This window comes from Juglans microcarpa x Juglans regia, chromosome 4S (assembly GCF_004785595.1).
Source record: "Juglans microcarpa x Juglans regia isolate MS1-56 chromosome 4S, Jm3101_v1.0, whole genome shotgun sequence".
Taxonomy (NCBI): domain Eukaryota; kingdom Viridiplantae; phylum Streptophyta; class Magnoliopsida; order Fagales; family Juglandaceae; genus Juglans; species Juglans microcarpa x Juglans regia.
In genome coordinates this window covers 12,891,176-12,963,264 of record NC_054601.1, presented here as the reverse complement: position 1 = coordinate 12,963,264, position 72,089 = coordinate 12,891,176, and the positions used below count along the sequence as shown (strand labels likewise).

General features: G+C 36.1%; 3 protein-coding genes across 4 annotated transcripts in view; 2 read left to right on the top strand and 1 right to left on the bottom strand.

The window, feature by feature from the left end:
* LOC121263433 (preprotein translocase subunit SCY2, chloroplastic) overlaps positions 1 to 158 on the top strand; it is a 7,915-nt gene extending 7,757 nt beyond the window's left edge. The window contains exon 13 of the mRNA XM_041166320.1: positions 1 to 158. This exon is cut by the window's left edge and continues 389 nt beyond it. The gene's annotated coding sequence lies outside the window, so the exon portion shown is untranslated.
* A 6,594-nt stretch (positions 159 to 6,752) lies between these two features.
* LOC121262250 lies at positions 6,753 to 9,658 on the top strand. Of its 2 annotated transcripts, none has more exons than XM_041164645.1 (7): positions 6,753 to 6,949; positions 7,227 to 7,284; positions 7,369 to 7,683; positions 7,772 to 7,820; positions 7,962 to 8,056; positions 8,830 to 8,957; positions 9,384 to 9,658. In XM_041164645.1, the coding sequence occupies exons 1-7, from the start codon at positions 6,813 to 6,815 to the stop codon at positions 9,475 to 9,477; spliced, it is 876 nt and encodes a 291-aa protein (XP_041020579.1). In that variant the 5' UTR covers positions 6,753 to 6,812; the 3' UTR covers positions 9,478 to 9,658. The 2 variants fall into 2 exon arrangements, with proteins under 2 accessions (XP_041020579.1, XP_041020580.1); XM_041164646.1 differs by having other exon boundaries at positions 9,377 to 9,658.
* Positions 9,659 to 45,678: 36,020 nt separating this feature from the next.
* LOC121262613 (transcription factor BHLH42-like) lies at positions 45,679 to 53,247 on the bottom strand. Its single transcript, XM_041165163.1, has 8 exons — positions 52,783 to 53,247; positions 52,432 to 52,686; positions 50,753 to 50,849; positions 50,051 to 50,065; positions 49,857 to 49,913; positions 49,152 to 49,731; positions 46,137 to 47,104; positions 45,679 to 45,998 (listed from the first exon to the last, which is right to left on the bottom strand). Exons 1-8 carry the CDS (start codon positions 52,884 to 52,886, stop codon positions 45,912 to 45,914), a joined length of 2,163 nt encoding a protein of 720 aa, XP_041021097.1. The 5' UTR covers positions 52,887 to 53,247; the 3' UTR covers positions 45,679 to 45,911.
* Positions 53,248 to 72,089: the final 18,842 nt, after the last annotated feature.

Here is a 72,089-nt window from a genome sequence, read left to right as displayed (position 1 = left end):
TATATATCTTTTAGATTGATGTTTGGATCCCGGGGTAGTTTAATAGACTGTAGAGATATACGGCTCCAAGTACTGAACTACTTGTTTAGACTTCAGATTCTAAAAGCTGTAATGTAGTGAAACGATTATATGTGAAATTATTTAGTATTTTAGGCACAGTTGGTAATATGTTAACATGATCAAATGGTACAGTGGGAAGGGAACACCACAACCACTCAAATTAAGCTATTACAGATTAAGAGACTGAAAAGAAAACTAGTCCCATGTTCTTCTTCATTATGGAGTGACTTTTAAGACAATTTAGTGGTGGATTGCTTTGGTTTGCGTTTGGTAACAAATATGATCAAGAAGATTATCTTTCAACTCTTGTTACACGTACATTTGAGGAGTATCAATTTCCTATCAAAAAGTAAAGGAGAAAGAGACTCATTAGGGAATTTCACAGGGCGTGTGGTCGATGTGTCTGGCAAAAGTTAGGGGTGGTTAGTCATAACTGTGACCTGTGGACCCCTAGAACATTTTGGCATTGGGGTGTCAAATCTTGTTACCGAGTCATGTATATTATAGGATTTAGACAAACATGAATACGACCTGTTAAGCTTAATGAATTAGATTTTCAAATCCTAACACAATCTATTAAAATAACAAGTTGACACGACATAACTCTCGATGAATTAATTAAAAATATTTCTAAACGAACTGACTCAATCTGTTTCAACTATTTTCAATAAAGTAGTTGAATTGACCCAAATAATTAACTTGATCTTATTAACGTAATTTTACATAAAAGTTAAAATCATAATATCTCTAAAAAAATATAAAACTAACTACATAATTTTAAAATTACAATCAAAACAAAAAAAAACTAAAATTAAAATCCCAACAATACCAAATATGAACATAACTTCAAGTCTTCATAAATCTAAAATTACAATCTAAACAATAAAAGCATAAACATATTGTAATAATATTAATGTTACAATCTCAATAATGACAAACACACATCTAAACAATATTAGAACTTGAAAGAGGAAGTTAAGCGTCTTCCTTGCCCTTATTGATATCACGCTCCATAACATCTTCAATTAGCTCGTTCAATTTCATTTCTTGTGTTTCTATTAAAAAAAGGCATTAAGAGCAAGTCAAATAAAATAATTGTATTGAAAATATTACGATCAATTATTTAATAAAATAAAAATAGTGTTACCTTCTGCACCATATAACCAATCTCTTGTGCAAATTAATACTTCCACAATGTCTAATTTTAGTGCACTCCTAAACTGATCAAAGATACATCCACCAACACTAAAAAGTAGATTCAATGCAACAACAAAGTCTTAGGAGGCAAAAATGCGGAGTAATGACAGACTTAGGTTAGGTTTGGATTGACAAACACTTTCAACCTATCTCATTTTATCTCATTTCATTATAACAATTTTCACAAATTTTCACATAAGATACAATAAACAATTCAACTTTTTCAAATCTCAAAATAATAATAATATTAAAAAATAATATTCTAACAATATTTTATTTAACTTTTAACGTTCATCTCAACTGATCTCATCTTAACTCACTGTCCAATTAACCTAACCTCAAACTAAAGGATGATGTACCTACTAAAAGAAATTTAAACGCTCATTTCATTGCAAATTTACTACCTGATCAACGACTTCAATACAATCTATTGTCGACACTCGACAGATGATAACTAAATATACAAAGCTAATACAGATGATATTAACAAAGTAATGATCACTTAGGCCGCAAAACTCCATCGTAAGCTCTCACTCTTCGTTTATTTATACGAAGATTCATCATGGTACATTGCATAGAAGACAATGACACTAGTAGTAACTTCTTAATACTACCTCCAAAATCTTTTTAATGAAAATTCGAAAAGACACACAAAACAAAAACCAGACTGACGAATCATAGCGATAAAAACAACCTAAAAACCAGAAAATTATCTAGATTAGGCACTTAATCCCCAAGACTGCAGAAGAAAGCAAGACTCTTAACAGTCCTAATAAATACGCACTCTCATAATTAACTTCAAGCAATCTAAAACTATTTCTAGGAGGGACATACGTAGATTTTAGTGTCGCATATTGCCACATCTACGAGGATGTAAAGTTGTAAACACTAAGGACGTAGGAGGGAGGGACATACGTAGATTTGACATGTTTGGATACAGAGTATTTCAAAATTTTGTGAATAGTTCTTAAATGATTTAAATGATGTTTTATTAAGTTTTGGAAAATAAAAAATAAAAAGTTTGAATAAATATATTTTTAAAATAAGTATTGTATTAAACCTTGTGAAAGTAAATAAATAAAGTTAAAAATTTGTTTGAATATATTTTTTTAATATTATATTTTTTTAAAGTTTGTAAGATTTATTTTTTGTTTGAATAGTGATTATGTAATGATTAGATGAAAAAGTTGAAATTAAAAAGTGTTGTATTTGATTGATATTTGGAAATGAAATTATGAAAAGTTTTGAGAATTTGGAGAAGAGAAATGATATTTGCAGTTTTAGAATTTACAAATCCCATGCATACTCTTTGAAAAAAGTAACTAAATCTGAAATCCATATGAAAAATTATTTTTTTAAGATAAATTATATTTGTAGTCCTAAATAGGGGATTGCGTGTGTAGTCTCATTGATGAATGAGGATAAAAAAGGAAAAATCATCATTTTAAAAAGAATATTATTATAATTTTAAAATTTTTTTAAACATAACTGTATAGACTTACATGAACAATTCCTATTTAGAGATTGTATATAAACTAACTCTTTTTTTAATAGTGAACCTAAATTTTTTTTAAAGTGTCTAGTACTTGAACACTCTAATAATATATGAAAATGTATTTGTATTAGCCCATAGCCGCAGCACATGAGGTGTGCCGCGGCTATGAGCTGTAACATAGAATTGCTCATAGTATATCTAACATGAGTTTTGTTACACATCCGCCCACTGTTCACAGTGCATTGCACACTGCACACCAGCTGACATTTGTTTTTTCTTCTAAACACGCGTTTCAATCGCTGCCTCTCCCATTTTGCATTTGAAATTTTTGCCCCTCCCCACTGCGTCTCCCCTCCCCTGCGTTCTCCCCTCAGCCAATCTCACCCCACCGTCTGGGGCTGCGGAGGAAAATGGCCAACACAGAGAGAGAGAGACAGACAGACAGAGCCACTGCCAGAACTGCCGCACCGTCGCCACATGCAACTTGAGAACCTCTATTTTAGGAAGTCAAAACAGAGCAAGTTTTCTTGCACCTGTATCAACCCTCCTCCACTGTGCACCATCATAGGGAATCACCTTAGTAGCACCGTGAAACACCTCTTAGTTTATCTCATTCACACCACCACTACGCGACAACAAAAACAAGAAGTCGAAACAACAGCGACATGGAGCTCAGTAGTAGAAGAAATGAAAAACCGACGTCACTCACCATCAACTGACACAGGAAAGTACTCGGACCATCACAGAGAACACCGATCGGCCACTTTCCGCCATCTCGCACCATTCCGGTAAACCCACGCTGAGATCCTTCCTCTTCTTTTCGTCGATTTTCTTTTTCTCTTATTCACCATGTTTTCTCGGCTTCACAGCACCATCCTGGGATCATCACCACGTTCAGAGACAGTGTATAGCCACACCGCTATGATCCTTAACTTCGACCACCCAGATCCCCCGTGTTCCTTTGCCTCTCTCACTTGGATCCACTTCCTCTGCCCAACGAAGCTCGAGATCCTGTTGGTGCTACCGAGATCCTTGAACTCGGGGAGGGAGGGAGAGAGCAGATCGGAGAGGGAGGGGAAAATATCCATAGTTTTGAAAGGGAGTATTTTTTACTCTTGAGAGGGAGAGAGCACAAGAGCATTCACGTTAGGGTACTTATAAAATTTCTTATAATTTAGTTAAAAAGTATAATTTTTTAAAATTTTTTTTTAAATTTTTTTTATCTTTTAAAAATATTCTACATCTCATTCTCTATTCTATTAAAATAATATTTCTCTATTTTTTTTATTATTTTTTTCTCTCACTTTCATTTACAAATATAACTATTCAATATTTTTTTTTTATGTTTTGAACTATTACCCTAGTGAATATTTTAAATAAAAATTTAAATTATTTTAAATATTTTTTAATTTTTTTTATATTTTCGTAGTTATTTAAATTATTTTTAAAACTATTATTTAAAATTACAACAAATATCAGTATAAGAGAAAGTGTAGATGATTGAAAGAAGAATTAATTTAATTGAAATGAATAAAATATTGATAAAAGTGATTTAGGGAATGAATAGTAGTTCTCCAAATATGGAGAACTACAATTCATTCCCTAAACATTTTCTTTAAAATAGAGATCCGGATGGAGGGAGGCTTTGAGAGTATTTCTTAAATTTTTCCTCAAATTATAGGAAAAAAATGGTTTTAAGGAACCCAATAGGGATGCTCTAAGAGGTTCCCATCCGGTGATTTATAACTTCTTTTTCCTTATAATTTGAGAAAAATTTAAGGAGTGCTCTCAAAACCTCATTCAATCCGAATCCCTATTTTAGAAAGAATATTTAGTAGTTGAACAGTAATTTTCCAAATATAAGAAATCACTACTCATCCCCTAAATTACTTTTATCAATATTTTATTCATTTCAATTAAATTAATTATTCTTTCAATCATCTATATTTTTTCTCATATTCATAGTTGTTATAGTTTTAAAAATAATTTAAATAACTATGAAAATATAAAAAAATAATAATTTTAAAAACATTAAAATAATTTAAAATCTTATTTAAAATATTCACTAGAGTAATAGTTCAAAATATAAAAAAAAATATTAAGTAGTTAAATTTGTAAATAGAAGTGAGAGGAAAAAATAATAAAGAAAGACTAGAGAAATATTATTTTAATAAAACAAGAAAATGACAGGGAATGAGATGTAAAATATTTTTTAAAAATAAGTAAAATTTAAGATAAAATTATAAAGAGTGTCCTTTTTAACTAAAATTTAAAGAAAAATTCAGAAAATTAGATGGAAATGCTCTAATAGGGAGGGAGGGAGTAAAATTAAACCGTTAGCCGGCAATGATGGACCGGGTTTGTCTTGGTGTGTCGTGTGCTTCTAGTAAACTGGGTGCAGAGAGATTTTCTCAAACGAGAAAGGAGGCGATTATCCCCCCATTGCTAGATGATATTGCAAAAAAAAAAAAAAAACAAAAAACAAAAAAAGAATTGATAGATATGGCTTCTCGACTTCTCTTAAATTATTATAATTTATTTTTTTAATAGAAAAATTATAAACATCATCTTTATACTATATATCTATTTTTATTTTTTATCTTTTTATTTTTAAAAAATTTTACTTACCATCCTTACATCACACATGATTTTTTAATTTTTTATTTTTAATTTTTTTCTAACCAAATATACGGTGTATGAATGATAAGTAGAAGAACTCAATTAATTTAGTATAAATAAAAAAAATTAAAATATATGTAGTGTATAGTGTAAGATGATGTAAGTCCTGTAATGAAAAATATACTTGTGAAGTGCGTCTTACCGTCTAATTATTAAATATTGTTGAGAATTTAAATAGAAATTATAAGAGTCTAAAGAAATTATAAGAGCACTTCCAATAGTTTTTGTGTATTTTTATCATAATACATTATCAAAATCTACTTTTTTCTCTTTTAACTACTGACTTTTACAGTATATTAAATATTAACATATCTATCCTTTTCTCTGTATTACTTAAATAGTTTCTTAAAATATTTTACTAATTTCAAATATTCTTCCTAACTATCAATGAATTCATAATATATTCATATATTTTAATATTTGCAATATCTATTTAGACCCAATATAATATAATTTTGTCCTATACACAAAAAAAAAAAAAAGTATAAGCAAAAAATTAAAATTAAAATCAAAAGATGAAAAAAAAAAAAGTATAAGCAAAAAATTAAAATTAAAATCAAAAGATGAAAAGAAAAATGTGACTATATTATGAGAAAAAAACTAGAAACATTAGATGCATGGAAATCATTTCATTCCTAGATATGAATCTAGCAAAATATTAAAGTCCATTTCATATAGCAAGTGTTAAGAGGAAGACAAAGTGTAAAGAGAATATAATTTTTCAAAAAGAGTTATTTCATTCTCAAGTTGGTACGTAGAGTTTACTATCCATATAATTAAATAGTAAGATTTGGTTTGTAAAATTTAAAATTTATTTTTTAAATCAAATTATGTCATATAAATATTTTATTAAGTATGTACTCTAGGCACCGGCTTTATAATAGATTTCTTCCAAAAACTTTACATGGACAAATAGTGCTAACAAAATATAGAGGGATTACTGTAACAAAATGTAAAATAAAGATATAATACATAATTCATTGGAGCTCATTTTCGGACAAATAATTGATTATTTTAGATATGAGAAATGATATTTACAATCGTGAAATGCGCAAATGCCATACAACCTCTTTGAAAAAAGTAAATAAATATGAGATTCACATGAAAAAAATTAATTTTTTAATAGTGGACCTCACTCTTTTTCAAAATGATTACACGACGTTTACGCACTCCACGACTGTATGTAGTATTACTTCAAATTTTATTCCTTAAAAGTTATAAGATATATAAATAAATAATGTCCAAAATGTGTTTTAGGAATTATCCCAAATAAAAATGAAAAAAAATATCAAAAATATATTTGAAGCCTGAAGTTCTCCCGCCGTAACCTCATTTCGAAATCATAGAGTCCGGAGAGTTTTTGAGATCTCTCTGTGTGACAATGGAAGGCCAAGGGAGCTCGGAGACGGAGTGCATGGAGATCGAGACCACCGCTGACTCTCTGGGATGCTCAGTGGTCTTTCATATCGTCAACGACGTCTTAGGCTTCGTTCTCTACATGCACCAGCAGATCCCCTCGTAAGCACCTCGCCATCTCCCCTCCCCAACCCCACGCCCACACCCCGCCACCCCCCCCTCGCGTTTTTCAAATGAACACGCTTCTGTTTGGTTGTGCGACACTTTGGGATCTGAATCTCTGCCCAATTCTCTTACCAAATTAGGCTCCCGTATGAGTCTATGGCCTTATTAGGGTTCTTTCCCCCCATAACTCCATTCTCGCAATTTAGACATTTGAAATTTTCTTGGAATGGTTTGGATGGTTGGTATGTATCTGATTTTAGTTTCCCGTATACAGCATGTTGCAGGATATGAGTCTTGAATTTGATACATTTCGTACCGAATATGCAGAATTGGTATGTAGCATTTCAGCTGAGGCACGGGCTACTTTGCGTAATACTATCATTTTTATGAGCTCTAAGGGTTGTTGTAAGTTGTAGGAGACCGCTCTTACTACGCAAAATGATGCAAAGGCCTCGTCTTTGTCGCGAAGAAAGCACATTGGCAGAATGAGGGATGCCAAAAAGGGAATCAGGAGACTGGAGAAATTGATGAATACGATTTCTAATCTCCAAACTGCGCTCAAGCAGGTGATTTCTGAGTTCCCTAACATCGAGGGAGTCGTTTTGGTTCTCGGAGCTAGTCCAATTCGGCCTCGCCATGTTTACGAGCTGTACTTTTCACATGGGAAGGCTGCTGCCAGAGGTGAAGTTGATTTCTCTAAAAGCAGGGCAGCAGATGCGCTTTCAAGAAAGGTTCATTTACGGCTCTCTCTGCTTCCACCCAAAGTTGCTTTTTCTTTTTTATTCAAGGGAATTATAATATTTCATATTTCTCTACCAGGCTATTAGGACGCTGGTCTCGAAGGGTGCTGGGTCTGGTTCCTATCCAGGTCGTTAGTTTAGTTGAACATGTCTTTACAGTTTTTGTTAATCTGGTGAAACTAATGCTGCGCCTAAAAGCAATTGTTTTATTCTTTTTCCATTTTACTTAACAAAATATGAGTTATGTATTTTTTTTTGTCTTTCTATAGGCCCCAGTAAGTTGTTTTTATTGGTTAAAGCTCCCTCTTCTTTCAATCTTCCTCTGCATTTTCTTCCCAAACGTGATTTCAGATTCAGCAAGAAGGTGACAGTTATTTTTGTTTCTTTTTTTCTTCTGTATTATCTGTATATTAGTATATGCAGAGGGTTCTGTGTGCTATGGGCTCTACTATCTACTACTATTTCATTTATCAATTCTTGTAGAGAGTCCTTTTTGAAGAAGGAATTATCTTACAATCATTGTCGCATCGTAAAATACTGTTTTTCAAAACCACATGGAATTAGATATTATGATGTGCAATGGACAGAAAAGGTTGGAAAGATTGGGTCAGACTGCTGAACCTGCTTCCCTTTAATAATATTTATGATTGTCGCAACCTAATGATAAGTTGGATGAATTTAATATTTGTTTTATGTACTTATTTAAAGGATCAGGCTATTCGGGTGTTCATGGTGATTTAAAAAAAAAAAAAACTGTTAGAGGTCTCATCTAGTATTGCACAAGCATGCCTCCATATGACATTCATGGCGCCAAAGCATCATTTTCATAGTTTAGCGATTCTTTTCTTTACGACGCTTAATATGTTAATCCATGTTTGAAGAAAAAAGGTTTGAGTCATATTCAAATATTTCTTGCCTTGATAATTTTCTGGTTATATTTTTATGAGTAACTTTTCTGGTTACATTACCATGCACATTCTCTGGTTCTGGCCTTAGTGCAATAATCAGAGAACATCTGATGAGTTTGCCACATTTAACCTATAGCTGTTAGCGTTTTTGCCATCATCTTTAGGTTTTCTAAGATAGGAACTTCCTGATAGTCAAGAGGATGCATTTATAAATGCATTTTCGTTGCAGATTGTGCCTTTCAGACTACGGCTCAAGTGCAAAACCCAAGATCAAAAAACGGGTGCTCTGGATCGTGTGTGCCAAACTGGGAACTCCATGATCAGTTTGACAGATTCTACTTCAGATAATTTAATCTGGTATGTTACCCTCTTTACTTTGAAGTTGCTGCTGAATACTGTTGTGAGACCAAAATGCTTGTTGTCTATCCCGGTTTTGTACTGAGCTTAACTTTCTTGAGATCAGCAGTGCGATTTTGATCAATCTTATTTCTATTTCTATTTCTATTTCTATCACTTGGCTAGATTTTTTTGTACATAAGCCAATGAAGATTTGAGATAAATCTATGTTCCATTTTTCTGTTTCTTTTTACACTGTCATTTATTCCTAAAGATTTACCGTACTGATTGAAAAATGAGGTTGCTGTTGGGAAAATCCACATAAAATCTTCACGTCTCCAATTTTGTTCTAGGATTTAAGTGACTTCCAATTGAAATAGCTATGCTGTGAAGTAATCGAGAATTTCTAAAATAATTTTTATCTGACATTTTTGGGGTAGGTTTCAGTGTCGGCACACAATCAAGGGCCTGGCATCCAAAACACCAACCGAAGAATGAAAAAGTTTGTTTCCTGATAATTGTATATAGGAGTTTTTCTTGATAGTAATTTGATAGTCTAGTTAGCTTCATTTGGGGGCATATTTTTTTCATTCTTCTGAACACTTGTAATCAGCTCTTGCAACGCTTAAAACAAAGCTGCAAATCACACTCTAATGTGCACATGTAACTGACTATGGTCAGCCGCAGAAAAGGGAAGAAGGATGGAAAAGACTTTCAGGACCCATACAATACATAGTATTTTTTGGAAACATTTCATTAGACTAGAAAGAAAGATACAAAAAGACGGGGTGTGGAGCCCCAACAAAATACCCCGTTATAATCAATACAATGCATGCAGTTAAAAACCATAAGATATGGTAATGGAGCCAAAATATTGAACCGGGTCCATGTTCCTCGAGCAGGCTTAGGAAATGAACGCCGAAAGGCGATCTTGAATGCAAAACCGTATAAGGTTTGCAGTCTACATCGTGAAGCTGCAATAGATAAAAGTGCATTGTAGTTGACCATTTCAAGGCATCTGATAGAGTTTTCACTCTCATCTTCCAAATCCTCAAAATAAGAAGGGCTCATGTCTACTTTCGACAAAGAGCACGGCAATACATTAGCCACACTCCACACACCATACAGTGTTTTTGTTTTTGTTTTTTTTTTCCTCTTAACACGGTGTGCTGCGACTATAGCGGCTGATGTAAGTAATTTCTCTTCGACAAAAGAGTGCACCAAAAGTTCTCTTGGAAAGGAAGAAAGGGTGCTCGAGAAAGGGTGTTTCCTTTCCTCCCCGATTTCACCACTAGTATGGTTCTAGAGAGAAGGTAGAGTCTCTCCCTCTACAAAGCAAGGGAGAGTTTAGTTTATGTACTTCCTTGATTGAAAGTCAAAATCAAAGGGTCAAAAAAGTAGATTTGTATTGCTTGTAGAATGTGTCAGGATACACATTGCAAGGTCTGGAGTCGTGGATCGGCGCTGCTACAGCAACCGCTGTAGCTTCCCTTTTTCTTTTCCCGCTTGACGTGGACCGTCACGTTGCTTTGCTTTGCTTTTTTTGTTTTTTTATTTTTTTAATGCCTCGTTTACTCCTTCCCGCCAGATGAAAAAAGAAAAATGCTACTTACAACCGGTGTGTGCAACCTTTGCGTAACCGGCTGACACAATTGGGTCCCATCATCTTATTTTTCTTTTTCTTTCTCCGTCTTTCAGTCTTTCTTTCCCATTTCATTTTTCCATCTTCTCAAACAACTCTCTTTTCTTTTATACTCAATTGAAAGCATTTTATTACAGTATTACTCATGAGAAAAATTTAACAGGCGAGATCCTCAAAAATCTAACACAATCCTCAAATGGTAGAATGCATCTTCTATTACTCATGATCTTCAAACATTTGAAGCAAAAAAATTCATACTTCCGTCGTTGAGGTTTAAACATTACATAAAACTAAGAATGAAAATAAGAGGAAACTTAAAAACCGCAAATCATGCTTCAGCCAAGCCTTTGCTATTGTGGTACAGGCGGACGAAACGCAGCAACACCACCTCTCAAATAGCTCTTCGACCCCAACCTTAGAAGAAACCCAGTTCGGAACCCATATACATGTCAACATTCACGAAATTTTCCGCTACTGTGCTGGCCTTTTTTTTTTTTTTTTTCTGCTATGTGCACCCCACATGCACGATTCCACCTTCATGTGAATGCCGCCCTTCCATCCCTCTCTGTTCTCCATTTTTATATCAACAAATAGACATGTATCCCACCTTACCTCACAGAAATCACCAACCCAAGCTACTGCATCTCCACAATTCGCCAGCCACATATCGGAACAAACCGAGAGGAAGAAAAAACTCCCGTGCGTCCTTTCCACTAGGGAATCACAACTCGTGTACATCCACACTACAACCTTCAACGGGCTACACCACCGTATCTGATATTCAAGTATAGTTTCACCACCCTCTTCAAGCCGAAAGCCAACTTGCGCCACGGGTTACACCCCTGTAGCCCACTCTTCCTCCACGTTTTCAACTCACAAGGCAAGCCCCATACTCCTCTGTTTTAACCATCCAAAAACAGAGCAAACTTCTGTTGTTGCTGGAGTTGTCCATGCCGCAAAACCCCACGAAGCTGCACCCTCACGACTCCCTACAACCACGGCCTCAGCCCTACTTTGGTCCCCCAGCACAGCTACTCCGGCGCACCACCACTAGAACCCCAGATCACCACCGTGAACGACCCCATTCTTACATGCAGCAACACTTCACACAAGTCTATTTTTCCCACCCAAAAACAAAGCAGTCGTCCATGCCAACAGCCCCGTTTTCTCCACACCTCAACCGCACGGGCCCCCGTTCGTGCTCCTCAGATCAAGGCCAAACGCCAGCAGCGACGGAAGCTGCCAACCATTGTCCTGACTGCCGTAAGCCGTTGTCTCTCCCTCGCGTTAATCTCACTATCCCCCCGTCTCTCTCTTTCTCTCACATTATCTCCCTCTCTCTCATCACTCTTTCTCTCTCTATGCTCAGTCGACCATCCGCCTGCGTATACACCTCAGCCACCCAAATTTCCGTCGCAGCCTCTTCAAGGTGCCACTGTCTCTTAGTTTTCCTTGGGTAAGTGCTGCCGCCACATCATCTTGGTCTTTCTTTGTTCTTTTGTTTTTCATGTTCGTCTGATATATTTTTCTCATGAGTAATACTGTAATAGAATGAGAGCTGTTTGAGAAGATGGAAAAATGAAAGGGAAGAGAAAGACTGAAAGACGGAAGAAGAAAAGGGAAAATAGGACGGTGGGACCCAATTGTGTCAGCCGGTTATGCAAAGGTTGTGCACGCCTGTTGTATGTAGCAAGATTGATGAAAAAAATACCCCCAAACCCCTCCCCGACAGAACTCGTTCGGCACAAGAGACCCATTGCTTTCCTTCTCTTCTTTGTTATTTTTGGATTTTTCGTTATTTGTTTGGATGTGTAGAAAGTGGTAAAAAAAAAAAAAATTTGAACCGAAGTAATTATGAATAGATCCAGTAGAGCACCCAAGATTGTAGAAAACAGGACCCAAATGGGATTGTGGTGTTGCACCAAGCAGATATTGGGGAGTATTTGAGGATGGAGGATGAGCTTTAAGTTTTTGGGGGAGGACTTGCAGCTGATTTGGGGTTTTTGGGAGGTTTTAGCGAATGGGTCGGTGGTATATTGTGATATCTAAGGGTTCATGTAAGTGGATCTTAATTGAACGAGTTATGTGGAGTTTTGATTGTCAAAAAAAAAAAAAAAAAAAAAAAAAGGGGGACAAACCCAGCACTACACGAAATGCATGGAGAGGGGAGAGGATTTTCGGGAGGGAGAGATGGCCGCTTGAAGAAAGTAGGGTGCAGGGTGAAGAAAGTAGGGTGCAAGGAGAGGAGAGGGAGAAGAAGGTAGTGTGTTTTTTGGAGCGCTTTTGGGATGCAAACATGATATTTTTTAATCAATTAAGTCATGACACCTGGATGCCACATCAAGCGGGACACTCAAGCAGGAAGGAAGAGCGGTGGGGCTAGCATTTTCCAAGGGTAGATTACCATAGTAAGCTCCATCATATACAAAGTTGGACAATGGGTGGCTTGGCTATAAATTCACTCAACCCATATAGAAATGGGCACAAAATCGTGGGTAGACCATGCGCATCTAATTCAGTATATATCTGCCTGCCAATTTGAAATAAATATTATGTAAAATATTTCAAACCCTTAAAACTTCTACGCGCATCACAACTCTTTATGTTTCCCTTCTTTGTTTGCTTCTTTCATGGGTTTTTTTTTTTTTAACTTCTTTTTTTATTCATATTGTTGTATTTTCTTTTTGCGTGTTGATATCATGTAGATGTAGGTAGGTTTGATGTAGAAGACCTCCATGACCGGTTCTTGTTGAAATCCAATTCTTGTTTTTAAGGGAATTAAGGAAGTTAGTCTAACCCATAAAAAAGGAAAAAAGTTTAATTTCCTGTTTGGCGGTCATATGAAAGGGATAGTTAACTTGCCTGCCCATTCAACAAACACAGACAACCAAGTTAAATGTTGGGGGGGGGGGGGTGAAAAATTTCTGAGAAATTCTATCTCACATGATGAGATAGAGAGGTGTATTGTATTCCATATGTAACAATGTTACATAGTAGCCTTGGTGGACTTATACAAGGAAAGCTAAAATTATGTAACAAGACTAAAATAGTCTGCATCAAATTAAGCATGTACAAATAAACACAAAAGCTGGGGTCTATTGGTGTGGAGAATTATATTGCATGATATCCTCATCTGTTTCCTTAGTATATGTAGTTGACTTATTGTTCCTATGATTTTAGGAACATTGCTGTCACTCCCCCTCAAACATGGCCAATGATTAGCTAGGAGGCCAAGTTTGAATTGTAGAGCTTGAAACTGAGCCTTTGGAAGAGTCTTTGTGAAGATATCGACCACTTGATTTGAAGAAGACACAAATCTGGTTTCAAAAGAACCAAGTGCCACCCTTTCATGGACGTAGTGATAGTCGAGTTCGATATGTTTCGTGCGAGCATGTAGAACTGGGTTAATAGTTATGTAAAGGCCATTGAGATTATCACAGTGAAGTGTAGGTGGCTTCGACAAAAAAATTCCCAAATCTTGCAACAGGAAGGAGAGCCATGCAAGTTTAGCTGCTGTCGATTCAATGGAGTAGTACTCGGCCTCAGCACTTGAGTGAGCCACTATGGTCTACTTCTTTGCACTCCAAGAGATGCAATTTGCACCAAGAAAAGTGCAGAACCCAAATGTGGAATGTCGAGTTAGGGGGCACCCTGCCCAGTCCGCATCAAAAGAATCATAGAGGTCTAGACTGCTGTCAGTATGGAGATGAAGTCCAAAGTTTGTAGTGCCCTTAAAGTACCTCATAATTCGTTTAACAAGTTGATAATGGGCTATTGTAGGTGATTGCATAAATTGACATGCAAAATTCACACTGTATGAGATATCGGGCCTAGTGAAAGTGAGGTATTGAAGACCACCTAGGATGCTTCTATACTTTGTGGGGTAAAAAAAAAGCTCAAAGGAAGACTTGAAGTGTTGGCCTTTTGAGGGCATGGGTGTGGCGATAGGCTTGCAGTCAGCCATGTCAAAAGGGGATAGAAGATCAAGAGCATACCGATGCTGGGTGAGGAACATGTTCTGGCCTAACCTGTGCACTTCAATGCCAAGAAAGTGATGAAGGTAACCAAGATCTTTGATGGAAAATTGTTGACTCAACTGCTAAATTAGCCACTCAATTTGAGTGGAGTTGTCACCTGTGACCACCATATCGTCAACATACAGCAGCAAGATAAGTATACCTTTAGAGGAATGACAAACAAAAAGACTAGGATTAGTCAGACTTGAGTAAAAACCAAGTTGGAGAAGAAACTCACTTAGCCAATCGAACCAAGCTCGTGGAGCTTGTTTAAGCCCATAGAGAGTTTTATGGAGCTTGCACACATAGGAAGGATTGTCGGGATCAACATAGCCTGGTGGATGTTGCATGTACACAAGTGTGGTGAGATTTCCATGAAGGAATGCTTTTTTGACATCCAATTGTCGAAGATCCCAGTGTTTAACAATTGCAATATTCAATACAACACGTGCGACGCCCCTAGATTCCGCTTGGGATCTGATGGACATCCGAAGCGTCAGGATATATAAGATGTAATGTTACTAACATGCATATAGCATTATGCAATATTCGCAGCGGATAATTTTCTTTTTCTCGAGCAATACTATGCACCAAACTTATAATATCCCAAATAGTTAAAACATAATCTATGCATACTTAACAAAATAAAATTCCACGATTTCAGCACGGTTCTCAAAAGAAAGTAATCTCAAAACAACAGAGATCTGGCTCCATCATTACAATGCCAATGTACACTATTGGGCTAGTTTGTTGAATAACTCGCGTAACTCGACTAACGATGTCGAAATATTATCCAAAGACCTAACTATAGAGATTGCAAGCTCTGTGTTGCATCTACAGCGTCTAGTCAACCTCTTCCAGTTTGCCAGTGTCTGCTCACTGCTCTGATCCTGACACATCGCCTACCATTCAGGGGGAACAGTAGTTGGGACTGCCACTGTGAGATTTGATTACAAATTTCAGCAAGTTAACAGGAAACTTCCACACAGGTTAATGATGCATGCATGGAAGTAAAAGTATGAATGCATAATCAAAGTCATAAGTAAGCATAACATAACTTGACATATAGCATGATATAAATGACATAACTTGAACTGAAATTGAAACTTAGCTTGACATGACATGGCATGTATGTGAACTTAAAACATAACATGGACTAGCAACATAGCATGAACGTGAACTTGAAGCATAACATGGACTTGAAACATAGCATGAACGTGAACATACATAATTTGAACATAATATAAACCTGAGCACAACATAACATAAACATGAATTTGAAACATAACGTGAATGTGAACATGACATAACATGAATGTGAACTTGAACATAACATGTCATAAACATGAACTTGAAACATATTCTTGTCTCATGGGATCACCATGATTGAGGGATCTTATCTCATGGGGTTACCATGATTGCATATTCTTATCTCATGGGGTTACTATGATTGACATGAACTTGAAACTTGACATGAATTTAAACTTGAACATCACATTACGTGAAACATGACTTGAACATGAAATACATGAATTTGAAATCTTATTCAATAGACTTAATTAATAAAAGTGACCATACGGGTGCTACACGGGTCCCCTTGAGCCGTGTGTCCCTGCTAATTATCGCATCACAACACGTGTCTATACCAGTTGCGAGTGCGTTAATACGTACTCCACAGTTGTTATGCCTCCATGTATTCTACGTGTCACAATTGTTGTGTTTCACGTAGTGTATGCTCCACATTTGTTGTGGCCCCATGAATTATTTGTGCCACACTTGCTGTGGACATACGTAACATAAAGTGTGGCTCCATCGACGTTAGTACCTGGCGCGCTCCGGTGACCAACTAGTTAGACCCCATTTGTAACTTGTTGACTGCACTTTGTCAACCCAAGGAATTTCATCCATATTTAGACACTCCTACATGAACAAAGGAGTTTCACTAGAATATTAACTCATCCTAGCGCTTAGGGTCGTGATTGACATGAATAACTTAACTAACATACATGACATCTCGTAACGTGACGTGACATGAACGTGATATAAAAGATAGAAGTCTTGACATAGCATAACATGACATGAACGTAAGATGACAGACATGCCATACTTTGAGACATAAATGTAACAGAAAATATTTTATAACATAGCATACATAACAGACAATATTTCGTGACATGATATAACATGTAGTAGACAATATTTCGTAACATGACATAACATGTGACAATGAATATTATGTGACATGATATACATGCAACAGATGGCATACATAATGTGATATACTTGCAACAAATAGTAACATGTGACAATATATTATGTAACAAATAAGATTTTCATGACAGAATAATTCGTATAATAGATAAACATGTGATAACATGGCATGATATGACATATATAACAACATATGAACATAAACTGTAGTTCCTTTATCTATCACACATACACAGTAAACTGATAGTAAGTTAAGAGTTAACTTACCTCGATCGTTGCGTTTTACGAGAATAAAGCGCGAAACACAAGAAACTGTAAGAGGGTATTCTAAAAGTTAGAATTTTAATTATTAACAATTAGAAATGTGAAAAGAGTCAACTTGAGTAAAATTACCATTTTACCCTCTACATGTGGAAAAATTATCATTTTACCTCTAACTTAAGGATTTTACATCTTAACTCCAAAAATTACCAAAATTTACATTCCTCATGAAAATTTTGTCCTAGACTCAAATATGAACTCAGAAAAATTTAAAACCATTCACAACTATAGAAAACTCACAATGGCCGAAACATTCATAGGCCATTTCTCTTATTTTGGTTGCAATTTCTTCCATAATCAAAACTCATGATTAAACCAAAATTTTGTAACAAACAACTTCTTATCCTAAGTGTAAAAACACACTTAAAATATTATTAAGAAAAAGCTAATCATCAACACCCAACTTTTTGTAAAAAGACTCAAACTTTTTAACAAAAAGTAAATACCTTAAGTCACAAGTATTGACCTTAATAAAAAATCTCCAAGAATTCCAAAAAAAATAACTCTATCTTCTAACACATTCATAACATCATCCAAAGATCAATCATGCTTTAAATCATCAAATAAAATCCACAAAAAATCACAAAACAACACTTGGAATTTTTGGTTTTAAACTTAGTCCAAAATAGAAACTTTTCTCTCCACTAACTTTGATCAATCTCTTGATCTATGGTTTAAACACAAGTGATCTTCAAACTAAAACATCTCATGGTTTAAAAATGAGTCTTAAAGAAGATCCAACCACCAAACTTAAAATCACGTGGCTAAAACTCAATAAAATATGGATCTAACCCGAAAATATCAAATTTTAAACCTAACCGAAATCCTCTTGCATAGAAAAATCATACCTTTAAAAATAATACTAAATATCTTCAAAATAACATCCTAACATGTATATAAGAGGTTTAGGATCATCATATAAAAATATCAAAGCCTTTGGAATAAGATCAAACTATGAAATATTCCAACTTTCACAAAACAAAAACTGCTTTTCCACTTCCAGTTTTCAAGTTTCTAAATCTAAGAAAATATATCATCAAAAACTTTATCCATACAACAAAACCTCAATAACATTCATAAATATATACTAACAACACTCCATAAAATTTTCGGACCAAGATATATCTATTAGCTTGGTAAAAAATTCCAAAACATATCATACTCTCCAGTTTCACGCCCAGAATGACATTTTCATGGTTAAAAATACTTTTGATCGATCAAATGAGTATGGAATGAGACTCATAAGTATCCACGGAAACTAGACTCAAAGACAAACAACTTTTATGTAGGAGTCATAGTGAGAAAATACTTAGAAAAGGTAAAAAATGGCTACGCAAAAGACCCAGAAATCTGCTCAAGAGAGCTCTTTTGGATTTCTCTCCAAGAACGGGGGGAAGAAGTGATAAAATGGAGAGAAGTGTATCTTGCATGACTTTAGACTCCTGGAGAGGGAAGTTATGAGCTTGAAAGACCCTTGATTGAAGTTGACTATGTGACATAAAGTGGAGAGTAATGAGGGCAAAGGACTGCCTGCAGCAGCTGTGAGAGATGGAGGTTGATGGAGTGGACTTTCCTTTACATCAAGGCACTAATGGGTGCAGCCAATGACAGTGGATGGTCTATCATGTGGGGGAGGAAATTTCTTCAAGAAACTTTGCCAATGTGGCCAAATTCATGGGCCTTGGTGGGCCCCAACCAAGTGGGCTTCAATTTGGTTTGGTTAGGATTTGAGATGCTATTAAGTCCAAAACCAATTTTTCTTGGCCCAATCAAATTTTCAAGGTTTAAAAGGTTGGATAATTATGTCGTAAAAAGGATTTGATTAATTAATAGCATGTGGAAGTGATTTAATCAAGTGATTAAACACAATGTTAGAAATCAGATTAAAAAGGGTTTGAAGGCCAACTTTAGGGTTTAGGAAAACCGTTTAGGGTTTTGGTTTCAATCAAGCTTTTGGGGTTTCAATTGAATTCCAACCATTTAAGGTTTTGCTAGGGTTAAAACCCTCTCTGGTCTGGCAAATTTGGTTGATCAGATGAAATAAAGTTTTGCGTAGGTGATATGATCTCACACCTTGACTTCCTTCACAAATCCATCTAATGATTCCTCATGGTGTCAAGTGTCTAATACTATTCACTATGTGTGGTTAAGATTTTACCTAGTGTCCAAATAAAACTTCTCTAACCTAATTTGGACATTCCACATTGTGATTTTGAAAACACTGCATTGGGTGTGCTTATCGAGGTTACTATTCACTCCGAAGAAATGTATAATAAACTTAGTACTAAAAAATCCTAATATTTATATTAACCTATAGTGAAAATCGTTTATCGAAATTCAACCCTGAAGTGCTCCTAAAAAGAAATTCACAATTTCAAACAGACGTTTCGTCCGGAATTATGAAAATTGACTATTCACCATAAAATCTTAAATAATCAACTGAGTCTAATGGCGTAGATCATAAGACATTCTGACACTTCTAACTACCTCAAATAATTAAACTCATATTTTTAGCATCATAGTGAGTGATAATATTGACTATGTTGACAGACTAAAACCTGCGCGATTGGTCGATTCATATAAACTTATGGGGTTTTCACGAGATTTCTAAAGTCAATAAAAATTCTACCAGTGAACTTCTAGTGGGCTGTTACAACATGAATGCTAGCAGGTCTAACAATTGGAGAAAAAGTCTCGAAAAAATCGACACCATCAATTTGGGTAAACCCTTTGGCAACAAGTCAAGCTTTGAGACATTCCAAGGTTCCATCAAGTTGTAGTTTGGCCTTGTAGACCCACTTGCAACCTACGACATTCATGTCCAAGTGCTATGGGACTAAAGTCCAAGTATTATTGTTAGCCAGAGTAGTTAATTCCTCATGCATGGCTGCAACCCAACTTGAATGTTTCTTGGCAGACACAATGGAATTGGGCACAATAGGGATGGAGGAGATAGTGTGCAAGTGTGCATATTTTGGATTTGGTTTACAAATACCTGTTTTTGATTTAGTAACTATGGTAAGTTGAGGTTGTGTAGGTGATGGTGGTGCTGAAGGAGGTGGACTGAGAGAGTTTGAGGAAGGCTCACTTGTTGCTGCTATGACAGATCCACTGGCTCTTATTGGTGATGTTGCATTAGTTGCATAAAAAAGTAGTGGAAAAGGAGCAAAGGCAGTAGCAATAGGTAGTAAGGTCATTCCATTCAAAAAATGTTAAGGGCTCCCCCTCAACTTCAGTTTTCCCATAAAGCTGTGCTAGTTGAGAATATGGTAAAACAGATTCATCAAAGACAACATGGCGTGAAATGTAAATTTGCCCTGTGGGAGGATATAAGCACTTGTAACCTTTATGTTTAGTGTTGTAGTCGATGAAGACACACGGGAGGGAGGGATTTTGGATCGAACTTGTGTTTCTTGTAGTCACCAAGATAAGGAAAGCACTGTGAACCTAAGACTCAAAGAACACCATAATCTGGATGCTTATGATGGAGGCAAAATAAAGGTGAGTCCATATTTAAGGATTGTGAAGGCAACCTGTTGAGTAAGAACATTGCTGTTGAAAAACAATCAAGCCAGAATCGTTTGGGTAGATTAGCATGGAATATCATGGATATGCCTAATTCTGTAATACATCGATGCCTTCTTTCAGCCTTTGCATTCTGTTCTGGGGTCTTAGGGCATGCAGATTGGTGGTGAATACCATTATTCAGCAAATAGTTATGTTAGTGAGTGCTTGACTTGAGAATTCTCCACCTTCGTCAAATTAGAAGATGCATATTTTTATATTATATTTACATGCAACAAATTTGTGAAAATGAACAAAACTATCAAAGAGTTCTGACTTATGTCGAAGAGGAAATAGGCATGTGAAACTTGTATATTTATCATAGCATAGTATTGATATTTTTCCCTAGAGATAACAGGGGTTGGTCCCTAAATATCACAATGAACCTTGTGAAAAGGAACTTGAATATTATTATCACGAGACAAGAAAGGAAGCTTGCTAGCTTTGCCCATTTGGCAGTTGGTACAAATCTCAATTATTTTGGAAGTAGAATTAGAAGTAACAAGATTTTGATTACAAAGATAATCCAAGACTTTTGTATTGGGATGTCCCAAACAAGCTTTATTTGCCTTCCGGAATCTAGTTGAAAAATAGGATGCAGATCCATTATGGTTGGCAGAGTCAGGTGGTTTATCATAAAAAATATAAAGGCCTTTCCATTTCCTTCTCATCACCATTATCCTCTATGTGGTCCTGTCCTTTATCACAAAACTAGTTTCACCAAAATCAATTCTGAGAAGAAAGTCAATGGTTAACTTGCTAATAGATAATAGATCTTTCTTAATATCAGGTACCACAAGAACATCATTCAAACAAAGTTGTGAAGAGCCTGTACCAATAGTGGCTTGTCCTACTTGTGTAATGGGCAAAACCTCTCCACTCCCAACCATGACACTCTTAGAACCATTGTAATTTGTGAGAGTTTGAAGATTACATGCATTATTAGTCATAATCCTTAGCACCAGTGTCAGTAGGGCTGAACAAAAATCTGACAATCCGACTCCGCATCGGCTCCACTCCGACTTGTCGGAGTCGGAGGTTTTTTTCCTCTTGGAAGTCGGAGTCGGAGTCATTGATGAACCGACTCCGGCTTCGCTCCGATCTGACTCCGACTCTTTAACTCCGCCTCCGCCTCCGAAGTGGCCCTCCGACTCCTCCTCCGCCTCCGATTTTACACATATTTTATAAAAAGATGTGTTTTTTTATATATTAATTATTTAAATTTTATACAATTATATCTTATATAGTTAGTTAAACTCAATAATATACTAGTTAAATAATATATTTTTACTATAATATATAGACTAAATTGACTCATAATAGTTTAGTATATGACTATATGTAAATATCATACTATTACAAATTTACAATATTACTACCATGTAACACTAAATTACTAATGTATAAATATAATAGCATGTAATACTAATGTATATATAATATACTATAAACACTAAGATGCATAATAACATCAACATGTAATATTGTAATACTAATGGTAAACACTAATCTATAAATTTATAATAACATATAATACTAATGTATAATAACTAAAGTATTATTCATATAAATTACTAATAGTATTAATTACTATATATAAATTAGTAAACCACTTTAAGCCTATATATAAATTACTATATAAATTACTATAGTATTAATTACTAATACTATATTACTATATGATACTATTAACTATAGTGATATACTAGTATTAGACATTAGTGTACTAATACAATCAATGATATAATTAGTATAATATTTATACTAATACTATAATATAGTTATACTAAATTAAAATCACTATTGCAAATACTAATATATAATTATGCTAATCACTATAACTAATACTAATACTAATATAGACTATAGTTATAACTTATAAAATTATAACTATACTAAATCACTATAACTTATACTAATATAGTTATACTAAAATTTAAATCACTATAACTAATACTAATATAGTTATATTACTATAGGGTACTATTAACTATAGTGATATAGTAGTATTAGTATACTAATACTATTAGTGATATAGTTAGTATAATATTTATACTAATACTATTATATAGTTATACTAAATTAAAATCATTATAGCAAAAGTCTAATCAAAAGTTAGTATGTTACTTATTTTATCTAGTTGTATTTTTTTTTATAATCAAAAGTTTACTTAGTTTAGATTGTAATGTTGAGAAAATTCAAATTTGAAAGCTCACAATTTTTTTTTTAAAAAGTGGGTCAAATATGAAGTTAAAAAAGACAAAAAAAAAATCCGACTCCGCTCCTGTACGTCTCGGAGTCAGTGTCGGAGGTCAGATTCGACCTGGCCCTTCGACTCCGAAACAATCAGTGCTCAGCCCTGAGTGTCAGGATGCCAAATGATCTCTTGATTGTCCTCCACTTTTAGAGTTGCAAAATTCTAAGGAATGTTGTCGGCTGTATAAGAATGATTAAATTGATTAAAGCATTTGATGGTTGTGTGGTTTCTTTTATTACAAATATGATAGATAAGAGTGTCATCCTTGGTTGCAGGTGGGTTGGATCTCTAGTAGGTATTGGAGGATGAACCACGTGACTGATGAGAGTTTGAAGGCTTGGAGCTAGTCTAGTTGCCTTGAACAAAGCCACAACCCTTTGAAGTGAAAGTTGGTTCCCTTGGTTTTGCTTACTTTTGTTGCCTTTATGACCATAAAACATCATTGGTGAGGAAAGAGAGTGACAACTTCATAATAAGGAGGGATTTCTTTTTTAGGGGGGGGGGGGGGGGGGTGGAAGCATGGTGGTTGTGAAGACTTCATAGTCTTTCCCAAGGCCATTAAGAGGCCACCAAGACTTCTTATGATCCAGCACTGGTTTGTTGATTGCTACCAATTCCTCACATATAGTTTTGAATTTTTGCAAGTAGACACTGAGAGTATCTGACCCTCGACTGATGGATGTGAGCCTTTGCTTGAGAGCAAAGCTACGATCTGAAGAGACATGAGCAAAAGCATGCACCAGCGCATGCCCTACTTCGGCAGCTGTGGTAAGTCCAACCACAATGTCAAGGACTTCCTCAAATAAGGTGGCTATGAGCCATCCTTTAACCAAACGATCTGTTTTGCGCCATTTTAAAAAGGTTGGGTTTTGATGAGGTTTAGAATCACCTTCAGCAATCAACTGAGGTGGAGGTTGAGTCTCTCCAGTCACAAATCCTTGAAGATCATAACTTCAAGGAAGTTGAGCATTTGAGTCTTCCAAAGAAGGAAGTTGGTGGATGAGAGGTGGAGAGACACAAAATTTGCAATATTTTGTGTCACAGGGTAGGGATATTCTTCAGTGAGGGCGGGGTTGGAGGAAAGGGAAGAGTTGGAAGACATGCTTTGTAGCTCTAGAGGGACGATCTCTCTATCTCCCTATTAGCTCTGATACCATGAAGAATTTTTGACAATACCTCATAAGTTTCAATCTTGTTGCGTTGTAGCTCAAGTACTTTTGGCAAGACTAATATTTAACTGTGTTTTCCTCTAGGCCTGCAACCCGCACTGTTTTTTTTAACCCGACCCGACCCGTAATATGCAGGTCAGATCTAAAATGACTAAAGATATTCGCACAACAGCGAATTTGATTTATCGACTCCTGAGAAAACTTTCCCAATTCCTCAATCACAACAAAACGAAAACCCCAAATTCCTCATAAGCAAAACGAAAACCCCAACAAACTTCGACACCATCATAACGTCATTCGCATCAAATACTTCGACGAGGTGTTGTGCATGAGCTTGAACGAAGAGCTTGGCTTGTTATATTGGTAGAGTCCATCAACGACCACGAAAATGCTGTAAACGTCATCATCGCAGGCTTCGATTCCTTTGTATTCACGGGCTCAGCGAATGGGACTGTCAAGGTATGGCGAAGGGAGCTACAGAACCAAGCACTTTCTGGTTTAGGTTTTGTTGAAATAGGAAAATGCGGTGACAGCGTTAGCCGTAAACAAATCGTCGGCTGTTGTATAATGTGGATCCTTAGATGCATTGGTGAACTTTTGGGAATGCGAGAAGAGGCAATAGTCGCCTGAGTTGGGGAAGGGCATATGAAATCTATGTAAAATCTTACTTGATCAATGGCCATCCGAAGTTGGTTGCAGATGAAATGACAGGCAATTCGCAATCATCAGTGACCAACAGGGGCGACTTGGCTGCTAGGGTTTGTGTCTGAAGATCGAACACTAGTGTTTTTTTCTTCTTTTTTTTTTTTAATTATTTTTTTATTTTATAAGAGTCGGGTCTGCTTGTTATTTATCGGGTTGAACCCGACGTTGATCCAAATATCGGACGGATCTGATCGGGTCAGACGAGTTGACGGGTCTAATGGGTATTTTGCACATGCCTAGTTTCCTCCACTGCCTCAATGACTTTTGTTGACAAAACTTGATACATATGCTAAAATTGAAAAATGATATCAAGTTTTCCTTAGTGTACAAGAATTCTAAAAAGACAAAAAAAGAAAATCAAATTCTCTTGGTGCCTATCCGGTAGCCGTTGGTGGCGGCGATAACCATACTTGGGGCAGGTTCGGCATTGGGGTTCACTGATTCAGCGCCTTCTTGGTATCGTATGGCAAATCCAACGCTGGGGAGATGCTGAACAATGCGTTCGGAAATTTTCCAGCGTCAATTGGCAGATTCAATGCTGGGAAGGAGTCAGATCTGTCGGCCCCTTGACCTTCCAGGGTGATTCGTGCCATCCTCGATGAGATCGCAACTAATTTAATTGCTGGCATTGGAATAGACATACCTTGCCAATTTGACATCCGATTCTACATGGACTGGCTGAATTTGTCCCACACTAGCAACGAAAATTCTGGCAAAATACATGTCTTAGAGCATTGGCAATGGCTGCCAAGTCTAAAATTTAGTTAGAATGTTGTATTTTGGCTATAACATGGATTTGAAGCTAGATTAGTCTACATTGGACTAGCCATCTTAAAGTTTAAATAATAATAAAATATTATATATTTTAATAATATATTGTTTTAATATTTTACAAATTTAATTCATAAATTTATTAAAAAATAAATTATTACTTTTCAATTATTTTTTCCCTCAACCTAATTATTCAATAAATATATTTTGCCAACCATTCACCCAACAATCACATATACAAAACATTCTACTAATCCATCAAAACAGTCCACTAATTACAAAACAGTCCACTAAAATTACAAAAACAGTCCACTAATTACAAAACAGTCCACTAAAATTACAAAAGCAGTCCACTAATCCATCAAAATAGTCTACTAATTACAAAACAATCCACTAATTACAAAAACAGCCTACTAATTATTGCAATAGTTACAAAAACAGTCTGCTAATCTATCAAAACAGTCCAAAACAATTCACTAATCCATCAAAACAACCCACTAATTACAAAACAATCCACTAAAATTACAAAAACAGTCCACTAATCCATCAAAACAGTTCACTAATTACAAAATAGTCCACTAAAATTACAAAAACAGTCCACTAATCTATCAAAACAGTCTACTAATTACAAAACAATCCACTAATTACAAAAACAGTCCACTAATTAGCAAAGCATATTGCAATAGTTACAAAAACAGTCCACTAATCCATCAAAATAGTTCACTAATCCATCAAAAAAGTCCACTAATTACAAAAACAGTCTACTAATTACAAAAACAGTCTACTAACTAGCAAAACAGTCCATACCACAGTCCATTAATTTAGTTGCTACCCAGCCACATGTTTATACGACTCACATGTTGCTGGACAACCACTAAAATAAGCACAAAACTCAACATGGCTCAACACTACTCAGAAATTAATCACAAGATTATCTTAACAAATACCAACAATAATTTCTAGGTAGTTTGAAAAGAAATGGAAAAAATAAGCACAAAAACTCAACATGGCTCAACACTACTCAGAAATCAATCACAAGATTATCTTAACAAATACCAACAATAGTTTCTAGGTTGTTTGAAAAGAAATGGAAAAAATAAGCACAAAAACTCAACATGGCTGAACACTACTCAATAATCAATCACAAGATTATCTTAATAAATACCAACAATAATTTCTAGGTAGTTTGAAAAGAAATGGAAAAAATAAGCACAAAAACTCAACATGGCTCAACACTACTCAGAAATCAATATCCCCAAGTCTTGGGCTGACTAATTAATATTCCCAGGTCTTTTGTCAATATATATATATATATATATATATATATATATGATGTATGATTCATAAAACAAAAGCAGTGGACATTAGTGGATATGATGTGGTCCAAATCTTAAAAGGAGTTGAATATCCTCAAGGCTCCACACTTCAGTACTTAACAGTTTTCACACATTTCAAATGATACATATATAGGGGCTTTAGGTAGGCTCATTAGACCCTTATAGGCTTTGAAAACAAGCTTCAATCACGAAACCCCTTGTAGGCATGTATGATGTTCCTATTACAAAGTTGAATACACGTTTGAGTTCATATGTACAGACCATACATGGCAATAATATCTTCTAATTAATTTCAGCACATTCTCATTCATTATCACAGATTTGCAATAACAGAATACTAATCACAGGAATTCCACTCACAAAATACCAATCAACGCCTTTCAATAACCAGCAACATTGCACAAACTTTGAATCCAATTAATAAAACCCTAAAAAATCTCCACAAATCACGGCTATATATACATCCCCCAAATATATATTGTATAAATTGCACACACTCTGCAAAATAGATCATCCATACCTAAACTTAGACGTGGGTATCGATTGCTTTCACGAGCGTGCCACACAGTCCAGTGAAAATCGCCTCCAACTCCGGTATTGAAAAACCCAAAAATTTCATCAAGTGAAAGCAAAGAAATCTGAGTCTGTGTGTGTGTGTGTGTTAAACAATCGGGGATGTGAGACCACGTGAGTAAGACAGAGAGTGAGTGAGAAAACTTACCACCAGCCGACACTTCCAGTGAGGAGAAGACCTGCTATGTTTCTGGAGTTTTGGGAGAAGGCGGAAAAAGGCGAAGAAGAGAAGAGGAGAAGGGAGTTTTAGGAGAAACAAAGAAAAGAGCGAAGAAGAGAAGAAGAGGAGAGAAAGAAAAGGGCGGAAGAGAAGAAGAGAAGGGAGTTTCGGGAGAGAAGGTTCAGGAGAAAGAAAGAGAAGCGCGATGAAGAAAGGAAAAGAAGGGGTTTCGGGAGAAAGAAAGAAAATAAAGAAGAAATGGATTTCGGGAAGAAGACAGAAGGTCGAATAAGAAAGGAAGAGAAGGGTTTTTGGGAGAAAAAAAAAATAAAGACGAAATGGGTTTCGGGAAGAAGACAAAAGGTCGAAGAAGAAAGGAAGAGAACGAGTTTCGCGAGAGAGAAAAAAAGGAAAGAAGAAATGTTGGTTTCGGAAAGAAGACACAAAAAAACTGAGTGAAAGGATTTAGCGGGAGGCAAGAAATGATAAAATAAAATTTGATACGTATGCAATAGCTCGTCAAGTCTGGCGAGGGGTGAACATTTACTGTAGCATAAATGTTAAGCTAGGAATGTTTAGCTAGGCCAATGTGGGTGTTTTTTTTCATATTTACTTTCAATTTAGACTTGCATTGGCAAATGGCTAGTCCATTGCCAATGCTCTTATATAGCTGGTTCTAGTGAAACTATCGTTGATTAAAAAATAAAAATAAAAAGTTTTGAATCTAGTATTTGATGATTTCTGATTACCACCTCGAGAGACTGCTTGAACTGTGAGCGGAAGTCATCTAAAAATTAATTAGGGTTAAGAGTTTTTGAGTTCACACTTTCTATTTAGTGTTTTAGTAATAATATTGTATAATTAAGTTTATTTTAAGAATTCTATGATTCTTAGCTTGTAGAATGTGGTTGGTTTGGAGGGTGTATGTTTTACACCGCCTCGTGACCAAAGGTGGTCTCATTTAATTTTTGACGTGTTTAATGTGTCCAAACAAGGTTGGGCTATGGCGGAGACAAGATGGCCTTCTGACCTCCAAAAAAAAAAAATCTTTTATATAATTAAAAAAAATATATTTTTATCCTCTAAAAAGTTGAAAATTTCTTGAAAGTTGAAAATTCTCAAAATTATGAAAACTCGCTTATAACTCAATCTAAAATTCTTGAGACGACTCAATAAAATTTGAAAAAAAGAATTCTTAATTTTTTTAATATTAAAGGATTGAGTTTTGCCTGATTTTGTAATATGGAAGGATGTTAACATTAAAATTAGTTATTAATGATTATGTCGTCGATTTATTTGTTGCTTCTTTACAGATATTATCAAATTAATTAATTAATTAATTAATTAAACCCTCCAAGAAAGCTAGCTTGTTTAAAAAAGGAAAAAATTGTCAGTTTGCATGTTTGGCTTAATTACCACAATCAAAGAAAATATGTATTGTTTCTTGTGATTTCTGTAAAATTCTTCCTAATTCATGAAGCCTTAACGGAAGAAATACCTCAAAGATAATTTGTGTAGTTGTTCCATAAGTGAATCCAATGTTAAACCTATGATTTCTCCTTTACCTGATGTGTAAGTGTGTTACTTAGATAAATCTAGAGACACACTCAATACGCCCACAACCTAAGTATTTTCACTCATAGAATAGAGAGACTCCCAAATGTCAAAATCATGTCTGCCAGGGATGGAGTCCTCACATAGTAACTATAGGCTGGCCTTTAAGGCCAGACAACATTACGGCCATAACTCCTGGCATAACGCCTAGAGTAAGCATCCCAATAAGGGAAGTGGCAGGGGCACGCCCACTAAGGGCGCCTCCTGCTTTATTACATCTCTCACTCACACATAATGAGCATGCCCTAGGCATATATCTCTCATTGTGTTCTCTATCTCGTTCATACAAACAAATAGGTTGTGCGACCACTAAGTACATATGAAAATAAAATTTATGTGTGGGAGCACTATACTAATTCTCTCCTAGAGAAGACCAGCATAACAACATCCCTAAAGTATCTCGTATGCCCTAGACTCATTCGATCGCATCTAATCAAGCATATTTGATCCCTCTTGAGATTTAAAAAAAAAAAAAACTTAGAACTATGCTTTAATCGCTTCTAAGTTATCGGGATGTGTTCACAAAATTTGTCACTACCAAATTGTAGCATCAAAGTTTGATTTCAGCAAACACAATTGGAAAAATGCATTGTCTAATAGTCTTTCCTTCGCCCTCATGTCACTCAAGTTTAGTCTAACTGCTTTTCCAGCAAAAGCACTTTAGATCGTATCAAACATGATTATAGACAACATGCTAGAATAGCAAACATCAGAACCTCCATCTTATGACATTGTCAAAAGTCAAGAAGAACATTTAAATATAAAATATAGGACTCACACAATGAAGAAATAGGGAACCATTCATTCACTTCCATATCGGGTCGTAAGAGCACATATAGTAATAAATATATGCTACGGTAGATCTCTCTTTCTCAAAGAGCGTATATCCATATCAAATACTATATATATTTTAGTCTAGACAAAATTTCTGCATCTAACCCAAGTTTCTCCATTTGCTTACCACCAAGGCACCAAAGAGAATCTCGCATCTCGCTAACTACAGGCTACATGAATTGTGGGGTATCCATGCACAGTTCTCTTAAATATAATGAACTTTGTCTCAGTTTTCACTAAGACAACATATCTTTTGTGTCATATTTATCCCTCACTAGACAAGTATTAAGTGATACAATATCTCATCTTTACTCGCTATCTCTTTGCAGTGCCAAAGACGATCGCTCGTGTGAGTGAGCCGATCTAAGTCTGTTAACATACCTTGTGTGTGTGTACAATTCATAGAATATGATAAACGCAAACTGAAATAAAATATAACAGTGCATTAATATCTCCAAAGAAAGTTTACATTACTATGTCAATTGAATTATAATCACAATCTACACAGTCCTAAACTCCTAACATGAGCCATAAAAGTGTCTTTCGTTATGGGCTTTGTCAAGGGATCAACAACCATGCGACTCGTAGATAGATGTTTTAGGACCACTTCCTTTTGTGCCACCATATCTCTAATGTAGTGATATCGGATATCAATGTATTTGATTCTTCCATGATATTTTGGATCCTTAGCATATGCGAGAGCAGTCATGCTGTCGAAAAAAATTGTTATTGGATCAAAATAATCCTCACCTCTCAACCAAACAACCTCATGAACTGTTGCTGAACATGCTATGTACTTTGCTTCCATGGTGGATAAAACTATACAAAGTTGTTTCTTGCTACTCCATGTAATGGCGCTGTTGTTAAGCAAGAAAACATATTCAGTTGTTGATTTGCGCTTGTCTAGGTCACTACCCTAATCAGCATCACTATAATCATTTAGCTGCAAATCTGAACCCTAATAGCATAACGTATAGTCTGCAGTTTCCTTGAGATTTTTGAAAATCCTTTTGACTGCTTTCCAATGAGTCAGTCCAGGATTAGATTGAAATCTATTGACCAAGCTAACTGCATAGAATATATTTGGCCGAGTACACATATTGCGTACATCAAGCTACCAATAGCGCTAGCATAGGAAACATGAGTCATCTTCTCTATCTCTCTTGGAGTCTTAGGACACATTTCTTGGTAAGGTCTCGCCTTTAGCAATAGGGTTATCAATGGGTTTACAATTACTATTTGGAAGCGCTCGAGAACCTTCTTTATGTAAGTCTATTGAGACAAACACATAAGTCTCTTTGAAAGATTTCTATAGATCTTAAGTCCCAAAATATATTTTACCTCATCCATGTCCTTCATCTCAAAATTGTGGGAAACCACTCCTTTGAGGCGACAATCATTCCTTTATCATTTCTAGCCATCAAAATGTCATCAACATATAATGATAACAACAAAAAACTCATTTTGGACCGTTTTATATAAACACAGTGGTCTTCTGTGATCATCGTTAACTCATTCGAGAGAATGGCTCGATGGAATCGAAGATACTATCATCTAAATGATTGCTTTAGGCCATATATAAATCTTGAGCTTGCACACTTTGCGCTCCTAACCTTTTGTGATTTGTGGGTTGATCCATATAGATTTCTTCATCTAGTTTTTCATTGAGAAAAGTAGTCTTAACGTCCATCTGATAGAGTTCCAAATCTAAATGTGCTACAATAGCTAGAATCAGGCGAATTGAGGTAAACCTTACTGTTGGAGAAAAAAAATGTTTCCTCATAGTCTACACCCTCTTGTTGGGTATATCATTTCGTCACGAGACAAGCTTTATACCTTTCTATTGACCTGTCTGCTTTACATTTGACCTTTAGAACCCATTTGTTCCCAATGATCTTTCTCCCTAGTGGTAGGTCTACCAGATCTCATAGTGCTCATAGACTGCATCTCATCGTTTAGTGCTTTCATTCACTCATGTTTATTAGAAGAAGAGAGAGCCTCTTGAATGGTTCTAGGCTCATTTACATTTGACCTTTAGAACCCATTTGTTCCCAATGATCTTTCTCCCTAGTGGTAGGTCTACCAGATCTCATAGTCCTCATAGACTTCATCTCATCGTTTAGTGCTTTCATTCACTCATGTTTATTAGAAGAAGAGAGAGCCTCTTGAATGGTTCTAGGCTCATTATCATCTTGTAGCCCCGCCATGAAAATTTCCCCCTCAATTCCAAATCGACAACGGGAAATATTTCCACATGAGATCCTACGTGGTTGAACAAGTAGTATATTATTACTTGGAGCTAAATCACTCCCACTGTTCCTAGGAGCTTAAGGTCTGCTTCGATGATTGCTTTCACCATCATCGGTCTAACCATCTCTAGCAGTGTTCGATTTCTCATTTCCGCCATGCCATTTTGTTGTGGCGTATATGGCATCGTCAACTACCTTTTAATTCCTTTTTTATCACATAACCTTTTAAATTGTTCAGACAAATATTCACGTTCACAGTCAGTTCTTAGAGCTTTTATACTCTTGTCTAATTGATTCTCTACCAAATTCATGTATTGTCTAAAGCAATCCAATACTTTAGACTTATGGAAGATCAAATAAACATGACCATATCGTGAAAATTTTTCTATGAATGTTATGAAATATACAACCTCGTGTCTCGCCCTCACATTCATTGGGCCACAAATATCTGAGTGGATTAATTGCAACAGAGAAAACACTCTTGGTGCTTTTCCAAACGGTTTTTTTTTTCCATCAAACAATGTTCACATGTAGGCAACGTGACTTTAGCGAGATTGCCTAATAGGCCTTCTCTTGCTAACCGTGTCATCCTCTATTGCCCAATATGGCTAAGCCTAGTATACCATTTATTCGAATCTAAGTTATCAGATTCAGTGAAAAAAACAGTAGATTCATTCAAATTCAAATAATCCAAATGCATTATCATAAAACCATATGAAAGAAAAGCAGAACTATATATATAAAAAAAATTGTCCAAGAATATAGAAACACCATTGTTTTCAAATAAAATGCGGAAACTTAAGTCTTATTAAAGTAACTACAAACAATAAATTTCGTTGTATTCCGGGAGCGTATAACACATGATGGAGTAATAGAATGCGACCGCCTTGCAAGACTAGTTTGTAGGTACCAACTCCCAGCACCTTCACACTAGCTTCATTTCCCACCTTGATATCACGACTCCCAACAGGAATTCAATGATACTTTACAAGTCCGACTCTGTCTCTTGCTATGTGCTCGGCCGCTCCTGAATCAATAGTCCACATAGGATAGGAATAAGCAACCATCACATGACTAGTTACATAAACAGAAAGAGAATAGTCAGATTGTACCTTCGTCAGCTCAGTACAGTCACGAGTGTAGTGACCTTTCTTTCCACAGTTAAAGCAATCTTGTTTGGACTTGGTCTTCCCATACTTGCCTCTCTTGCTACGCTTGAAAGTTCTTGACTCTTTTTGCACATGTCCATTAGTTACTACCCCAAGTTTGTTATTCTTGGGCTTAGGCCTAATTGCCTTACGCGAGCCAAATTTAGCCACATAGGATAAATGTTTAGGCTTAATAGCCTCTAGGTGTTCCGCCTCAAATTCCAAATGACGTGACACATTATCAAAGGTTTTGATGTTCTCATTGCGCGTCAAATTCTAGCTCATTGTTTCCTAAAAATTGGGTAGTGAGCGTATCACCACTTGAACTTGTTGCTCATCAGTCAGATTGTTTCCAGCCACTCTGAGTTCATGAATCATTGATGACATCGTTCTAAGATGTTGCTTTATCATATGTTCAAAGCGCATCTTGTAAGAGTCAAACCACATAGTCAATCTGCGCAACCTCGTGGTAGAAGTTTCCCCGAACTTCACTTTCAGTGCTTACCACATACTCCAAGCAGTGTTGTACTCCTCAAACTCATCGATAAGGTCATTTTTCATGCTGCTTAACATGGTAAAACGTGCACATTGATCCTTCTTGAGCCAATTCTCAAAGGCCTCATGATCCTCTCGGTATTGTTCTGAGTTCCTATTTTCAGGCTCAATTAGGGAGTGAGTTAAGGTCTCCAAGACCTCTTACTCATTCAAGACATATTGGATCTTACAATGCCAAATTTCATAATTCTCCCCATCCAGTTTTTGTCATTTGCTCTAATCGACAACAATATATTTCGATGCCATGTCACTACAAAAAATGCACAAATTAGATATTATACACACACTTCAAAAAAAATGCTGTGTTAATCTAAGTTAAAGATAAAAATAATTTAGACATGTCGCAAGATCGAAAATTCGTTAGACTTCTGAATCATCTTTTGCGCCATAATGCCTAATTATTAACTTTCAACTTAATTTTCGCACAATTTTAAATTGTATGGGTGGCTAAAAAAAATACAATTTAATTTCAACCATATTCCCACTAATCCAGTGATAATTTCATAAACCAATTATATATATATGAAGAAATAATTATGTCAAAATTAAATAAAAAAAATAAAACAAAATTTTTTTTTTGGGCACAATTAGTATATAAATGAAATAAGAACCCCACCTATCACTAAAGGAAGTAGCATCCTAGTGGTGTGCCTACCCCTTGGATCTCTCTAGGTCATGGGTTCAAAACGCTTGAAAAACACTTGTTTTTCCATTTTAACACAATACATCTCACGGGTTGGCCCAAAAAAATGGGTTATAAGCTAAAAAAAAAAAAAAAAGCTTTTGCGTTGTTTAAAAAAAAAATCTTAGGCTGGGTTGAAAAAAAAACCAGATTAAATTTTCTTGTAAAACTTACCCAAGCCCATCCATATTTTATTTATTTGTAAAAACGAATTTTAAAAATTTAACGGGTTGGGCCAATAAACCTGTTTGTTTAAAAAAAAAAAAAAATAGAAGACAATAGTCTTCTTCAACCTCACGATTTGGTATTGTTCATGTGAACAGTGATACAAAAACAGAACAGCTAGTAGCCACCATGTTAGTGAGCCATTGCTACACCACATTACTCCGTAATGGCAGAGCACTTGCCGGCGTGCAGCAACAGCGGTAGGCTGCGCTCGTGGTGGACGCAGCACCACTGCGTTACACTCCGACACAAAAGGAGAAGAAACGAAGAAGTTGTGTTGAAGTGTTGAGAGGAGAACGACAGCAACCCTAAGGTAATTTCAAAAGACTTGAGCAAGTTGGGCTTAAAACTGGGGCGTGCATGGGCCTAAGGCATGGACCTGATGGGTGTAAAGGAAGATGTGGGCTGTGACAGGGCGTAGGGCCTAGCCTAGGAATTATCTTACTACTGTTTTATCATTTTCCTTGTAATAGCATGTGCTGAGGGATATTTTAGTCTTTACCTATAACTATTATATCTAGCGTAGTAACAACATGAAGAACTATATAGAACCTTGATAATTTTCTCTACTATTCGATTGCTGGAGGAGCTCCCCTCGAAGAGCGCCTTTATTGTTTTTCTATTAAATACATATACCATTTTTATCCATCTGTTTGTTTCTTACCCCATCCCTAGTTTGATCTATTACAAGTGGTATCCAGAGCCTTTTTTCTGCTCTGAACCCAATGGCTGAAGATACATGTTTGAAAGATTTACATGAGCGTCTCACTTCTCTCCAAAACAATACAGAAAATCACGTCAAAAATGCTAAAAGTCAATTCAACACCATCGGAATGGAAATGTTGGCCATGCGGCGCCAATTGGAGACTATGATGCAGCAGTTTTCTACTATGGCGGCAGATCTGCATAGTGTCAACAAAACTTTGTCAGGAGGATCCTCTAGTCACAATGAAAATAACAGGCAACAAGTAATACCTCACAATGGCGAGATCTAGCCCATATCCATCAAATTGGAGTTTCCTGTGTTCCAAGGGAATGATCCCCATTGATGGCTATACAAGGTAAAACCGTTTTTCACATTTCATAATACTCTTCCACAACAAAGACTATGATTAATGTCCTTTCACATGGAGGGAAAAGTATTAGTCTGGTTTCAAGACCTAGACGAATCTGGCGGATTAACCAGTTTGGATGAATTTGTTCAAGTTGACTGACTCAAATTTGGTCCTAGTAGTTATGATGATCTAATAGAACAACTAAGTAGGTTAAGACAACTGGCAGTGTAGAAGAATACAAAGCTAATTTTGAAGCCTTGTCCAACAGGCTATGTGGGTTATCTGAGATATACAAGTTAAGTTGTTTTCCTAGTGGCCTTAGAGATGATATAAGGTTGACAGTAAAGATGTTTAATCCTACTAATCTAGTCACAACTTATGGGCTTGCCCAAATTCAAGAAGAGAATGTGTCTCTCCATTAAAAAATACCATATAGAAATCCAATCTCACATCACCTTGAACCAGCCTACCTTAAATTTCCCCAACATTCCCATGCCATAGATAACTAGAAAAACCAACCCAAGGCCATGGTACCGGTCCACAAAATTAACCAAAGTCAAATGAAAGAGCGCAAAGATAAATGTCTCTATTATCACTGTGACTCTAGATAGGCCCCGGGTCACACATATCCAAGCCCAAAACTGTATTTGATTTAAGAAATTGAGGATGAAGTGGAGGCGTTGGTATTCAACACTGGTCAATAGAAGGACCAGATATGCATGAGACACAAATAAAATTCTGGGGAAAATCCAGAAATCTCGTTGCATGCTATTATAGGGTCCTTGAACCAGTTGTGGGAAAGATAGGTAACCAAACATTCACTATTCTTATTGATTCAGGAAGTACTCACAACTTCCTGGATCCAGCAATACTATCCAAGGTTCCCCTAATGGTGTTGACTAATGACAAAGTTAGGGTAAAAGTGGCAAATGGTGACTATGGTTCAAAGTGAGGGCAAAATTAAAAAGGTGCAAGTGACTGTCTAGGACACGAAATTCACTGTTGACATGTATTTGCTAGTGCTTGCAGGTTGTGATGTAGTACTTGGGGTGCAATGGTTACAAGGGCCAGGGTCTATTCTATGAAATTTTCATAAACTCACCATGCAATTCACATACAAATAGAATGTAATCATTTTAAGGGGCTGAGAGGCAGCACATTAATGGAAGAAGGGGCAATTAATAGAGCAAATAATCTTGGAAAAAAGGGGTCGTGCTTCAGGTAATAGAACATATCCCTCCAACCCATACACAAAACCTTACCCCTGAACCCATATAGCAGCTTCTTAACAATTACCCTGACTTATTTGCCCTTCCCTTTTAGCCTTCCCCCAACCAGATCGCACGACCACAATATCACCATACAATCTGGTACTCAACCAATTTCTATTAGACCCTATCGCTACCCATATTTCCATAAAGATGAAATAGAAAAGATCATAAAAGAGTTGCTGGAATCAGGTATAATTAGACCCAGTCAAAGCCCTTATTCCTCACTTGTTTTGTTGGTGAGGAAAACTGATGGCACATGGTGTTTATGTGTTGACTACCGTGCCTTAAACAATATCATAGTGAAGGACAAGTACCTTATTCTTGTGGTAGAGGAATTGATGGATGAGCTACACGGTGCCAAGGTGCTCTCTAAACTTGATTTAAGGTAAGATTATCATCAAATTTAGGTGAAACCTGAAGACATCCCTAAGACTGCATTCAGAACACACGAGAGGCACTACGAATTTCTGGTTATGCCTTTCAGCTTAACCAATGCCCCCTCAACATTCCAGAGTTTAATGAACCAGGTTTTTAAACCTCACCTAAGGAAGTTTATTTTGTTTTTCTTTTTTACGATATTTTGATTCATAGCAGGGTTGAGGAGGCCCACCTACACCACCTACAATTGACTTTTGACATCCTAAAGGACAACTAGCTATTTGCTAAGCTGAGTAAATGCAATTTTGGTTGCACTGAGATAGCTTATTTGGGCCATTTGATTTTTGGCCATGGAGTTAGAGCAGATCCCGAGAAGATCAAGGCCATGTTGAGTTGGCCACCACCAAAGTCCCTTAAGGCCTTGAGAGGTTTTTTAGACCTCACAGGCTATTACAGAAAGTTTGTGAGAGGGTATGGTGCTATAGCTGCTAAATTGACCAGTTTGCTTAAAAATGATAGCTTTACGTGGGATGAGGAATCTCAAACAGCCTTTGAAAATCTCAAAACAACAATAACTGAACCCCCAGTGTTAGCCCTACCCAATTTTCAAAAGCCATTTTTCATTGAATGTGACACTTCTGGAGAGGCTATTGGGGGAGTGCTTATGCAAGCAAGGAGGCCCCTAGTATTTTTTAGCCAAGCCTTGAAGGGGTGGTCCTTAAGGCTTTCTACTTATGAAAAGGAATTTCCGGCCCTTGTGTTTGCAGTTCAAAATTGGCACCATTAGCTCTTGGGCCAACCTTTTATTATCAAAATAGATCACCAAAGCCTGAAATGTTTACTAGACCAAAAGGTAGGGACTGTCATGCAGCAAAAATAGATCTCTAAACTCATGGGCTACGACTTCATAATGCAATACAAGAAGGATAAAGAAAACCTAGTGGCCGATGCCTTATCTAAGCAGGGGTTGAATTTGAGGTGACGATGTCTCTAATTTCTGTCCCAAACTGGGATTGGATGACGGAGATCAAGGCTCTATATGCTAGGGATGGCAGAATCAAAGGCCTATGGGAAAAGCACAAACAAGGGTAGTTGCCATCCCCTTATGCAGTTAAAAGTGAGATATTATTTTACAAGGGTAATAGTCTACATTCCTGCCAACCCCACATTCATCCATAAGCTATTGGATTTACTAGATGGAAGTCCCCTAGGGGGCCATTTGGGCTTTGACAAGACTTTATACAAAGTTAAAAGGGTCTTTTACTGGCCTGGCCATAAATTTGATGTGAGGGACTTTTCAAAAGGATGTGACATTAGACAAACTGTCAAGGTGGACAACACCATTCCTAGTGGAATTCTCCAACCCCTTCTAGTACCCTCAACACCATGGACTGACATAACCATGGACTTTATTGTGGGCTTACCTAACTCTTGTGGCTTTAATGCCTTATGGGTAATGGTTGATAGGTTTACCAAATACTCTCATTTCATTCCTATCTCCCATCCAAACACTGCTAAGACAATGGCCCAACTTTTCCTCAAACACATTTTTAAACTCCATGGTATGCCCAATTCTATAATATCAGATAAAGATCCTACTTTCACTAGCAAATTTTGGCAGGAACTCTTATCACTACAATGGGTCAAATTGGCATTTAGCATGGCTTACCATCCTCAGTCAGATGGTCAAACCGAAGCTGTTAATAAGTGGGTGGAGAACTATTTGAGGTCGTATGTCAGTGATAGACTGAAGGAATGGTCTAAATGGGTGGCCTTAGCAAAATGGTGTTATAAATTGAGCCAACATGCCTCGAGTAAACTCACACCATTCCAGGCTCTATATGGCTACAAGCCCCCTAAACTAACTAGTTACACAACAGGAATAGCAAGGCTAGAGGAAAAAGAAACTACCTTGCGTGACAAAGATCAGCTTTGGGCCCTATTGAAGCAAAATTTAGTCAGATCTCAAGAAATGATGAAACGGTATGCAGAAAAAGGAAGGAAGGAACAGCAATATCAGATCGGCGACTGGGCTTACCTAAAGCTTTAATCTCACAAGCAGTCCTCCCTTCGACACCATCAAAGTCTGAAACTTTCACCACATTTTTATGGACCCTTTCAGGTGGTCCAGAGAGTCGGTGAAGTAGCATATCTCCTTCAACTGCCAGCATCAGCTTAGATTCATGACGTTTTCCACGTCTCGCATATGAAGAAAAAAAATTAGGCCACAAGTCAGTATCATTCCAACACTTCCACCCATAGATAAAAATGGGATCTTGAAGCCTGAGCTAGAAGAAATACTTACCCGAAGATTGTGGAAGATGAAGAACTTGCCGATCGTGGAGCTTTTGGTTCGTTGGACAAGTTAGAGCCAAGACGAAGCTTCATGGGAGCCCTACACACAACTTTGCACCGAATACCCACACCTTGTGGGCAAGGTGTTTTGATGGGGGAGAGGGAGAGAGTTGTTACACGTTGACACAGAAGGGGAAGAAACGAAGAAGCTGTGTTGAAGTGTTGAGAGGAGAACCACGACAACCCTAGGGTAACTTGAGAAGACTTAAGCAAATTGGGCTTAAGGCTTGGGTGTGCGTGGGCCTAAGGCGTGGGTGTGATTGTAACGCTCCATCTCCGAGGGGGCCGGAGAGTTAACTCATGTCACATAAAAATCATTTTCCAACCACATAGTACATACTCCAATTTTTCTCTATCGCACAAAATACTCATTAATTCACATAAATTACTCTAGTATAATTATCTAAGACAATACAAAGTCTTAATATAAACATCAACCTCCAAAGGAAATCACAGCGTCAGAGCACAACAAGCTTATTGAATAAAAATCTTTAATACTCATATAAACCTTCTATGCTTAATCCATCATTCTTAACTCATCTCACTCATACTCCATATTCTTGATCCTCAGCTGAAACATTCAAATCATCTGAAAAATATTATAGATATAAGGGGTGAGTTATCAACAAATCAGTAAGTAGAGAACATATACTAGTATGCTCCATATTCTTGATCCTCAGCTGAAACATTCAAATCTTCTGAAAAATATTGTGGATATAAAGGGTGAGTTATCAACAACTCAGTAAGTAGAGAATATATACTAGTATGCAAACATGAGCATTTACATAATTCAGAATGTAGAACAAAATACTTTTTATTTTCAGAATGCAGAGTCAGAACATGTTATCAAAGATATCAGAGCGAAAGTCTCAAAAATATTCTTATTCAAAATTTCCTTGGCATAACATAACTAAAATATCATATCAAAACAATATTCCATGTTTAACCCCCCGTGGTAGGGTTGTGTAAACCCTGGCGGCCAACTGAGCAGAAACAAAATGTGATTCTTCCCCTTATTATTCTCAGAGCCTCGAATGTGCACATAGGAAAGGTCACGTAGAAAACTACTTTATTTCCAAAGTGGGTACACTAAAAATAGAAAAGTTGGTACCAACCCATACGGAGGCCACAATTTTACACCCGTGATAATGTCATAACAGAACATAAATAAAATGTCATGCCAGAGATTTCAAAAATCACATCATATCACATCAGAGTACAGAACATTTTCAGAACAAAACAAAATCAAATCATAAAAATATAATTTTTGCACAATTTCTCATATTCGCTCTCTTTTGCATAGTTCAGAAACAGAATGCCAAAATTTTGCTCATGTCTATACCAGTTATGACAGAAAGTACTTTATTTTTATACGAAGTTTCATGAGTCATGCAGAACAAATAACTGAGGTCGTTTCAAATTTCTTTTCATAACAAAACATGCATATTTTTCCAAATATCAACCTCAACCCATTTTATTTAGAATTAATCTGGGGAGCAGCCACTGTTTGGGAGAAGCCATTTTGCACACCCTATGTGGCATCATCCAAACCACACATCTCCCACACATCATCCAAACCGGGCTAACAGAGAGAGAGAGATGATGGATGAGAGGTGGAGAGCGAGAGAGAGGTGGAGGGCAAGACAGAGAGACCAAGAGAGAGGTGGAGGGCTTGGCTGGCTCGAAAGTGCTTGGGAAGGAGTCGCGGTGGTTAGAGGAGGTGCTCGGTGGGGCTAGAACAGATGCACGGCAGCGATAGGGCCGTCGGTGGCCCCGAGCTCGAGCTCGTGTGAAACCTATTTTATGGGTCGTTTGCGTGTGTGCGATGGAGATGGAGGTTCGTGATGACTAGGTCTACGAGAGGTGGTCGCCAGTATGAGGTATTGGAGATGCGGTGACCTGGGTGGCCGCGTAAGGTGGCGCAAGTAAAGAGAAATGGGTGAAACCCATTTCGGTTGGGTTACCATAGGGGAGAGAGAGAGAGCTGGGCGTGGGGGAGGTCGGTGGTGGCTGGCTTGGTCGCCAGTGTGAGGGGGAGTCGCCGATAGTGGTGGTGAGGTTGGGAGGCACACGGCGGCTCTGGACTGAGCTGAAAGAGAATCGGGCGTGGGGAGAATTGGGCCAGAGGAGAGAGAGAGAGAGAGAGAGAGAGAGAGAGAAGTGAGGAAAGAGAAAAAAATGATTTCTTGGTCGGGCGTGCAGCCACGTAGTGTGTGCAATGTGTGCACAATTATAGTGGCTGCTCTATAGCACTACTCTTTTATTTATTTTTATGCAAACTCTAGTATAGGAATCCCGTTTACTTGGACTTTTTAGCTATTCTGAAAATTTCCTCAACAATGCTGAACAATTAACAATCGTCACATATAAGATAATCATGTAATTCTCGTAAATTTTCAATCAACCACGTATTTCGATATTTAAACCTAAAATGCTAAAAGAACCTATTTTAAATCCTCAAAGCCTAAAATTCTCATAATTCCTAAAATATCATCATTTTCTAAAACCATTAATATCCACTTAATCAAATTCGTACCGAATAAGAAATTTATCGAATAGGTATTATGATAATTATGGAACTCAATAAATACTAATATTTAAGATATCTAAAATACCAACAACGTATTATAAAATAATAAAATACTTTGGCTACTAAAAATTTCCATAAAATAAGTCATGAAAAACTTCTCTCTAAAAAAAATAGGTTTATTTCTTTTAATTAACAATATTATCAAAATATTATCTACACAAATATAATATTTTTGAGATTTAAAACAAAACCCATTTAAACTAAGCCCTAAACAATAAATATGGAGGCATACACTAAGGGGTAAAAGAAAGTAATAGTACTTCCTTCTATTAGGTTAACATAAGTTATCTATATATATATATATATATACACACACACACACACACACACACACACACACACACACACACACACATACCTTATAAAGAACTAGAGAACAAAAGAAAAAACTAAATAACAGTGTAGCGGCAACACTTAGGAGAGATGGGGGCACGACGGCGTGAAGCTGGCGGTTGACTACGGCAGATGGGAGCTATGCCTGGTCACTGGCTGAGAGAGAAAGAGAGAGCGATGAGCGAGAAAGGCACATAGTGAGAGAATGAGGGAGAGATCGAGAGAAAAGAGAAAAAACAAAAAGAAACGATGTGAGCTTACCGGAGGCCTGAGGCAGCGTGCGGCGGATTGGGGTGACAGGAAGTCTTTGTCGGCAGTTTCTGTGGGGGTCCCAACGTGGTGGAGATCTTGGTGGAGGGTGGTTGCAATGGCTTAAGGTGGGCAGAATGTTGTTCTATTTTCAGAAACTAAAACAGGGGAGAGCTTGCGGGGGCACGCGAAGGGGCATGAGAAGGGGCTGGAGCTTCCATGGTGGAGTATGGTGGTTCCTTGTGTGGAGCTTTTGGCGGGGAGTCGTGCTAAGTGGAATAGATGTCTCTGTTTTCGGCTATCTAAAACAAAGGAGTGTCTCGGCTTGCAACGGAGGCTACGAGAGGAGTTGGGGGCGGCTTCGTGTGGCTGGGCACAGTGGTGAGGTCTGGACTGAGGTTCACATGAAGTGGACGAACTAGGCGACAACAACTTGGGGGTGCAGTGGGTCAAGGAAGCAGATTCACACTCTGCTTTTTGTGAAAGGAAACAGAGGGTGATGGAGGTTGTTTCTGTCGCGAGGAGGAGATCGTGATGGAGGCGGTGGTTGGCAGCAAGGGTCCTTGCTAGCGGCAGTAGAGTGGAGATCTCGGTTTGATACTTCAATGAAGAGGGGGATGAGCGGCACTTATTCTAGGGTTGAGGATGCTTAACATATATATAAGCTATAAGTAGGAAACAGATAAAACCTAAAGAAAAAGGATGGAGGGACGTGCATGAAAATGGAAAACGGCGTGAAACTGTGTGACTTGAAGTTTGGATTCGTTTTCATAGGCTTGGGCTCTTTAGCTTAAAAAATATTTGGCCCACGACTTGGATGGTGTCTGAGATTATTGCATGGGCTTTTACCTTAAGTTTTGGGCCTCGACTCAACCTAAAAAAAAAAAAAAACACTTGTCCCATAAATTTTCTGGGTGAACATTCACTTGGTCCATTAAAAGAGTTTAAACCTAATTATCAAACCTATTGAAAAATTATATTCCGCCAAAAATATCTTAGGCCCAAACTCTCTTCCAAAAACTTTTACTTGCAATCCCAAATAGTTTTTCATAACTATAAACTCAAAAATTTTGTAAAGTGGGCTTGGCTAGTTCTGGGTGTTACATGATGGGCTTTAAGGAAGTTGTGGGATGCTGTGGGCTGTGAAAGGGCTTAGGACCTGGCCCAGGAATTATCTTACTATTGTTTTATCATTTTCCTTGTAATAGCATGTGCTGAGGGATATTTTAGTCTTTACCTATCACTAGTATATATAGCGTAGTAACAACATGAAGAACTATCTCGAACCTTGATAATTTTCTCTACTGTTCGATTGCTGGAGGAGCTCCATTCGAAGAGTGCCTTGCTATTTTTCTATTGAGTACTGATACCATTTTCATCCATATATTTGTTTCTTACCCCGTCCACAGTTTGATCTATTACAACGATGCGCGCAGCATCACACGGTGGGAGCAGCCCCACGTGGTGCGCACGACACCACCTCATGATGGGTGTTGCCCAATGTGGTGCGCTCAACACCACAAGGTGGGCGCTGCCCAACACAGTGTGCTCAACACCACATGGTGCGCCCAGCACTACGCGGTGCATGCATCACCCATGTGATTGTGCAACAACCATGCGGTGTGCACCACCATGGTTGATGCGGCATCGGGTGAGCACCGACACCTTAAACATCGTCATGGTGCAGCGGCGACACTTGGTGAATACAACATATATTGTATTCTCAAGAAGTACTATATATATATATATATATACAAATCAACAGATAAATACATAAAAAAAATAATACTGTCAAATACATCCAGCAATGGCGCGACGTTCATGTAAACGAAGATGAATAAAAACTTAACGTAAGAGATCATGGCATTTCTAACAGTCTCAAACATGTTTTATAAACAGAGACTCATCACATTATATATATACATGATCAAATTCACAGACCGTTAGAAAAAGATATCAGTATTACATAAACAAGAAAAAAAATAGAGACATATATCACTGGGAACAACTAACGATTGCTTTGATACAAATGTTAGAGTACGTAAATATACTAAGCAGAAGAAATACCTCAAGGATAATCTGTGTAGTTGTTTCACAAGTGAGTCCAATGTTCAAATCTCTAATTTCTCCTTCACCTGATGTGAGTGTGCTACGTAGATAAATCTAGAGACATACTCAATATGCCCATAGCCTAAGTATTTTTACTCACAAAACAAAGAGACTCCCAAATGCCAAAATCATGTCTGCCAGAGATGGATGACTGATTTAAAATCAGTCCTCGCATGGTAACTGTTTTTAAGGCCAGCCAACGTTACGGCTATAACTCCAGGCATAACTTTAGGCATAACACCTGGAGTTATGCCTGACATCCCAATAAGGGAAGTGGCTGGGGCACGCCCACTAAGGGCACCCCCTGCTTTATTACATAAGACAAATAAAAACTTTTATATTTTAATGTGTCACATCAAGATGCATTAGTTTATAATTGAACAAGCATTTTTCAGTCACAAATATTAACTAGTTTTCGCCAATATCTCTTCTCAGATTCAGAGATGATTGGCTATGATCAAATATACATACTTCAAACATAATGTCAATGTTAATACTAAACCAATCTACTCTCCCACTTGCACTTTATATATATCCTTATAGACATCCTTTGTTAGATTATGGATTCCCTGCTAAAATCACATATATCCTGCACTATATATCTAAGAGTCATTGTGGGGTATGATTTGATTTATTGCCCTCTTCACCTCCACAATGCTTCTTTTCTTCCCACTAACATTGTCCTTCACCTGTGGAAGTAGAAATTACATGAATTAATCTATCACCGTGATTATAAAACTTCAATGAAAACAAATAATCAAAATGTTGAGAAAAAAAAAGTCTAAAACATGTAATTTTTAGACATTCATGAGCGAATTGCATTGTACCTTGGCTCTCATTTCAGCTACAAAAAACCCATTGGTTAATGAAGACTGAACCGTTGTGGTCTCAATCCGGAGTTCTCGGAGCATTTGCATGATGTCAAGCAACAATCCTTCCTTGTACGGGCATTGGAGCTCCAACAATCCTTCACTCTCTATGATCGACACCTGTACCATGGTCTCCATCGATGTCGGCGATGGAGGCGGCGGCGGCGAATCTACAGTCTTGGCTTTTGCGCTGCCATTGCTACCCTCCACAATCCTCAACTTCCTCTTCTCCGGCCCGGGTTGAACAACCTGAACCCGATTATCCGTTCCCACGCAGGCACGGTCCACCACTGTTACCCCACTCCTTTGCTCCTTCAAACTACTACTAGATCTTCGTAGGTCCCCTAAGCTATTTGACCTCTGTAGGTCCCCCAATGATCTGGACCGTTGATCGACCTCCATCTGCCGGTTATGTGCCTCCAAGTCATGAATTTGTTTACGTAATTGTTTCAAGTACTCAATGGTGTCACCCAATATGGAGGCTTTATCCATTTTGGTCACGAATGGCACCAAGGACCTTAGTATGATGAACCTTTCGTTGAGCTTTTCACGACGGCGGCGCTCAGCGAGGACGTGGTTGGCGCTGAGCTCATCTTGGGGGGTCCCCTTTTTGAACCGAGTCATTGTGGCATCGGAATCTCGTAATTTGGGGGAGTTTTCGTCACGATACTTGGTGTGGAGGAATGGAATGCTGAGGAGAACGTACTTCAGGAGCCATTGGGATGTGCTCTGGTCAATTGGAAGGCGGAGGTGGTGGTCCACTGCTGCGGTTGTCCACTTGGTAAATGCTGATTGGGTGGAGTAAGAGATGTAATCGGTGGATGCTGACTTGGCCCGTCGGCTGGTTTGGCTTTGGACAATTGTGGACACCGTTTGGGAGTAGTGGGTGTCCTCCTGTGCCAAGTCTTCCAGTGGAGCAGTAGTTCCTACAGAATCATAGACATAGGTATGTGAGAACAATTTTTTTTTTTTAAGGTGGTTTCGACTCCAACTTCGGCTGAAGTTATGCTCACCAGACCACATGTGAGAACAATTAGAAAATGGGTTTGGTATATTTTCTGGGATTTGTTTTTGGAGAATGCGCAGAGGAAAAAACACTTAGTTTATTGTACGGATAATGGCAGTGTGACACTATTAGTATATATGCATAACACAAAAGATATAGAAGGAGAAGACATGCATGCGGATTTCAACATATATTCCATACAGCAATCATGCATGTACAGTACATGATCAAAGAAAAAGTACAGTAGAAAAGGAAAATGGAGCTAAGAAAGTTGTCCTGTCCCATATTCTATTTTCATGAGGTGGAAAGGGATATATAAATACACAATACTTTATACAAACTATATTTTAAAATGAAAGATATTTTTGTAAAATATATCATAAAAATAACTTTATTTTATAAAAATATCATTTATTTTAAAATATAACTGATGATTAAAGTGAAGAGCTACTTCTCGGAAATGGAGTGAAAATATCAAATTAAATGGAGATTGATGAAGGAGGGAGAGTGGCACATGTACTGATCATGGAGGGTGAATTGGTGTCCATAGGTGAATTGGTCAGAGGCAAATCTAACTTCTTGGATGCATCGGGAAAAAGTGAAGGAAACCATGGAGGGAATAGAACATAAAGAAAAGGGCAATGAAGAGAGAGAGAGAGAAAAAAAAAAGAAAAAAAAAAAAGGAAGAGAGCTTCCCCTACTCCAGAAAATTTCTTATAAGATCGATGAATGTTGTGGATTGATAAGAGACAATCTTAGTGGGGGAAAAAAATGAAGAATCTCTCAACCACTATTGAATTTTGCATGGGTCAGTTGAAATTTCATTGCCCAAAACATTAAAGTTCCGTTTGAAACTTGAATTGAACTAAGATCAATTCATTCTAATATAATTTTATATTAAGTCTAATATTTAAATACTTAACTTTCAAATCATTAAATTTATCTTCACTCAAAATTTCTTTATAAGTGAGGTCCACAACTTTTTTCAACTCAACACTTATTTACATGAGAGACCCACAACTTTTTTCCATTTCACATAAATATATCTAAATTCATCTTAACATACAAACATATATAAACTCATCTTAAGCGGACTTCATAAAATTTACTCAATCATCTCAACTTATTACTATTAATAAAGAATCCAGCTCAACTCAAAATCCAAATATAACTAAATAAAAAAAAGTGTTCAAATATTTCCAGTTGTCGCACGTGAGAAGACAACTTGTACAAAGAAAAACGATTTTCAACCTCTTATTATATTATATATTATTATTATTACTATGTACCTTATATTAAGGAAAAGGTACAAGAAGCAAGCAATAGTTTGAGATAAGTAATGTTAACTATAAATTTTAAATATATACATTTGTATAATTTTTTTTTTATAAAAATATGAACTCTATAAAATAAAATCTATTATTTTATTAAAAATTCATATGGAATTTGGAATTTGTGTATTTAAAACTTTTATATATCATAGTTTGAGGAATAGAGGCCCTGTTGGGCGTGGGCATCGTCCACGCGAGAAGCATAAGCGCGTGCCCCACGGAATGGCATATTTGGGACCATGCGTTGCGTGCATCTCAGATCTAGATCTTGTCAGACACACCACAGCCTAAAAGGATAACAAAATCAATTCCAGCAGGTGTGTGTGCGTGCATGCATTGAGAACTACCATGTTATATATATATATATATGAGCAATGAGCATCACCGTCATCGTTGACTCCACTCGGATCTCAAAAGTTTCTTAGAAATTTTGGCCACACCAGACAGAAAGCCACACTTCTAGATTCCATTCTAGGAAACCAATCGAAGACATATATATATATATATATATATACACACACGTGTGTGTGTGTATCAAGACTGAGAAACTCGAAATTTACCCCCCAAGACTAGTGGCCAATTCTGTGGTGCGTGCAGATCGGGTCTTACTAAATATACAGTAGTTTTATTAAATACCTGAAGGTGGTTGCTGAATCCCAGTTCCACTGCCCAATAACGGATCTTGTTGCGACAATGGCCATCTTCGAGTTGACTCTGCTCTGTAAGAGTCAGCCTGGCGCTGCTGATTCGTTGGATTGCCCGATTGGCCCACGCCAAGCATGTGAAAATCCGAGTCCATATTGTTGGACCCATCGTCTGGGGAACCCAGCCGGATGTCCTCAGACATCTCCAGCTGCATGAGCTCGCTCGGCTCGGCCGCCGCCGCCGCTGCTGCTGCTATTCCTTGGGGGTTTGTGGCCTGCGTAATGTGATGGTTGTTACGGCCGGTTTCGATTTCCGAGTCGGACTCGACGTCCTCCTCCTCCTCCTCCTCCTCCTCTTCCTCGTCTTCTTCTGGATTATTGGTGTTGACAGGAACGGCTGCAACCGGGTACATGACAGGGACGGGAGGAGAGTGGAAGCGGGGGTGGTCGGACGCCGTCTCCGGATTGGAAGTGGAGTGCTCGGAGAGAGCGGGCTTTGGAGGGTGAGGTTGGTGGGGGTGTCCGGTGAAGAAACTCTTAACTTGTTCGATCAACCCAAGGTCTTCTTGCACCTGCAGCATTAATCCATCATGGAAAACTCTTCTCTATTTATTTTTCAATGAGAAGTTTACTTGCACATACATTTTCCTTTACGTAAACACAAAATAATTGATGAAACAAAACTGGGTCTTATTACCTTCTCTGTTGTGCCAAATTCCACGACGCCATCCAGCAGGGGAATGCATAACACTGTCTGAAAAATGTTGGAACAATTAATGTGGATTTCTTCGACAAAAGCAAAATTATTTGCTAGATGAGCAAAAAGACATGAATGTAGTAGAAAAGATCATCAAAGTACTGCGGGCATACATGCATGGCCATCGGAGTTACCTGAATGCGCGCACTCTGTACAACGAGAAGCAAGTTGGAGTTGAAAAAGCATACGCATGCAGGAGAGGAGAGGACGACTTTGTTAGTTATTAAGAAACGCAACTCAAATAAAACATTCATAATTTGAAACTAAATTGTTATAATTATGTAGTTCTCTCATTAATGATTATAATACATGATTAATCTTATTTCATGATCAAACATTATCTGTTTATTATTAAATTAATTCTTATTTTTTAAAAAAAGAAACCTTAAAAGTTCGATGAAAACAGCTTCTCTAATCCAGCCAAATAGTATCCCCAACCTTTTTCTTCACTTGTCCTTGAACAAAGGAAAAGAATAGTTGGTGAAATTGCGTGGGGATTCGTGCCCTCATCTCACATCACAGCAAGACTTTGGTATATAGACGACAACAAAATGATCTGCTTAATGATCATGCATGACCTTTAGAAGACAAAGTGGTACTAGTCTGCTATAAATCAACAAGCAGCAACGATCCATTTTAATTTCAGGCACTAAAAATTAAGCTCGATCGTAGTCTTTCAATTGAGGAACTTCACCGATTACCACCATATTAATCAAGAGCTAGCTCCATTTAAAATCTCCATTTTCTTACATAGAATTTAATGACTTAACGATTTGCAGTCAAATGCACAAGAATACCAAAAAGGAATTAAGTAGAGTCGACGTATATAAACATACCTTGGCTAGAATGGCTCTAGAAAAAGTTTTGCTGTCGACATCATTTGCACCGGTGAGCCATACGTGCTGCCGTTTTGCATATGCCTTTCCAGGTAACCTTCATTAATCATGAATATATGTTAATTTTGAGAGAGAGAGAGAGAGAGAGTACACATAGATGGGTTGATGTTTTTATACAATTGCATGATGGCTAGTGACATGAGGTTTTATATATCCAACGTAGGAGAGTGATTCTACATTAATTTGTTTAAACAAAAGGAACAAGGAAAAGAAACAGTACTCAAGTGAAAATAAGATATAAATGCATGTCTGGATGAGGATTAATGCATGCTATTTTCATGTCGAAGGTATATACTCCCAATATGTTTAAATTCTGATCGATGCTTCGTCCTGTTCTGGGGGTGCCCAAGGGTTACGTATCTGTATATCCGCCATGAGCAGCTGCCATGAGAGCTCAGCGCAGAGAGAGAGATCTCCCCCCGGGGGGGGGGGGGGGGGGGGGGGGAGGGATCTTACTGTAATCGCTACAGTAAGATTAGTAAGTTCAGTGAGCCCGTGTTCTAATCTGCCACTAATTCATTTAGTCGACACCCAATTTCTCAGACAGTTTAATTCATTTCTGGAACTTATTTCCAGAAGCCTTTCAAGTACTTTTCAGTACTGACATTGTTAAAAACAGACTCATTTAAGACCAGATGGGACCTTGATAAATAACTTTAAGATATGGATGAGGAAAATATTAGGTTGCCTTTTTAAGTTGAGTATATGGTTTAAATATTTAATTTTTAAATTATTAAATTGATCTTAATTTAAATTTTTTTTTATATAACTTAATATATCTTTATACGTAAAATTTATAATTTTTTTAAAATTTTTATAAAAAGTATTAAATTTATCTTAATATTTAAATACACTTTAAATTAAATTTAAATAGATTCTATATAACTTATTTTACTACTTAATTTATTATTATTTATAAAAATTTAAATTTATCTTAACTTAACTAACAACCAAACGAAGAGTTAAAAAACATAATACAAAAAGCACTTGATTACTTCAATTCTAACGACCTCAATAACTTATCTTTAGAAAATAAAAATCGACAGACGAAATTTCTTTTTTCAACAAACTGGGGGACAGCCAACCATTTCCAACTGGCCCAATTACTCTTTCTTGAACGTAGTCAGCCCTATTTTCCAGATATGTAGCTACATTTACTCACACAACTGCCCCTAATCATCTTGTACGTACGCAGTTAATGCGCAGAGAGAGAGAGAGAGATCGAGATCAGAGAGCTTTCCATTTCTCTAGGAAATAATTGAATTGGATGTTAACTGTAATAAATGACCTTTTCCGGGTAAGTAGCCGCAATAAATGTCCAACCATCTAGGAAAGGAAATTATCAGATTCTTTCACTAACGTTCGAAGATAGAAGGGGAGAAAGTGGAAGGGGACCAGTATGCAAGGGACAATTGTATTGCCTATGTGTGACAACAGAACAGTGTGTAAAATGAAGGAAATCATTCACTCATGATTTTCTTTGTTCTATTTTTGTTTACAGATCATTGACGCACAATGAGATCGATTCACTTCAGGAAATTGACATTGAGATAAACAGGTAAGCAAGGAAGGAAAGCTAATCGATGGAGCAGAAGTGCATGTATATATATAGAACTTACCCCACACCTGGGGAGAAAGAGAAAGAGACACACATCAAGTAGAACCATTCCGACTCGGTCAAGTCCTCCGGTGACAAGGCTGCACAAGGCCGCCGTGCCGGCTGGTTTGTCTCTGCGGCGGACAAAGAATCGTAGAGCTCTCTAAGCTGCTGACTTCTCTGAAGAGATGCCTCCTCGGTACTAACCTCCATGGGTTGCACCGTCTTCCGAGTCTTGATTGCTCCATTGTAATACCCATCAGCCCAAACTAAGATCCTGGGCAGCCAAAGATATTTTATATATGCCACAACGCTAGCTCTCAACTACCACCAAAAAATAAGAGGACAGAGGTCATAGTTATTTTGGAATTACCCTTGTTGTGGACAGAATTGCCAGAACAGACTGTATGTCCATTGAACGGATTGCACCGCAGCCTGCAGCATACTCTGAAGCCGGCTACTTGGCGGTGCAGCCATCCTTTTGATGTAATATCAGCCCCCGGAATTGGTTAAAAGAAAAGAATAAAAAATTGAAAAAAAAATTACAAGAAGAAAACCACCTTTTGGTTTCGAAGGTAGTAAGTAGACAGAAAGGTAAACTGATGATGATCAGGTGAGCTGAAAATCAAACCCCTGTCATCTGAACAAAAAAGAAGAGGGAATCAAAGTGTGGGGAGGAGGCTTTTTGGGAAAGAAGAGAAGGTAAATGGCAGACCTGCAGGTGAGAGATAGAGAGAGAGAGAGAGACAGAAAAAAAGTTAGATGACTTTGAGGAGGATATGTGAATAGCCCAAGAAATGCCACGCTTTGTAATGGTTGACGATCCAAAAAAGTAGAAAGGAAAAGACATTGAAAGGTCGTTAGCTAGATCACTAGGTGAGCAATGAATAAAAATTCAAGAGAGAGTAGTTAGGGTTTGTGCCTCAGAAAGAGAGAGACAAGTGGGGAGGTCTTGATTATTATTGAATGGTCGGTCTACCAGACAAGTTGAGAGATCACATATGGCAAGATGAGGTAGGAGAGTGTGGGATTTTGGTTACGCGAGTGTGTTTAGTGAGGATGGGGAGGCGTTCAGAATTATTAGGTGGCGAGAAGACTGGAAGTTGGGGTTTTTGCATTGGAAGTCATCGGGATCAGAGGCTACCAGTATTTCCTCAACCACTTGTCAACACCATAATTCTGAGCTGCTAAGAAACCGGTTGTAATTTTTTTTTTAATTTTTTTTTTCCCACTACTTGTCTTGTTTCTAAAAATAAAATATTATTTCATCCCCAATGTGTTCTAGGAAATTGGGAATTTCACCCCAATAAAACTAGAGTAGTTTGGGATGAAATTTAAAAAAATAATGTAAAGTTTTCAATTCAAATGAATGAATATCTTGGTCAAACAATAAGGAAAAATTTAATTATAGGCGATTCTGTATATTAATATGCGCACCTATTCAATATGATTGGTCAGAAAGTAGATTTTATTGAAAACAGTACTAATTTGAATTTAGAATACGAAGGCAACAACATTAATACGCAGATTGGTATGCAAACTTGCTTGTACATAGCAAAACTCAACAATAATATACTGATTAAACTAAAGTTCTCTTTTCGATCTAGCTAATTCTTCTATTCATAAATCTGGTTTCTTTGCTATATATTCTAGAAAATACTCTAGTCATAAAAAGATTATACAAAATAATCCAACAAACTAATATGATTTGATGTGACTCATTAGATTATAAAGTTATTTTTATTATAAAGTAGATCTAATAGATCAGATGAAACCATATCAGTTTGTGATCAGATTACTTTTCTGTAATCTATTTGTGGCTCTAACAGTACTCCATATATATATATATATATAAGTGAAATTTACAATATTTGTTGTTATTCGTATGAGTCTTTTGAACAAGAAATTTAGACAAAAAATATAAGAGACTATAATCAATTCAAGGAAAAAAAAAACTTTTCTTTAAATGGCTTAATTTTTGTTGTCTGGTGTATACAGTAGTTTAAAAATATTTAGAGGCCGTGTCCTCATTTAAAATTAATAAAGAGAAACAATTTTGCCTATATCTTATGTTGGGAGATGAGGGACGTGCATGATGACTAAAGGTGCAAGGCAAGATATAGGCCTGAACAGGGAGAACGAAGACGCGAGGAACTCTCAATTAGTGAGATATAACAGCCGAGATACCGCCCCGGCTCGAGACCTCAGGAGTCGACTCCAGGGCAACCTTGGAAGTGTGCAATTGGAATAGGCTAGCATTAATGAGATTAAGGTCAAGCTAGCCTACGCGATATTCAGAGTGGAGATCACAATAAAACGAGGGAGAGCACAGAGACAGTTTCCTTTTACGACCATGCCAAGCATTAGATCATGAGGCGGAACGACCTCTGCAAGAATTAAAAACGACACGAAGCCTTCACGTAAAAAAAAGAGAAGCAGACACTTTATATATTTGATAAGTCATAGGGAAAAGATGGCACGTATTTGAACTCATTCTTATTCACATTCACATTCACATTCACATTCTCCTCCTTGAATTTACACTGATTTTATATATGTATTTATATTTATTCAAAATGATAACATCTTATTGAAAATATACATTAGATTAAATAAAGAATTAAATATTAGTCACCATTAAAAAAGTATAGACGTTGACATATCATTATGATGAGATATCATTTTTGTGCGAGTCCTAGTGTATTTAATTTTTTTTAAGGTTGGTTACTCATGTAAATTAAGCATTTTTTTTTATTTTTTATTTTTTGTTTTTTATTGAAATGGATGAAAGCTTAATATATAGAGTCAAGCTACACGCTTGATCTACAACAAATAGATCGTCATTAATAGAGAAAGCGACCAATGAGATCAATGGGACCTTTACATAAATGTTTCAAAAACATTTTTTCATATATATATATATATATATATATATAATTTTACGTGTGTTTGTGAAAATGAAGAAATCCGAATCTCAACCGATAAATTAGTACCGGCGGCCTGGAAGCAAGCACGCATGCATGTATCATGTTCACCAGAAGCTGGTGACGACTTGAAGAAGAAGAAGACAATAAAATCGCAAGCTAAACTGGTAGCTAGCTAGACGACTCTTTAATTAACTGTATAAATATTTATGACGGTAAGCATGCATACAAGGACCACTGGTCCTGGATATATTTATTACGTAGATTACAGTACTTGTGAATCTAGTACTGGCCGCTAGCTAGGACTTTTCCGGCCGGGCCCATATTTTCCTCAAATTTTCTGCTGGCCTTCGTGGTTCAGACTGGCTCCCTCTGATCTGTATTCATATCATATGATCAATTAATTTATTTACAAAGAAGTTAAAAGAAAAATATGAATTTTGTAAATCATGAAATCTTATTATGTAAAAGCGTAAATGATATATTCTTTCTAACCTGCTCAGTAGAATGACGTGTTCTTCAATAAATTTGAAGAATAAAAGATGAAAATGCGATGGATCTAACCATGAGATCAGTATAATATAATTTGAAGAGAATTAATATATGTGGCTATCCATATTAATATGGATGAGGAGCATGAGGATATCATCTACGACATAGCAGGATCATGGCCGGGAAGATGGCTCCACCCCCTCATCACCCTCAGCCCCCCTACACCTCGTGTTAGATGAGTGATATTAATTTATTTGTTTTATTTTGTAAGTTAATAATTTTAATACTTTATATATTTTGATTTTGTTATAAATGCATACATGAAATATTATTTGGTGGATGGCAATTGGTTTCCATATTTTAGTATTCTTGCTCATTCATGCAGTACCGATTCTTGAAATTCTCATTTATGTACAAACTCTTACAATTCCTAAATTCATCAATGTATCTCAATAATTCATATATCACCACTTCATATTTCTTATCCTCTTATGCATATAAAATGGTGTTTTGAGAATGATATTTATAAGCTCCTGAAAAGCTAGGTTTACATTGCTATTTTTTCATTATCTTGCTACTTTTCTTTAGTTTTACAACACGTTAATAGCAAGAGACTCTAGCCAGCCGTTGTGTTTTTTTAATCTTTGGCAAGATATTTGCGTAACATTTCTCAAACTACTCTATATTTCTCTTCTATAAATATTGATATATGCTTATTGCAATATAAATCATTTTATAAAATCTTTATATGATCAGCTATGTGATAATATAGAGTATAATATTATCAGATCAATGTGATGAATATTTTTATCTTCTATATGTGAGTTCGATTTTAAATATTTTTTTCTCATATTTAATATGTTTGATATAGATCATGTCAAATCTTACAAACTCAAATTTGTTATCCCTGATGTTTCTCGAAATAATTATTTATCATGGATCATTAATGATGAGGTTCATCTTGATGAATGAATTTTGGAAATACTATTAAGAAATAAAATAGAGCAGCACTGAATGATCATTCTAAAACAATAATTTTATTAAAAATTGAGTATCTCACAATAAAAGATCCATTGATTCTATGTAATAGTTTAAGGGAGTGATACATGTACCAGAAGACAGTGATTCTCCCAAAATTTTGCTATGATTGGATGTACCTAAAGTTGCCCAATTGAAATTGTGTAGAGGAAAAAAACGCTACGATATGTTTGAAATGAAATATATAACATAATTATGCCTTGACTGTGCTCTTGCAGTAGCAATATCGAGTGCAAAAGTTTACTAAAGATTTTGAATTAATTTCTTATTTCCTAGTGACTGAACAAAAAAATGAGCTGCTAATGAAAAATCACCAGTCTTGTCTAACCGATTCTACTCCATTTCTTGAAGTGAATAGAATCTCATTTCATCATAAAAAAAAGAAAATCGTGGTCGCAGACATAGATGTGGTAGAAAAAACTATCAAAATAAGGGGGCATAGTCAAAGTTTGTCAAAGAAAACTGCTCCATGCCACCAGAAGTGGAATCACACCATGACAAAGTAAGATATAATAAAGACTTGCAGAATAAGCTTGTAAAGAAATATGAAAATAAATGTCACATGTGTGGTATAAAAGGGTATTGGTCACGTACATGTCGTATGTCCAAACATTTGGTAGATCTATATCAAGTATTTATGAAGAAAAAGAAAAATGGATCTAGAAGACCATCTAACATATTTTGATAATCCAAATATGATGGTCCTAATCTATCTCAATATTTCTGATTTTTTTATAGATCAAAACAGAGATAATGATATTTTGATTAGTGATGCATATGACCATAATAGTTAATTTTTAATTTTTCTTACAATTACATTATGTTTGAATTGTTAACTTTTAATACATCATGTTAAACTTTCTTTTTAATTAACAAAGTTATATATATATTTTTGTTTATAATGGGCCATGAATTCTATTGATGCATTGACCAATTCCAAGATAATTGGTGAAGATATGTGTCTGGCAGACTGTTGAACAACACACAGTTCTTAAGGATAAGAAGTACTTTCAATATTTAATATTATATAACGCCAACATCAATACAATATCTAGGTCATCGAACTTAATTGTAGGCTCCGGAAGAGCAGATATCATGTTACTAAAAGGAACAAAATTTTGTATTGATAATGTTTTGTATTTTTCGAAGTTTAGAAGAAATTTACTCAATTCTAAATATATTATTCATAGTAGTTATCATTTTGAAATTACTAATGAACGTAATAATAAATATCTTTACATTACAACAATAAACTTGGGCAAAAAACTCAATAATTACTTAAAGTGTTTGTATTGCCGAAAAAGCCAAAGGGTCAACATGTCAAGTTTGACTACAATTACTTGAAATAAAGATGGTCGCTAAATGTCATTTGCAATGGGTTGAGATTACTCTATTTTGTAGTTGTTAAAACAAAGGTGTTTAACCGTGTGGTTTACGGTGCAATCGTGGTTGGTTCTCTGACATGGCTAAGGTGACGTGCGTTGTGGTTGAGGGAAGAGTCGTGGAGGAGCTTGGGTCATGGCTTGAGGCACTGGTGCATCAGCCGTAGTCTTGTGATGAAGGGGATGAACATATAATGAATATATATATTAATATATATATATATATATATATATATTAATACACACACACACACTAGCCCTAGCTATATCAGGAAGGAAGAGAGTCGTGATTTCTAGGTGGGTAAGTTGACAATCTGATTAACACATCTTCTAGACTTAGAAACCACCCTAAAGGCAGTGTAAAGGGTGGAGAATAAAATCACATTTAAAAATATATCTATGTATATACATATATACTAGTGGAAATCTGAGTGACGGAGGAGGGAGACGCGTATGGGCCGAATCGCTTAGTGGCCAGATATTAAATTCAAAATTGAGTCCAATTTGTCCCGTAGTGTTTTTGGGCTTATCCTGTCCTCAAAATTTGCTAGCATCTCAAGCAAACTACATATTTATCCATCACATCTGTTCTATGTTTCTATTTTAAATCCTCGATCATTTAGTTGAGCCTAATATTCCAAGAGTTTTATATAGTCCTCCGATATTTGTTCATAACCCTCACATATTCTCCTAACCCTTTACACATGCACGTCCGCATATTAGCGTCAACCATCCCAAATTTCGAGAATTCAATACAAGTCTAAAAATATAAACCTTAACAATGGGTTGATGCAAGATCTAAGAATAATTTCACAAAAAATTATCTTAACTCCAGGTAAAATAGTAAATAAAACTCTCCACATAAAATAATAAAGAGATTCTCCACATACAATACTAAATAAGTTCTTCACAAGAAATAATAACATTGGATAAATAGGAGCATAAAAGTCTCCAAAGTTCAAGGGTCCTTAATCTTACACTTCATTCATGAAGGTAACCAACTTGTGCCTACATAGTATGTCCATTTTAATAACATATTTACATATCTACTAATTCCTCAATATTATTTGTAAATACTTACATGCCTACTATGTTTTACCTTGAGATACTTGAAACCCTCTCGTTCATAATAATCCTCAAAATTTGAAATAATATAATAATCATGGGCCTATAGGTTATGGGCCCACATCTCCAATATGTTACTTTAATTATGCTTGTCTAGCATCTATCTCTAGTCCATTAACAAGTACCTCAACTATACGCATAGCAACACCAATTTAAACTTTCAAATCAAGCCTCAAAATCTCATGACATTCTCCAATTATGTTGGCCTAATCATTAAACTTATAATTTGTATGTCTAAGGCATATACATACTTAAATAAATCCTCTTCTATTCGTAATCCTTAAATTTACGCACTTGCAAAATACATTGGGTTCACAAATTCTTTCCACAACTTATTCTACATAAAATCCACCATATCAAAATCTTCCTAAAACCCATAATGTCCACCATTTATTGTATGTAAGAAAATCACATAGTTACCAATTGAACATAAGATACAGTCTACTAATTATCATGTAATACCATACACCATACATAACCTATGAAATAACGTCAAACACATTTAATATATTCATAATTTCCTCAAATAGAAACTCCATAAAATATAAGATAATTTCCATTCATTCCCAATGCACCATTAACCTTAAAAGCTAAAACTTACAAACTTCACCTTCCTTCATCTGGTCTAGAAGTATACATAATCTCTAAAACTTGGCTTGCTTCTAGCCGATAACCAATTCACTAATAATTACCTCAATCGATCAAAATGTCATAACCTTATTGACACGTAGCTCATTTTACACAAAATTCCTATAAAACTCTAGATATTCATGCTACATGAAGTCTTCTAATACCATGTGCCATATACTAAGGTAACCAATAACTAGTATTTCGATAAATACAATAATAATAACAATAATTGTGAGAACAAAAACAACATCCAAGTGCTATCTATTGAGAACTAATAAACAACTTATCTTAATCTGAACTCTCCCAATAACTCTCGAGTGGGTCATAAGCATCCTTGGTGACTTTATCCTAGAATCCATAAAATACTGTTTTTCTTTTTCAAAAAGTCTACAGAATCTCTCAACCTTGGCTCTAATCTAAAGACCTTTATTCTTTGACATGATCTTCTTGGTCACCAGGGATCAATAATGATAGATCGAATAATTAAAAATTCATATGGATATCCATTAAATAACCAGAAGATTCTTTTATGGACATCACTGTCATAACCTTATTGACATGCAACTCATTGTATACGAAATTCCCATAAAACTCTAAATATTTATGCTACATGAAGTCTTCTAATACTAGGTGTTGTATTCTGAGGTAACCAATAATTAGTATGTCGATAAATACATAAATAATAACATTGTGAGAACAACAATATCCAAGTGCTATCAACTGATAGCTAATAAACAACTTATCTTAACCTAAAATATATCAATAACTCTCGAGTGGGCCATGAGCATTTTTGGTGACTTTATACTAGAACTCATAAAATACTATTTTTCTTTTCCTAAATTCTGCAGAATTTCTCGACGTAGGCTCTAATCCAAAGATTTTTATTTTTTGGCATAATCATCTTGGTCATTCGAGATCAATAATGATGGATCAAATAATTGAAAATTCATATGGATTTCCCTTAAATAATCAGGAGATTCTTTTATGGACATCACTATCATAATTTTATTGACATGTAACTCATTGTACACGAAATTCCCATAAAACTCTAGATATTTATGCTACATGAAGTCTTCTAATACGTGGTGTCATATTTTAAGGTAACCAATAACTAGTATTTCGATAAATAAAATAATAATAACAATAATTGTGAGAACAACAGCATCCAAGTGATATTTACTGATAGCTAATAAACAACTTATCTTAATCTGAAATATCCCAATAACTCTCGAGTGGGCCATGAGCATCCTTGCTGACTTTATCCTAAATTTCATGTGAGCCCCGACTCCCACGTACAAAAAACACAGGAATCGTGACGTTAGGATGATGACAACTCGGTCACGCATCCCAACGAAAGTGCCAAATGTGTGTACATGCAACAGTGTACAGTAAACAACGCAGCGGATAATATAAATAAGTCTACTACGTACCAGAATTTTAAATACAAATATTCAAAACAAATCATCTTTAAAAAGTTATACAATCATCCCAAATAAAAATATATATAAGTTTCAAACCAGAATACGAGTAATCCCAATCACTCCTCGGGCAGAGCCGACTCCTCAGGCTCACCCTCATCCTCATCTGCATCAAAATCTGCGTTACCAAAGAACAGTACCGCAGGTAAGTATAAACCAAACAAGCACGAGATAAAAACATATTGATGCAACCAACATGCATGCATATGATGAAATATGCATCAAATCCAAAATATCATTTTCTCCGAAAATGGATATTTTCCAACACACGCCAAAATCTCATTTTGGCCTAAAAACAATAATCCGTCATTTTTCCAGAAAATGACCCAAGTCAATAAAACATCATTTTCCTAGAAAATGAATCACATAAAATCTTTTTATTCAACACACGCTATTTCTCCAGAAAACAGCCCATTAATCCATTAACCAATGCATCATGATTTCCCCTAGGGATCATCCGCACGTCCTGGCTTCGTAGCGATGCTCAGTTTCACACCAAGAGCGTTCGTGGCCAAACATCCTCTAGCCCCTGCCAGCAGAGGGGTCACGAAGTCGGCACGAGACCATCTCGTCCGATCCCATTGTCGCCCAGCGACAACCCAGGGGACGTCACTTAGTATATTCCGCTCCCGAGTGACCAGAAGAGCTCCACCGAGATAATGTCCCATCTCGGCTTGGGGTCGTGATACACACGCACCCAAAATCCTTTAATACATGAAAATCCAGTTTTCATGAAACACATGAACATGAATGCATGTACACGAAAACCCAGTTTCTTTTACAAACATGATCATGCGTGCAATATGCCATGTACCTGAACAACATCATACCAACAACCAACATTTCACAATACCAATCAAACACACAACTCCGTCCACAATCCATCTAACCCCCGAACTTCTCGGACTCAGTCCGGCATGTCCAACCAGATCACAATAATATGAGTTAGTGTAAAAATATATTTAAATCATAATAGTTCATTAGAAAAATACTTACATCGCTATAATATGATTTTCGAAGGATCCCGGAGGTGCAAGAAATGGTGACTCAGCAACGTAACAGTGTAAAATACACTGTGGCCGTGGGTCTCAAAAACCCACTTTTGAATGGGGACAAACATAGACCCGAAATTGATAAGGTAGGGCTTAGAGATGTCGGTGAAACTAGTGGTGGTGGTGGTTTGCCGTGGGTGGCGGTGTAAAGGGCAGTTTTAGGCCAAAAATGTCGAAATTGGAGATGGAGATAGATAGGCTTCACCGGTGGTAGATCGAAGCCAATGATGGGTGCTTTGGGTTGCTAGGAGGTCGAGGATGAAGTGGTAAAGAGTTGGTGGCCGGAGGTGGCGCGATGGCGGCGCTGGAGCTTAAGATGCGCCGTGGCTGTGAACGGTTCGTGGATGCTACCGGTGGCGCGAGGGAGGCTGAGGTTGGAAGGGTGTGATCGCCGGCTGGTGGGGAAGCGAACGGCAGGGGCGGTGCGGCACACGGCGGCGAGCGGCGGTTGGGCTGGGAGAAGCAAGAAACGGGCGGGGAGAGAGGGGAGCAAGGCTGCGCGAGAAGAGAGAGAGAGGAGAGAAAAGAAAGAGAAAAAGAAAAGAAAAGGGAAAAAGAAAAATGGAGAGAAAGAAATGAGGTCCAATTCCCACATCTTGGGTCACAAAAAATGATCCAACGAAAATGATTTTAAAACAGCATCTCAATTAAAATAATTTAAACGTAATGATAAAATGAAAATAAAATATTTAAATCCAACAATCAATTAATTTAAAATAAAGAGATATTTAAATGCATAACAATAATTAATATTAAGGAAACATATCAAATTTAATTTTTCACAAACTAAAAATCATAAAAATAAACCTACTAAAAATTTGATAAAATTAAAATAAGAGAATAAATTTTTGAATAAATAAAAATAATCATTCAGTAAAAATACACTAAAATACGAGGTGTTACATTTCATAAAATACTGTTTTTCTTTTCCAAAAAGTCTGTAGAATCTCCCGACCTAGGCTCTAATCCGAAGATCTTTATTTTTGGGCATGATCGTCTTGGTTATCCGAGATCAATTATGATGGATCCAAAAATTGAAAAATCATACAGATACCCTTTAAATAACAAGAAGATTCTTTTATGGATAGCACTGTCATAACCTTCTTGACACATAACTCATTGTACATGAAATTCCCATAAAACTCTGGATAATTAAGTCTTCTAATACCAGGTGCCATATTAAGCCCGATTTTAGTTTTCCACGTACATCGCCCTTAGTCAGCACATTCATAAGGCGACTCATAACTCTTACTGCACTAGAAGTATCTAGTCTCGAACCGATCTTGACAACCTTAGCTAACTTTCCCAGACTTTCATGAGGAACGACAAAGTTAACTCTCTTTGACTTCCTCACATGTTTCGCACGATCAAGCCTACCATTTTGCACTCTTGTATTTCCCTGTACATAACTGGACCCTGATGTTAAATACAACGAGTTAGATCTCTTACCATGCTCTAGAACCAGCACACCCTTAGTGATCTTCCAAGCTCCTCTAGAGAAAACTATTGCAAAACCGTTGTCATCAAGTTGTCCAACAGAGATCAGGTTTTTCTTCAGATCTGGAGCATGTATGACTTGTTGTAAAGTCCAGCTCCTATTTGGACGTGTGATGTGCGCATCACCAACTCCCACTATATCCAGTGTCTCTCCATCAGCAACATAGATCTTTCCAAAATCACTAACAACATAATTTTGTATGATTTCTCGATGTGAGGTGCTATGGAATGAAAACCCTAAATCCAACATTCAATAATCAATCGGACTGTGCACTAGAAGAAGTAAGGCATCATGAATTTCTTCTACCACTATGTTCACAGCATCATCCTCACACTTTCTTGATTATTGCAGTTTCTCTTGATGTGGCCCAACTTGCCACAACTCCAACACGTGATCCGCTGCCCAAATCTCGTCTTGCTCTTCTCTCTACTCTTAGAGTTTGACCTGTCATATCCTCTGTCCCTATTGTCAACAATCAGGGCCAATCCAAAACCCAAGGACTCACCTGAGTTTCTCCTATGTACCTCTTCAACAAGGATCATGTCACGTATGTCATCGTAGTTCAGTTTTCGTCTTATCGGCTGAACTACTCACAGCCATCCCATGGCCTCCCAACTATTTTGTAACGATGCCAACAAAATCAATGATTTGGTCTCATCATCACACTCAATTTCTACAAAAGACTGTTGATTTATGATTGTCTTGAATTCATTCACGTGTTGGGCTACAGACATACCTTCCGACATCTTCAAATTGAACAATTTTTTTCATCAAGTGCACTTTATTGTTTACAAACTGCTTTTCATTCATACCTGACAATGTTGACATGAGATCCACAGTGCTTCTCTCCTTACTGACATTGTGTGTCATTGTTCTAAACAAGGTCAGCCTAACAACCCCTAAAACCTGTTGATCTAACAGGGTCCACTCAGCATCATTCATGTTCACCAGCTTCTTTCCCAACAATAGAAGGTAGAGTCTCTTCCCATAGATATAATCCTTGATCTACATCTTCCAGTACCCAAAATCGATACCGTCGAACTTCTCGATCCTGTGTGCTTTCATTTGATCTCCAGCCATCATCGTTCTCCTTCAGATCTGACATTGGCTCTTGATACCAGTTGTTGTGAAATTATTGTGCAAAACACACATATACCAACAAAGGCAAATAAAGTAAAAACAATCACAATCAAGCATGCGATGCACAATATACGTGATTCAGCAAATTTCCTGTGTCTATAGAGTTCTAGAAATCTTATTAACTAGAGGAGATTACAATCACTCAATCTCAACTCATACTCTCTATGACTTTTTCCTCTCTCACACAATATGCACTCACTAAACAATTGTTCTCTCTCAAAATATGCTTAAGGTTGTACAAAACAAGTCTAATATGATATATTTATAGCAAACTGCGCTGGAAACCCTAATCTGGCAAAATCCGCGTATTTTGCTCGAGTGGCATGTCGAGTGCGCTTTAGTGAACGGCCAAATCAACATTGGCTCGAGCGGGGTGTCGAGAGGTGTCAAGCGAACATTAGGATTTGTGTCTCGCTTGAGCTCACTGTCGTGTAGGACTCGAGCGAACTCTCGAACCTGAGTTTCGCTTGAGCCCAGTGTCAAGCGCATGTCGAGCGATTTCGCTCGAGTGCACTGTCGAATGCGCGTCAAGCGCACTTTCAGGAAACATATTTTTCAGCTTCAAAATCAGTCTCCACATACACTCCAACACTTTGGTTTCCAAACGATACGTCTGTCCAATACGTTCTTCTTTCAATTTTGGCAAGTATTGATATTGGTCTTAGTTTTGTATTTAGTATCCCATTTTTGAATTTATTTTACATTCATTTTGTACCGGTGGAATTACAACTAGGTTGTATTAACTCTTCGTTGAAAAATGACACTAATATGTTGAAGTTGTTAGAATTTATAGTTGTAGTTGTAGGTAGGTACTCGATATTGAGTTTCCTGGTTAATGATCAAGATTTTGTGATTTATATAGTGTGAACAAAATATCATTTAAAATGGAAAGATGAGTTTTGCCTAGTCCATATATTGAAAATCTAGGCACTTGGTAACAAATTGAAAATCCTTATTGTCTTGATTGATTTTTAAATCACTGATTATTGTTGTATTGTTGACTTGTTATAGAGAGGTGACTTGTTGAACCTAATGTCCAGAAAATACAAAGTGTAGTGTTATTTCAAAAAATGAATTTATTACGACAAGTCTTATGGTTATACATTATTATAGTTTATGCGATATTCTCAAAAGGGTCTATTTAGGCTCTTGCAGAATATGTTGCAACCTCCATTTAGTTCGGTAAATACACATATGTTAGATTCTTGTGAATTTTGAACAACTTTTTAAGTAAAATTACAAAACACAAAAACTCGGCCTAGTTTGGATAAAGAGTGATCTCAATCCATCTCATTTAATCATTACAACTTTTCCAAATCTCCATATAAAATATATTAAACAATTCAACTTTTTTAAATTTCAAATCAATAATAATATTAAGATATAATACTCTAACAATATTTTATTTAACTTTCATTTTAACTCTTCTCATCTCAACTCACTATCCAAACGGCAACTCTAAATCTTATAAATGGTGGTAATCCTTTATTTAAGTTTTAAGTGATACTGCTGCTGCTATCAAGTAGTAATTTGTGTATGTAGATAAGTTGGTTTAATTAATATGATATTTTTATTAAACATGTTATGAAACCTTATTGTTCAAAAAATCTATTTGCATGACATAATAATTTGTTGAAAAATATCGAGACAAAATAGTATTACATGACTTGTGTGATTTGAGCCTATAAGAAAATAATGATTTAATAGCATGGACTTTTACGTACGTGTATTATTATAACATATTCATAGAAGATTTTTGTAACTTCATGTGAAGTATGATACGTCTATATTTACATGAAAAACATGTATTACATTTTTTTTTTTTTTTATGGAATTAATCTCATGTTAAGATATGTGATGTTTATATTAGTACGATATCGTTACCATATTATATCGGAGATGATAACTATATATCGAAAGACTTTGAGAAGGAGCAGACCTGCACAATGAGAAATGTACGAGGATGATAACTACATCGGATTGCTTTTAGTTCATTTTCATACCATCGTGTCGTCAATAGACATATAATCTCCAATATTAATTAGTATTTAATAGGGGCGGGACATTTTATATCGAAGTTTAATCCATAAAATTTTATATTTAAATATTTTTTTAAAAGAGACGACCCACGTGGAAAAAATTAGTGTCGTGTCTATATTAATTAACAAGTAGATTATTAGCCATGTGATAAGCATGTCGTTAAAACCCAAAAGGTGAAATTCTAGTGAACTGATTTTATATTTTTAACCCTTGGTGCGATAGGCCTGGAGGCCCAGGCTTAAGTCCGCCTTTACATAGCTCCATTATGGCCTCGTCTATGGCCCATTTTCAGTATTAAATCTTGGGCCTGCTAGCCCAAGCTAAGGACCAGAAAAAATATAAATTATATTATTATCATCCACCTTTTTGACAGTTACAATTACATGAAAATTCATGTAACTTCCACCATATATAGATGATTCATCTCTAAAGATAAATCAGTTTTATTATAGCCGTGTATCTGTATCCGGCAAGCCAGATTGATATCTAGAGAGATAAGCCGATAAATATTACTCAAATATAAATATTTTTTAATTTTAAATCTTTAAAATTTTTATTTAATTATTATTTTATTATTACAACTTTCTCAAACTTTAAAATAAAACACAAAAAATAATACAATTTTTTCAAATTTTCAAATTTTCTTCTCAACTTTTTCTCTCTTATTTTTTAAAATTCAATAAAACCTCTGAACTTAAACTATTTTACTATTATTCACAGATATTTTAAAATATTCTAAATGTTTAAACGAGACTTTAGGATTTGAGTTTATTTTGTAGTACTCGTGAGTAAAGGCCTATAGATAAATTTCCTTGTTTGCATGATTATGCGCATAATAATGTAACGTAGGTACGATTATACGCAAGGACGTTTCTTTCTACTTGCAACAGCGTCTGTCTTGAGCCAAAAAAGGGAAAATGGAAGTGCCAACAGACAATGACCTAACTTATCCTAAAACAATATTAGCGTTAATGTGTATCAGTGCCCAATATTTGGAGTTGCTTGCTGCTGCGTAATTTTTATATTGCATTGTTAAGTGGAATCTCCACTCCACTTGTATTTTTTTCCTATTTTCTTTACCATTTTTAAAACTCTCGTGTGTGTGTGTATATATATATATATATAATGTGGACAATGCTACACTCACCGAAAAAACCCACCGTGTAATATTTTTTTGTTTTGTTTTTTTTTTCAAACATTTTTTTAAATCCCCTTAATATTTTAAAATAAAACTCACAAATTCATTAAAAAAAAAAAATTTAAAAAAACCGGTACCCAATGGATTTTCTTGGTAGTTTTTTTTTTTTAGAATGACGATAATCTAATTTTATTGATTGTCCTCACTTGTGGCGGAGAAAAACTGTTGTTACAACAAGACACCTAGAGATACAAGTAATCAAGAAAACCAAACCAAGGCATAAAAAAAATCTAAACCATCATATATATATATATATATATGTGTAAGAGTTAAAATTGTTAACAAATACTATCACAAGGCTACGTACTAATCATATATATATGGTCATTTTCCAGTAAAAGTTAATAGAAAGAGGCATTAATACAGAAGAAATATGAAGAAATTTATGAGCCTAACTCATCTCATAAAACCGGGTCTATAAGAGATAATTGTTCATTCCTTATAAACATGCTCAAGACTTTGTCCATACGCAATGTGTGATTATTCTTCAATACCCTCCCTCACGTGTAGGCCATTATTTTTTCTAGTTCTTGTCACGGGGTAAGCAGTGTGGGCCCTCATTCTTCTTACGGCAAACTCTAATGCCATGAATAAATTCATAGGCCTAACTTATATCATAAAACTGGTTGTACAACTGAGGATTGTCCATTTCTTATAAATATACCCAAGACCTTGTCCACAGACAACGTAAGATTATTCTTTAACACACTCCCTCACGTGCAGATCAGTATTTTTCTAGTAATTTTCATGGAGTAAGTACGTAGTGTGGGCCCCATTTGTCCTATAGCAGACTCTGATACCATGAAGAAATTCATAGGTCTAGCTAACTCATCTTATAAAACTGGTTCTACAGATGAGGATTGTTCATTCCTTATAAACATGTCCAAGACCTTGTCCATAGGTAATGTGAGATTATTTTTCAGCAAAAGATGCCAAATATTTTGCTTATTTCTTCTTCTTCGACTTCTTTATTCTATTCTTCTTCATTTTCTCTATAATAACAAAGAGCATAAAGAGGAAGAAAGCTTATATAAAAAAACTTTATTCACGATATATAGATTTCACGTCATAGACACTTGAATATAGGCCAATGTGTCACGCGACGTAAAATCTTGCCTCCCTTTATCTCTATTTCTTACCGTATGCTCATCTTTGAAAATCATGCATGGATGTACACCACAGGTACAAAAACAACACCATCAAGCCTCCAGAGTGTCAGTACTATAAGAAAAATGAATATTTATGACGATTTATTTGCGATAAAAATATTTATTTGTGATGAGAATAGACTAATTTTTACTAGAAAAATCATTTTGACAGAAAATAATGACTGACATCAAAAAGCAGTTTTGTTGTATATATTTTGTGGATCATGCATGCGATCAACTACTAGCTGTTGGTTATCACATAAAAGAGAATACAAAGTTTCATAAAATGTAAGCAAGATAATGCATCGATCGAGGCAGTGACATGACAAGATTAAGATGGTGGTGATCATCAGAATTTGGTTTTCATCTCGATCGGAATACACTGATCATAATGATATATATTATAACATGTGGATTATACGTGTATGGCAACTCATCAATTGGGGCAGTAGTACTGATGTTATAGTAGTGTAGACTGCCTGCATATTTATATCTTTAATCCTATAAACTACAAATTAAGTGCCCATTTTCCCGTAGTGATCATCGTACACATTAATAAGTGCATATATATATATATATATATATATATATATATATATATATATATAGTGTAGGTAAAACTGATGACCAATAATTCCCATCGGATATGAAATTCTGGCACAGCTCATTATTCCTCAATATCTATCTATTTTGTTCCCCTGGACTACTTTAATTCATTGATTTTCCTTAAAAGGAAAAAAGAGACATTCTCCCTTTTTTCCTTCTAAAATCCATTTGGATTTGAAGTTTTATCCTTTTGTTTAATGTGTAATATTAGATCACTCATTGCCTCAGCCAAGAGTTTAATTAAATATATAAATCAAAGCTTAATGATCCATATCTAAAGAGCTTTATTTATTTTTAATCTTAACTCTTTCCCTTAACAAGTGATCCTAAGGTCATAGTTTGAATTCAGGATCCGTGCTCTATTATTATGTGCAACCACCACTTACCCAAAAGATTAAACTGATTGGAAGAGTTAGATTTTATTATATATTTCGTATCTTAATAGATATATAGCATCCTATAGATATTAATTAGTGTGAATAATCAACCAATTAATGAAACGTTTTTCAACTCAAATTAATTGCTTATTTCAAGAACATTTTTTTAATTTAGTTTTGAACGATAACATCATTTTTCTCTTAATTTTTTGCATTTTTTCTTGGTTAATACACAATTTATTGTTTTAACAGGAATTAAAGTCTGAAGTGATGATCTAATAGAAATCTTAAAGTTTGGGAGATGAGTATAATGCTTACATATATGCAACTCGTACGTCTGAATATGATAAACATGAATCCTATTTTCTTTTTTGGTGCAATCCGAATTAAGGGACAAGGAGATAACATGCCCAAGACATGCTAGTTCGAGAGCCATTGAGAAGCAGCACGCACCAGCAGCAGGGATATTGCTTCGTACACGCTAATCAGATCCAGAGGACGAGATTGTAGGATTGATATGGATGACGGAGAAACAACTATATACAATTTATACAGACTGATATGACTGCAGTGGATCCAATTTCTGGTTGATATTAATTTGGAAGAAGGAGACAATCAACACTAATATTGACGAGGGATGCAATAAGGTCAGACGTCTTGAAGAGTACAAATGATGATCAATTTCCGTGGCACGGATATTTTGTTTGATACGTACAAAGAATATACAAGGAATTAGAACGTACAGACATTTCTCGATCGACAGGGATTAGTGAACTCTTTCACAACTCTCCCCTAGGTTTGAAAAAAAAAAAAGAAGTACTATAACTACAAAGAAATTTTATAAAAATAAATTAATAAACTGATATGGTTTCATATGATACTTTAGATCTATTTTATAATAAAAATAAATTTACAATCTAAATCATGCATGTGGTTTTACTTTTGTGGAATCTATTCGTGCATAGCTAAATCACTTTAAAAAAAAAATGATTTTTAATCCATATATGTAGTACTCTAGCTTCTTAAATATCAAAAACCTCTTGACAAAAACTTTCGACCATTTCTTAAATTTTCGTAAAAAAAGAAAATCAAGCAAACTTTTTCATAAATATAGGCACAATATATATATATATATATATATATATATATATATATATATATATTTATGGGTTGTTGTTTCAAAACATAGGCCGTGCCTACAGCTAGTTGCAGATCAGATATTGGAACGCCCATCATCATTGGGGTCCCTAACTAGCTGGCTCCTGGGGCTTTGCAAAAAAGGTTATCTTCATGTAGTTGATGAAGTTTTAAAATATCTAACATGCATGACGTTTAACCTACAATCTATTTGTTTTTAAAATTATTATGCGAAAATAAAAATAAAATCAATTTAGTCATGTATTGTTATAATTAGCTACAAACTTTGATCTTATTTTTATGTATATATATTAATTTGTATTTCTCCGAGTTTTGGATTCCATTAGTTTATACATATTCATATTTATGTTCTCTTTAATGATCAAATGTTTTTTTAATTACGTTTTGGAAATTA

Coding starts and splice junctions, on each gene's coding strand:
- LOC121262613 (XM_041165163.1), bottom strand. CDS start 52,886: ATGGCTGCACCGCCAAGTAGCCGGCTTCAGAGTATGCTGCAGGCTGCG. Junction 47,105..49,151: donor GATTCAGCAACCACCTTCAG/GTATTTAATAAA, acceptor ATGATTCTGTAG/GAACTACTGCTCCACTGGAA. Junction 45,999..46,136: donor TAGCTGAAATGAGAGCCAAG/GTACAATGCAAT, acceptor CTACTTCCACAG/GTGAAGGACAATGTTAGTGG.
- LOC121262250 (XM_041164645.1), top strand. CDS start 6,813: ATGGAAGGCCAAGGGAGCTCGGAGACGGAGTGCATGGAGATCGAGACC. Junction 7,285..7,368: donor GTACCGAATATGCAGAATTG/GTATGTAGCATT, acceptor TGTAAGTTGTAG/GAGACCGCTCTTACTACGCA. Junction 8,958..9,383: donor ACTTCAGATAATTTAATCTG/GTATGTTACCCT, acceptor GGTAGGTTTCAG/TGTCGGCACACAATCAAGGG.